Genomic DNA, 72,089 nt, shown 5'->3' with positions numbered 1-72,089 from the left:
TGGGAAGGGGTGTGGTTTAGAGTGGAAGGAACAGCCTGACATGCTGAAACAAGTCCAGTGGATGGTCAGAGGGCCACACCACAGGCATTTGAGGGGAGGCTGGTGGTGCTGGGGCTGTTCAGGCTGGGAAGGGAGGCCTCAGAGGCAATGCACTCGTTGCCCACAGCTGATGGTTACAGAGCAGACAGAACCAAGATTTTCTCAGGGGTTGGCAGCAAAACAACAAGAGGCAATTGGCTAAAGTTAAAGCACTTAGATATATGGAGAACAATTCTCCATGAGAGTGGTCAGACACTGGAACCAGTGCCCAGAAAGTTCAAGGGATCTCCAGCCTTGGAAACGTTCAAAACTCATCTGGACAAGACCATTGGGCAACCTAGTCTTAATTTTTAATTTCACCCTTTTTTAGCTGAGAGGGTGACATCAGACCATCTCCAAAAGTCCCTTGCAGACTGTATAATTTTATGATTGTATGATCCTCTCTATGCAAGGATTTAAATGCACATACATTTTTGGCAAATATTGTCACAGCGCTTTCTGGTGATATTTGCATATGGATTTTCTAATTTGCATATCCAGAAATTCCTGGGTGTTAAGCAGTATGCAGGTTTTTAAATTTCCTTTTTTCTATTTTAACTGTGTTGTCTGTCATCAAAATGAGAAATAATAGCAGGCAAACCCCCTTTTCTCTTATTGAATCTGAGGTACAGAATGGTATTTTCCCTTAAAATATCTTTTCTTCCAAAACCAGTAAGACTGAATATATGTTCTTACATGACTATATTCTAAAATAAAAATGTAAGCAAGCATTATGCTGGACAATTCAAGAAAGTAATTATAAATAAATCTTTCAGATGCAAAAGCTGGACTACAATAAACCCATAAGTCAGTTTCATGTATCTTGACCTAAGGATGCATGAACTTGTTCTGAACAGGGGTGCTTTTCTAAGTATCATGGGTTCAGTATGTCTCATTTCTCTTTTTCTCCAGACACGCACAAACAAACCATTAAATGTTTTGGATTTAGCCAATATATTTGAATGTAATTTTTTTCTGTTTCCTCTGAATTCTGTCTGAAGTGAGAAGTATTTCTCAGTGCCTCAGACAGTAAACACAATAAAGAGGGAGATTCTTGAAAGCATAAGAAAGTAAGAATAACAGCAGTCCTGTCTCTGACTGATGGTCCAGAGATGCTAGAATTTTGCTTTCAACAGCAGCCAGAACCAGACACCTAAAGTGGAGTGTGGCAAGGAGGCATACAAACTACTTACCCTGGATGCTCCAGCCTCCACCGACTTGCAGGTCAGACACTTTCTGAGCCTGAGGTGATTTCCATGTAGTCAGCAACCTCCATAGATTGGTGAGTGCTAATGGCCAGCTTAGTCCATCATTCTTATGTATGAAGTCAGGATTGTTGATTTCCAGTATGTACCATATTTGGTTAAATTTTCTTTCTTTCCTACTTTACTGACCAGTCCCTTAGCCGTGCAATATTTTTTTGCAGTTCTGCACCATCAGCTCTCATCTCTACTATTCTGAAGGATTTAGTATAATCAGTACAAGTTTGTCAAAAGTTTATATTCACCCACTTTTACAGAACATTATACATAAATGAATTCACAAATATATATTTTCAATTCCACAGGTCTTGGCACAAAGCATTCTGGACCTCTCTCCCCTGAGAGAACTTACTATTTTAACCCCCTGTTACCTATCTTTTAAACAACTATTTGCTTTTGCAAAGGCCTTCCCTCTTATCCTTGGATGCCTAGTTTTGTAAAGAGATCTTGAGGGAATTCAACAAAGGGAGGTGATGATCTCTTCTCCTTGGTATCCAGTTGCAGGATGCGTGGGAATGGCTCAAAGCTGTATTGTCAGGAGAGGTTTAGCATGGACATTAGGAAGCATTTCTGTACCGGGAGGGTGGTCAAAAAGTGGAAGGCTTCCTGTAGAAGTGGTTGATGCTCCAAGACTGTCAGCATATAAGAGGTATTTGGACAACTAACAATGTGTTTTAAGTTTTAGTCAGCCCTGAAGTGGTTAGGCAGTTGGACTGGATGTTCCTTATAGGTCCCTTCAAGCTATTCTATTCTAATCTATTCTTTCAAAATATTTAGAAATGTATGTGGATGGTATCAACCATGTCTGCTGCAGCTCCATGCAAAGAATACCAATAGAAGGCACACCTTTCCACTACAAAAAATGTAGAGTGACTTCCTCCATATGAGATATTCATTCTTATTTCCATGGACTTTACTCTTCGCTGTTTCAGCAGATCTGCTCAGTACAGATGTCTGTCATCAGATTTTCCCTACTTCCCTTAAAAGTCAGCAACCTATTTAATTCCTAACAAATGGCAGAAACCAAGGAGTTCTGCAAGAGAGGCTCTACACCACAGCTAGTAGCATAGCTGCTTTATCCCCACATTCCCCTGGAATGCTGAGGTAAATACCATGACTCGCTGTTGTTCATTTGGTGTCTTTGTTCTAAAACCAGTCACACACTTTTGGTGACTCAAAAGCACAAAGCTGAGCTAAGTGCAAAGCACACTATATTCTAAAGCTGTATAAGTGCCTCACTCCTATTTGTAAGAAAGAACAGTTATAAACATGACATCTTTAGATGAGCTACACTCTTTCCATAGACATAAATATTTTCTAAATTAAAGTATCCATTAAAGTAATCTGAGTAGACCTGTTGCTATACACACACTCCATACTTAAACAGTGATGAAGTCTCAGCTGTGTAGTCCTGCCCTGGTCTTGAGGTACCAAATTACCTTCAGTCCTATATACCTTTAGGATTATTTAGTCAATGAAATATAATCAAATGCCCAAACACAGCAGAAATGCCACTGGTGTGGGTGAACACCAGTGAATTGCATTTCATACACTACTGTTACCCTCTGTAAGTATTTAACACAAAAGCACATGTAAGAAGGGGAAAAAAGCTGGGAAAAAAGAATGTTTCATGTCTTGGAGCAATATTCTCTCTGAGTTAGCACATTTCAGCTTGCACACAGTGACACACTATATCATGGTACGATGTTCATGGACTCACTTTTCTTTAGCAAGAACTCAGCTGCAGACAATGGTTACCAATAGACCACTACAGTCCTGATCTATATTTTTCCACAGTGGAAAAAAATATGAGTTCATTGTTTCGGAGACTGAAAGTTTTTGTGCAGCAATATGAAAATTTAAGTACATCCATTATATACCCCCATGGATTTAGAGAGAATGAACTTCCTTGCCTCTGGAATAATTACTGGACTCAAAAAATGTCTCTCCCTCTAATCTGTCTTTCTGGCAACAAGGCCAGCCCTTTATCATTGCCCTAATGTTGTCAATTACTTTCAGTTAGTGCCAGATCCTTCTCATTAATGTCAAGAAAACATAAGCTCCTCTTTTCCCCTGAATTCCCCTTACAAAGGCAAGTCTCGCCTGTAGTGGAGTGTGTGTCCAAATGCAGTCAGTGGGAATTGCTATATGAGGCTGTAAACATGCTGGCTGCCTAATGCTCATGGTGCTTAAGACCTGAGTAGATGAATAAAAGAAGTTTCATCACTGTATGCCTCTCTTCTAACTCAAAGTAAGGATTAGGAATTGTGACCTTTTTTTCCATTGTAAACTAACAGGCATAATAATCCTATCATCATTTGTCCTTTGGAATGGTGACATCATTGAGCAGTCTATATCTACCTTAGACAATACACCAAAGAAAAAAAACCAAACCAACCAACCAACCAACAAAAAAAAAAACCAAAACAAAACAAAACAAAAAAAAAAAACACCGCACAAAAAAAACCCCAAGCACTTAGCCAGTGCAGCATGTGTGTCTGTGCAGGGACCTGCCTGTGCCTCCACCCAGCTGTTGCAGTGCTTGCAGATCCACCTCGGCATCCCATCACTTCACCCAAACCCACTCCCTCACCTCACACCACCTCCGGCATCTCCCAGCTGCAAATCCTTCCCACTACTCATCAGCACCAGATTTGGCAGAAGCTTTGCTGCATAAATCTGTAACAGAACCCATGCTGTTGGGAGAGGGGGACAGTATATTTATTGCTTTTGCAGGGCAAAGGGGAAACTCAGGTTATTAAAGCTCAGTTTTCACTGTTGATTGGGAGGTGGAAAAAATAGGACTAAAAGAAATGGTTTTACAAAGCGTTTAAGCTGCCCACCCACAGCATGTACTCAGCATGTGTATTCAGGTCAGCATACTATTTCCTATGAGTCACGTTCAGCTGTGCCTTAGCTGCATATTTAGTCAGAGTGATCTTAGCTGAAGCCTGTGCCATGAGGAGGCTGGCAGTGTCCAAATTTGTTCTAGTATCCTGGAATTTGCTCCTTTGAGTGTTGTGAGTCATTATAATCCCACAGAATTAAACTGTTTCTGTGTACCATTCCCACTGAGCTAATGAAATGGTTAAAAACCCCATCCATGGCACAGAATAGCAACACAATTGTTATAGAATTAATAATACAATATTGAGGTGGGGGACATAGCTGAGATGCAGCTACACCAGTATTAAGTAGCTGAGTCTTTTGCTGAGGGAAAAAGCCGAGGCTTCTTTTCATAATGCAGTTCTCTTACCTGCTTCAAGTTCCTTATTGTACTTGTCTCAGCAAGTGGTATGACTTCAAATGTGGGAAATAGTCACAGAGCTCACGGGAGACCGCTCTGCCCTCAGAGGGGTGGTTGCTCTCCCATGCTTGTTCTGATGACATTAGCGTCTTTCAACCTCTGGTGGTTCACTGTGGGCCATGGTTTGGGTGACATGTGTGACCCCTCTCCAGTTTGCCCAAGCTGAGTAACTATCAACCATACTGTTATGTCTTCAAGAGAAACAGAAGTTCCAATTCCAAATCCACCCAGTGAAATACTCATCTTCATCTAACCTTACTTGTCCTGGTCCCATGAACGCTACAGAGTACACTTTACTGAAAATTAGCTGCTTATATGAGTTCTCTGGATCTTTAAGGCTTGCCCAGACCATTGAAAACTCAAGCCCAAGGATTGCAGTACTTTGTGTTACAGCAGCATGTTGCATAGTTAAGAGATGCTTTTTTGTCTTACAATTCATAAGTACAACCTGTAATGCCTGTGATGGGTAACATAGCCCCAAGGGATGGGGAAGCTCCAAAGTTTCTTACACACTAAGTGGAGAAGGGGAAGAGCCAGGAACAGCAGAGCAGAGGGGAAGACCAAGAAGTTTACAAGATGATTTTTTTTTTTCCCCTGTGACCAGTGAGCTCATTGCTGTCACTGCAGGATTGAGTCCCTCTACCCAGCCTTGACTGCACACACAGAGAGGAGCAGTAGAATGACTCCCCATACCCAGCAACCATTTCACCAGAGGCAGAACAATTTACTGACTTTGTGTTGAATGGGTAGACTCATCACTTGGGATTACAATTAACATTGGAAGGAGATCCAAGAAGTTGTAAAAGTTTAAAGGGAAGCCTGTCATGTAATATTTTCTTCAACTTAAATTATATCAAAAATCTGGAGCATATGCTTAATAAGTAAGAGCAGAATTAATCCCCTAGCTGTCAGCACAACTGCTCTGAAATGGTGACTTACATCTAATTACATTTCTTTTTAAAGCCTGGTTGCAACCAGTTAGCTTCTGCCCTGGCTCACACAGAGAGGAACCATGGCTGTGATGTGAGATTACGTATCAGCACTACCAGGGCATTTACACTTGTGTTAAAATAGTTAAAGCTGAATGGAGTCAACACCTCCAAACTCATGGACAGTAGTACAAAATGATAGCATGCAACCAACATCCACCAGCCCTTTTTTCGTGAGAAAGGGCATAGGAAAGTTTCTGTCTAATGTTCTCCTCTTTCCAGTAGCACTGTTCAGATCCATTTCCTTTTGTTCCTGTCTCCAGCATCCCAGCTGCCACCACTAACTGGCCAGGTGATACAACACCACAGCAGTGAAAACCAGGTGAGAGACTTCACAGCCTTGTTTTGGGGTTTTTCAGGGGACCTGAATACCTCCTAATAAAGGAGGTTATGATAGGAGGAGCTACTAGAGAGCATAAACTCATATGTTTGTAGGGTCTTCTTAATAGTGTTATGTTTCCTAAGACATTATAATAGTGAAGCAATCTAACCATCTTAGAAAAGCCTTTCTGATTTTTCTTGCCTTTTTCTCCTAGATGAAAGGGATTTATTTTCCTGGCTTAATGTCTATTTCCATACCGAGGGATAGAAGTGCATGAGTTTTATTAGCTCTGTTTCCTCAAATGCGAGTCAGTAGCAAAGGATTCTATCCCCACATGCTACTTGCTTGAGTTAATGTTGCAGTAAAATAAGAGACTTTTAACGCAGGAAATACTTCGTACAGCAAGCTAGTGTAACATTTTAGACCTACAATTTCAGACTTGTTTGTACCACTTCTCAAAATGAGGATTGTTACTAACGAGGAATTGATGAAAAAAAAAAAAAGGAACCATGTCTGACCAAACAGGGGTGGTTCTGTGCAGGGCCAGGAGTTGGACTCCATGATCCTTGTGGGTCCCTTCTAACTCGGCATATTCTGTGATACTGTGATTCTGTGAATTATAAGTCACAATTGGTCTTTGTATTAAGATGTATCAACTCAGATATGTGTTCATTCCTGGTGTTCTGAAAGCACATCTCATGGCTGACTTGTCCCACTCTGTTCTTCTGGACACTTAGAAATGCATTTTTTCCAATAGGGCCGACTGAGGTCCACAGTAACTTTTCGTAGTGCATGAAATAAAGGTGGTGAGAGCACCCTCTCCTTCCAAGTCACACCAGACTACATTAGACATAAAGCTTATATTGCTATTGAAAAACCTATCTCATTATTTTTTTCAAAAATTTTTTTTATGAAACCCCCTCTAGATACAACTGATTGGTACTTTTAATAATGTATTCAGGTTTTCTCCCATCAATCATCAATAAAATTGCTCTTTCTTTTTTTTTTCATTATTATTGAAATATTGGCTCCACCATGCAGCACTAATTAGGGAGGAGGATTGATTGAAAAGGCAGCATTTCATTGAACAATCGTTATTTCTCTTTTTTTGCCAGGTTAAGGCAGGCTTCTGACATTATTTTTACATAACCTAGCCCGTAGAGATAGAAACAACATCCTGCAGAGAGCAGAAACTACTTGCTTAGGAATACATCTATAAACCTGACAAGAATCAGCATCCAGAGACTGCTCCAGCTCCTGTCCGCAGTCTTTAAAGTTTTCAGCTGAAGTATAGTGAAAATGAGTTTCTGCAGTGCTGGATCCTAACCAGAGAGAAAAGTGGGTACTGCGGGTTTTCAGTCAGGAATCTTCAACAAAAAGCAACAACAAAAAAACCCTTCCTTGCTTTTATTTGATAAAAGAGTCTGTAGGAACTGTCTGTGTGAGGAGGGTAAGAAATATGTTATTTTCTCTGGCATTGGGAGTGCAAATGAAAGCTTCCAGCAGGCAGTTTTGCTAATAGGAATTGATTTAATGTTATAAGTGGTCTCTGTGCCATCCTGGGAATGCAAGCTGGGGAGGGCTCGCCCACTACAGCTGAACCTGCGCTTAATCCAAGTGAGTACAAAAAAGGATAAGCTAAAGGTCTCAGACTAGACACAGACACCCAGCACCTTTCCTCTCCCTCAAAAGTGAGAAAGTTGAAATCTGGACATCTGGCCAGAAATCACACAGCAGCAATATCTTTGTAGCAGATGGAAGTAACCCCAGAAGAGACATGTCCACTCCTTGGTATGTGCCATTCTGCCTTTACAATATGGGTTAGAAAGGGACCCAAAATACAAAATATGGATATCAATTTGGCCTAGACGTACCACTAGCTTGAGAAGATGAAGTTAGACAACATAAATTCCTGGGCAGGATTTGTGTTCACTTCAAGTTACCTGAACTTGGAGCTGGTTGGGAGGAGGGCTGAGGCGTATAGGAATGATTTCCCTAAGAAATAGCTCCTGACAAACAAAGGTGGCCAGAGGAGCTGCTCCAGCTACAGGAGCATCCAACAGCCTCTTCTTAAGTGGAGGTAGACTGAAGGAGATAAAAAAATAGATCTTTCTGGGAAATTAGGTAAGTTCATAAGGACATCTTGCATTATTTCATAAGGACCGGGGAGCTGAAGGAGTATCCAGCTTAGACCAGTAGCTCCCATAAACTGTACTCAGTCCCAATAGCATTCTGAAAAATCCCTCACAGGTCTCTTCCCTTGAGTCAGTGGGTCTTTACAAGGAAAGAGAAAAGCCTGGACACTTGTAGTAGCTTTATTTCAGGATTTAGCCCAGGCATGACTGCATTGCAGTTTATTGTTTGTTCAACCACACAGGAGAAAATTCTCTCTCTGTCTCAGACAGAGAGGAGGTAGCTGGGATCCAGGAGAGGACCAGAGATATTCTAAATACATAGGAAAAGGGTAAAGAGAAAGACCAGCAAGTTTTTTCTGAAAATAGGAGTTAAAAGGAAAAGGTATGCTGTCCCCTGTGTGTCCACTGCTAAAGAACACAGAAGCCCAATTTCCAACAGGGTTTTCATAACACTACCACAGTACTTAACTATTAGTAGAAATTTCTCTCTGTATTGATGGGAAAATACCACAACACAGATGATTTCATTGATCTTGAGAAAAAGTGTGAAAATTAATTTCATCAAGGTCAAGGAAGAGCAGCTTTTCAAGCCTCTCCTCATTTTTCCACTTCCAAAAAGCAGGTGCCTTCCCTTGGCCTCACCTCCTGTATGAATCTTCTTCCCCTCTCAAACCAAACCAAACCAAACCAAACCAAACCAAACCAAACCAAAACAAAACAAAACAAAACAAAACAAAACAAAACAAAACAAAACAAAACAAACCACCCTCATCTTCTGCTGCCTCAGGCCACCAGAGAAGAGCAGAGGAATGAAGGCACATGTTCCCTAGGATGAGCTCTGAGTCTGTCTGTAGATGGTAAGTAGGCCAAGAATGTTTAATTCAATTTTCCACCCTCAGAAGAATTTAAAAACTTGCTGAGATCACAATTTGCCATCATTTGACATTGCTCCCTGCCTTCAATGCACCCTGGTTCAGAGCTCCAGTGATTCACAGACTCTCTGCCATTTCTCTCCTAACCTCAGCATCTTCCCACGAGGCAGCTTCCCAGAGCTGTTTCTTTCTCTTTCTCAAGGAATCCCAGCACATTAGCTCCACCTCTCTGCAAGGCTCCTCAAGAAAGTTCTTTTGTATAAAGCATTGGCCCTGATAACTGCAAATGAAAGACAAATTCAGCAGATAAATGAGCTGGATATTATTTTATTGTAATTTAAACAATCATTTTTGAAGTGTGTAAGATTATATAGAACCTGTAATCAGAGCCAAGAGATGTCACTGAATAATACATGACATGCTATAAATTAAGGAAAGAATGATTATACGTAATAAAAAGAATAAGAAATTTCTTCTTGCAGGAAGGATAGGAACCACATTATTACTGAGCAGAGAGTGATAAAAATCACCTCCTTATGAATAAAGCAAGGGAAAAAGGAAATGCCAGAGAGAGTGGAAACGACCAAGGAAGGCTTGGCCAGGACTTAGTAAGCAAAGCCAGGGGCTTATAACTCTTCCAAACGCAACAGCGCAGTGATGCTCGCAAGTAATTTATTCCACAACCGATGTATAAACTATTGATGAATATTTTTTGTTTTTCAAAGGGTTTGGCTTCCTACAACTTCTTGGCTGATAATAAAACTGGCATAATGATGAGCTGAGTCCTCTACAGAAGCTGGAGTGTGAGGCAGCAGTAGTGCAACTTCACCTGTGCTAGTGTTACCAACCCTGTGTAAGGGACTCTGGAACAGGGTGCCTCACCAGGCCTGACACTGTGGTCACAGACACCACTGCTCTACCCACAAAGTGATTTCATTCCAAGTCAGCTAATGGGGCAAAAGTGCATTCATTCCATGGCAGTTCAGGCCTCCACTATTTTCTATATTGAACATCTGTATAGTAAAAGAGATTGCCTGTGTTCAAGCACCCACAGTGGCTAATCACTGCAGACACGATCGTCAGCCACCCAGGTATGATGATACCTCTAAGGAGGTGAATGTGCCAGCCTGGTAACACCAACACTCAGAAGCTTCTTACTTGTAAGGACAATCTTTATTAGTGCCTTGCATCCCCAAGGAAAGCATGAGAGACTTTACCTTATACCCTTTAAACCAGAATTAGTCATGGTTGAACAGAAGTTCACACAGAGTTGAAGCACTTTTCACCCAGTTTAGAGGAAAAAGAAAAGAAACATAAAGATATGCCATACTAAGGACAGAGCAGCAACCTAACGGTGACTCCTGTCCTGTGGTCTGAGCCTCCTTTGCCTTGCAGAACGAAAAATAAGGTGGTGCCCATACTCCAGCCAGAAATTCTGCCACAAAGATGAATGGCAGAGTCAGATTTGGTAACACAAAGGGGCGTTTTCTGCAAACCTTAGTGACTACCCAGAGAACAACACAGTAGAGAATCAGACATTCATCTGCTGGGCTTGAAAACGTTCTCTGGAAATCAGACAAAATTAAACTCCCACTAAAGACAAACCATGGTGTCGCCAGAATAGATGTATAGACAAAGATGTACTTTCAGCTTAAGAATGAGCAAACTGCAAAAATCACTCTCACAACAGTTTAATTATCTTCTGATATCTATGCATTTCTTATATCTATGTACTGATACTCCTATCCCATAATATGCCAGCCCTTCACTAGTATTTCAGCATAGGTACGACAGCCGTTCAATTGCTTGCTTTCTTTACAGCCAGCGGAAGGAAAAAACCTTATTAGTTTGCAGCTTGGGATGGGAGTAGGAGGCAAAAGGGCTGCAGTGCTCACTGAAGAACAGCTGGGTCAGCAACCTGAGCCTGGCATCAGGCTGGGCTTCTGACTATTCTGACTGGGTGGAGAAGCAAGTTCCCCAAATCCTAGAATAGAGGATTTTGCAATAAGCAAAATAAGTGTTTGTTGTCTGGGGTTTTGTTGTTTGGGGTTTTTTCAGTGGTGTCAATTCTGAAGAGAGAAATGTCCCATTAATCAGGAAAGAAATTGTGTTACCACAGCAATTTAGCATGCAGGACCGATTTCTAAATGGAACAATATGCAGTCTTAACATCATGTCCTGAGTGATATTATGTATAATACATACTTCTCCATACCTCCTTCATTATAAAATATTAGCTCTTTCAACTTCTACAGCTACAGTCCCTGATGGCTACATATCCATTTTTCCTTCACTATCTGTTTACAGTGTCCAGCAGGCTGTCTGCAAAGTGCTCTGCTCTCTTCCTCACCCAAAATGCTGGGGTACTTTTCCAATAAGCAAAAAAAATCTACATTAAGACCTGCACCTTGCTCCATACATGCATCAGGTCTCTAGATTCTGCTGTGCTCTCCCTTGGCACCTCTGTGTTCAGGGTTAGTTTTCCAGCTGTTCTCACTTTCTTTGGTGTAAACTTCAAAGAAGCCATTGCAAAACCCTCCCACTCTGGGCTGGTGTAAGGAGAGTAATGGACAGTCTTCAGTGGATGAAACATCAGACAGAGTTTATTGTTTATTGTTATGGACAGAATTGATAATTATTTGTTTACAGGGTCGTCTAGATAGAAATTTTTCTGACCAAAAATAATCACCTTCATAAGGAAATAATTTGATTCTATTTAGAAAATTAAATTCTATGAAGGTGATGTCCTAAATCCAAGAGAGAATTTCTAGGAAAAAAAAGCTTTTTTGCCTAATTCAAGTGAGACTTGCAGTCTTATACCTTACAGTCACAGAAATGCATGAGCTCAGACAAGTACCTTGCGAATTCTGCTTCTCTCCAAGGCAACTGAAACTTTCATTTAAAAGATAAGAAGAAAAGCTGGAAATTGTCTTTTCTGACAAGCCGTATTTACGGATTTTTTTTTTAAATCTACATGCTTTTTCATACTTGGCTTGCAAGTTAAAAACGTTGAGAATACCTTGCTGAGTAATAAATATTAATGCAAATATAATTTATTTAAGCTTTTTTGAAGGACTCAATGTCATATCATGCCTAAAGAGACCCATTAAACACTCCTTGAAATTTTTAATGTTTTGAAATACACATGATCTTGATAACCCTCTCCTGGTTTTCTCCATCTCTACTTGCTAAATGTTTTAATCAAATTCAGTTGGTAAGGACCAGTAAATCAAAGAGGCTACAAACCAAGTTTAATAGGTGAGTTATCCTTCTAAATATTATTCTGCACTTACATGGTCTCTTTCAGCAGAGATTTCAAAATATTTTACAAAAGCATATTGAGTGATTGATGAATTACACCTAATAACACTCCAGGAGGTAGTACAGTTAGATAAACAGAAACATAGAAAATTTAATTGTCCAAGGTCACATGGCAAATGATTTGTAAAACCAGGCCAAGCACCTAAGGAGTCCTAACTATGGTTCCTGCAATTTTCTCCATGAAATGTGTCAAGCCTGATTTGCAATTGTCTTCATCTTTGTGTAATTATTTACTGCAGTGCAAGACGAGTGTAAAACAGGAGTAAAATCAGCGCCAAATCAAAATAGCACAGGTATACGAAAGGATGAATAAGGGAGAAGGCAATGCAGAATCCCTAAATTCTTGCCCATCATAACCAACTTGTCTCTCGTTCATTAACTCTCTTGTTTACCTACCAACTTAGCTGATAAATTTAATAGTGCTCTGTTGACAAAAGGGTAGGCTAGTTATCATTTTGCTGATATATGACACTGCAGCAAATTAAATCATTATAGGTGTACTGTAGGTGTCATACGACTTTTTCCTTCTAGTTTTTCAGCAATGACATGTAGGTAGAATTAGAATGCAGATTTTTTTAGTGTGTTGTATATTAGATGGCTAAAATCTGGGTTTTAAATTTAACAGAATTCTCTTAAATATAGTATTATATCACATACATACATATCTGAACTCTCATATCTTGTTGCATACAAGTCTCATGCCAGACAATATTAAATCCAACTTAATTTGAACAAATTATAGAAAGAATAAGGTAACATACTAATATACTCACTGAAATACAAAGTTACTAATTTAGCAAACTCCTTCTCATAAAATTATCCCTTCCTGTTACCAGATAGCTAACACTTCAGAAAACACTCATTCTCAGTAGCAACTAACAAACATGTTAAAGTATGGGAGGGGTTAAGAGGTAGTCACTAGAACCCTTATATTTTGGATTCATCCTACACAGAAATTAACTGGATATTTTATATTGCAAATATTTTTCAGTGCATAATGCATATCCCACATAATAAAATACTTCTGGGGAGGACAATATCTGATGGTACTTTTTGTTTTCACTAACCACAGAAACTTTTAACAGTACTCCCATTCAGATGTAAATGTTTTATTTTGACACAAAATGCTTATGTTTTGAAGCAGTTTGGCTGGATTTCCCTGTAATGGCACGTTTCCCTATTGTGAGCTATAGGTCCGTGTCCACCTTCGGTTGGACCAGTTTTCTTGAGCAGCCTTGCCTTTCCCGTTAAAAACCAGCCTCCTCCCACCTCTTGCAAGACCTACATTTGGCTCCAGTTGGGGTAAATTAGAAAAAATGGAATTCAAAAACTGCATTATATGCCCATTTCATTGTTTCCTTATCAGAATTTGCTTTTTTAATTTTTTATAATTCAGCCTTTTTTTCTTGATGAGATAAAAGTTAATGTTAGGAAAAACCCTCTAATTTTCATCCAGGTCTAACATTACATCTCCCAAACATGAAATCAAAAAAAGAAAGACAAATTATTCTTTTTTTTTTTAAGAAAAAGGAACTAGCACACAAAACAAAGCCAGCATTTTTAAAATCACAAAACCAGAAAAGACACTGCAAGTCACTTTTAAATGAACTACTAGCTCATTCTGCTGAACATGGTATTAAAAAAATCTGTTTTAAATCATAAATGGTAAGATACCAGATTAAGTGTTTTGACGATGATCCTTTGACTGAAGTGCTTTTCGTGGTACTGTCCATCCAAAGACCTCACAGCAATTTTCCAGCACTGATGTGTTAACTCCCATGACATTGACAAATACACTGCTGTTCTGTTTAGCAGTTATGGGAGCCGAGTCACAGAATATAAAGTGTCTCACAGGAAGCCTTACAAGAAGCCAGAGTTTTCTAGATGTGTTGGTTCTGCAACTCATCAAGCAGGCAATTTCCTCCACCCTGCAGGTGCTCAGTTCAAAACCCCCAGCTGTACCCTCAGCAATGTGGGTCGCTCCTTGCCCCCTCTGCAGCCCACATCACCCCTGCCTTGTCAACACCCCAGTCTAAATATCCTCAGTAAAGTATGCCTGGCCACAATTCTAGAAGGGTCTAGATGGAGGATTTTACATGCTCTCCTCGAAAGTCACTCACAGCTGCAGACCTACCCTACGACACCTGACTTTTGCATCCCTACAGCTGGTGCCTCTTCCTAAGCTCTTGTGTTTTGCTCCACGTGCTTCTTTACATTCAGTTAACTCCCAAAGCACCTCCCTTACCTCACTCCCAATTCCCACACAAGTTGTTTGGAGAGGGGGTGGGAGGGTAATGACAGAGGAGGAGGAAAAGCTATGATTAAATGGACCCAAGATACATTCATGCTACAGCAAGAAATGGTTTTATCCTTGCTTTCCCCACCTCCCTTCCTCTCCTCCTTCACATCTATTTGCCTGCTTATGATCTTTATTTCTCTCACAAAGATTTGATAATACTTTCTCAGGGCAAGAAGAGGGATCATATTTGGCAGGAGTGAGTGGTGCAGTGGCTTGCAGTCCTCTCCCCAGCCATGGCTGCTCCCCCTACGCCCTGCCCACGATCCTCCCCAGGCAGGGGCTGCACCTTTGCTTCTGTACATCAGGTGTCTTGCATGTTTGGGAGCATATGGAAAAATGCAAAATAAAGAGGAAGCAAGTCCTTCAACTTGGCAAAGACAGGACTGCTATGACAGAACCTTGGAAACCTCAAATGCAGTTTTCAATGTTTAACCTTTTAAAATGACATCAGCATTGCACCACAAATAGTTTTTAATATATCACTGCTTAAATCCATGCATCTTTGTCCCAGGTATTATATTTACTGTAGAAAATGTACATAAGCTAGGGAGTACTTACACCTTGTCTGAGGTAACACTGGTTTGCATAAACCACAATTAGGCAATAATCACAGTGAATAATAGCCAGAATTCCCAGTACAGCACATTAATTTTAGGGAAGATGAGAGTGACCAGGATTAAAAAAAAAGACACCAAGATCAAAAGATCCTTGCTTATGCTGGCAGCAAAGGCTGGCAGACAAGGAATACGATGAACCCAAAAAGTATAAGCAACTAAACTTGCTGTTGATTCTAACAAGAGTAAGCAATGTATGGACAGTAAAATCCCATTGAAGGTGTGTTTGGAGCATGTAAGGAAATGGAGAGAGAAAAAGCCTCACATTAGGTGAATCTTCCTGGGTCATGCCTTGTTTTCCACAAAGGCAGCTAGAAGTGTTGGAAGTGAACTGCGGAACAACTCTTCATACCAGAAAAACATACAGCAAAACAATGTTTCTTCCCTCCTTATTGAAAAGTAATATCAAGCCAAAGCACAAACCAGGGTTCTTCCTCAAGGCTTCCTAGCAGGGCAGTGGGAGCCCCCTTCTACTGCTCAGTTCAGCACAACTGTGCAGGAAAGGGAGGTGTTAATCCCCTGGCGACATTTCACTTAACACTTCTCTGGGAGGCAATAATTCCTGTGTGCCACAGGAACCAGAGTAATGGAAGCAGGCTCTGTCTCAGAGAAGTGTGTTAATGTATTTGCAGCACATAAAGGCCATTATTATGAGCTTAATCCAAGTTTTTATGAAAGCACTGTAAAGCTCTTATAAGGCCTTTGTGACATTCGGCACTTTCACTTCAGAGCTAGTGTTGTTTGGCAACCTTAAACACTGAGAGACTCCAAACAAAAGGAAATCCAGGCCTGACCCAGGGACCAGATATGCAGGTAGATTTCCACAAACTGAGGGTAAGTGAGCCACATCCTCCATCCCTTCCCTTCAAGGTGAGAACAGCAGTTGTGGCTGTAAATAAGCAAACATAAGCACATAGACACAAACCCAAAAGTAACAAAGGCTCACACTGGAGCTTTTCTAAATGAGGGCTGTATGATGAGTTTCTCTTTTCACAACAGAAGGCTGGGAGCATAAAAACTGGAAAACTGACCCCCATCCCTTCCTTTTTTTGGACAACTTATTCCCTCCCCAGACATCCCTTGGCTCATTCACCTTGTAGGCACAGGTTCTCTTCAGCTTCTTTGTACACTTAACATCAGGTTTTCTTTCAAGCTGGTTTCTCTTCACCATCAATAACAGCAGTGTTTACTGCAGCCCACATGCTAACATATTCCTACACAATTTTAAAGGCTGCTGTGGACTGACATGTTTTGTGAAGAGACAGAGAAAATAAGAAAGAGCAAGAAAATGGGTCTAACCAGGGCTGAAAGTGTTGGAATATCAGTATGAAATTGTAAGTGATGGCCTTTGCTATTTTCAGCTATCATTTCAGAAACAGCCATAATGATGGATACCACCTTTGCACCTCAGCTCCTTACTGGCAGCTGCACCCCTTGTCCTTGTGGCTTTGCCACTGATGCAGGAGTAGGAGATTCTCCCCAAGCAGACAAGGGAAGCAGAGCAGCTCTGCATGGGACTGTGTCCAGTGATTCAGTTGCAGAGCTGCCGCTCATTTTGCTGTGTTGCTGTAGAGAAGCTAATTAGCCCCACTGAGAGTCAAGCTTTATTAGCCTCAGTGCATGTTTGTTAACCTTATCTTACCATCAGGGACAACATTTGGCCAGCACAGGACAAGGGTCTTTGCACCAGGCACCTGCACATAGACATGCCACATCTTCTGGGTCTGTCCCTGGCACAGTGTGCTGCTCCAGTTTCCCCGGTGCAGTGGCCAGGTGGGGAAAGTGGGGGCATGATTCACCCTGCTCCCCATTTCTTTCCCACTACTACTTCTCCCACATGCAAGCATGGAAGAGGGCATGCACCACTTCAGCAGAAACAACGTTCTGCCCTATAGCTGCTGCCCACCATAAGAGTAACCACATACACTTCTATTACAACAGTGGTGCTACTCCAAGTTTGGGACTAAGCAGAGGTTTACACTCATTCAACACTGTCAGCTAGTATTTTGCATCTACATTCCTGTTACTCCAACTGCAGTTTAGACCCAAAGTGCCAGTGTTACTTGCTACTAACAGGACTGAGGGTATCTGGTGATGGACCATGCTTTGAGGCACCTTGCCTCGAACCTGCCTCTCCACACTGGATGCAGAAGACTGTATGCCCATGGCAAGGCACCAAAGGTGCTCAAGTTTACAGAATTCCTCAGGGGCTGCAACTGCTCTGTTGTGGAGCAAGTGTGGAAGTGACTGAACAGTGTGTATGTGCATGGAGATTAGGTTGGATGGTGTCTGTAGGCTTCTGCTTAACCTACAAAGGGGTGAAAGAAAGTAATACCCTTATTCTGAAGAGAAGAAAATAAGGGAGACAGTTTGGTCAGGACCACACAGAATTACTGTGCCAGAGGCGGAAATTAAGGCTGCCTCAAGTCCTTGCCTTCCTCTTGTATTACAAGCCCAGCCTTCCTGTTCTAAGCATAATTTCAGTTATTACTGAGAATATGAATAAAGGTTGTGCATCATCTTTAACAGAAATGGTGTTAGACCACAGCTCAGATGACCCAGGGCACTGGGAATGAGTTCCTTAAGCCTTTTGGCTGCACCCCATGAGCTGATTTCACTTGCAGAGGATTTCTGGAACCTGTTGCCCTTCTGTACTGAAACAGTTATGCAGATGAAGACCTGGCTCTCCACAGCATCTTAAGCCTACAGGTCTGCCCGTGGTCTGCCTCCTCCAGCCATCCCTGGGCTCCAACTAGCACATCTCTGCAGCGTCTCTAACAGGCACAAGCTGTCTCTATGGCAATGACAGACAGGAAACGCCTGAGAAAGATGCTGCAGAAAGGACTGTCTGGCACCAGGAGGAGACAGCAGAATGTGCAGAAGACCAGAGGGAAACATTCCCTGCAGGCTTAGGAAAGTGATGTGGCCATGGGATGACAATAAGTGACCCACAGGAGGACAGCAATCAGTGTCAGTTTTCTTCAAGTCAGGTTTTCCTTACCACTAATGTTTTTATTACTTTTTATTTATAAGGGATTAAATTTTAACTACAGAGTACTATAAAAAGTGCTTACTGCACACCACCCAGCTCAATCCTCATCCGGCTCCCATAAACTATGAAATGTAACCTTTCCAGCTTTCTAATGCAGAGCTGCACTGCATGTTTTGTACGTTGTTGCAGCGCAGTAAGGTGTGTTACGAAATAACAAGTACTGCATAAGGGTACTTTCAGGTGCTCTCCGTATTTGTGTCAGGCTTTTCCCTCTTCAGAACTGCAGTTAAAAGGCATTACATTAGCATAAAAACCGTATTTGACTAAAAACATACCTACTATTATAACTGATGATTCAGAACAGGAAAGGAAAGAAAGTAAAACCTTCTAATTCACTCTTCGTTATTTATTGTTTCCCTTTTAACACTTCATTCAGACAAGAACAATGAAATGGCCTTGTCAGGCTCCGCCTCTGTTTATAGCTACCTTTCAGTTCTCAGCTACTAGTGTCTTCTTGCCTCATATACAGGAACAAAGAAAGTATGTTTAAAAATGTACATGTTCTAATTTTGTCAGATTTTGATGTGTCACTAGAGAAAGTGCAATAAAATTCTCCAAGCTTCTGTTTCTGCTATAGACTGAACTAGTGATCATGATCAAGACAATATGATAGGGATTATTAGTCACATTAATTGTTGCAATTTGTATTCACAAATTGGTTTTAATCCTGCATGTACCTATTTGCTTTCAAAATCCAACAAAAACAGAAAGGCCACTTTTATATTTAAATCCCTAACAAGAAGTTATCTACAAAAGCTGCTGCTGTAGATAATTTCAGGGGGCAGACTAAGGAACAGTGTAAATTTTTACTTACACCAAATAAAGTAAGAAACAATGCAGCATGTATTTGCAGGCTTATTCACCTGTGCTGTATCCCTATTGCGTGCTCTTTCATAGCCACTTATTCTCTGCAAGTGGGTAGAAGTGAGGGGGAATGTGGGAAGGATGAAATACTGGGATAAGAAGTATATAATCCTGAAGTCAATGAGGAAATCAATATATAAGTAATATATTCAAGTTCCATATGTGTGTATAAACAAAAGATCAGGACTTATATATAAATCTGCATATGGTATATGGAACTTTTTCTGAAACTATTCCCTGAGAACATATATTGCTGCCCTACTGCTGTGGTTTTCAAAACCCACATCTTTTCTAAAAGGGAAAATGTCTGCACCTAGCAGATTCTAACTTTGTGTGGGTGTGTAACTGACTTGGTTACCAAAGAAACTATTTCATGTTCTACACCACTTAAAACTAATATTACTATTAGAATAAATAATTTGAAGGAGAGGAAAGGAAGGGGAAAGAAAAAAAATTACTGCACTGCAGATTTGTAACAACCAATTAATGGCCAGGGAGAGAAATGCCATAGCCTCTGTCACAAAATTTTCAGTCTCCCTACACCAACCAAACAAGCCTTTGCTTTCAATGCAAATATTTCAAACCCAAGCCTACACTGCTGTGTTCACGCACCACTGCACTGCCTACACGACGTGTTTTCTGCATAAGTGAAGGAAAGTTGCAGACATCTTGTACTGTTGCCAAGACACTCTGACACTTGCTCACAGACACTCTGCTGCTGCTGCTGCCGCTGCTGCTGAGGAATCCTCTGACTCCCTACACTCCAGTGCTGTACCTGGGCACTCCCCGGCTGCTTACACATTCCGCCTTGGAATTGGAATTGCCTTTCTTCTCTGCAGCAGCACTCTATACCTGGGAGGTGAACAAAACCCCAAAGAACGGAACGTGACCGTTTCTTAGGGCAGAAATATTGTATTACTTCACATTCGATACGCTGGCAGGGTAACACCCCTATGCTTTATACAGCCTCACGCCAGCACCACCAGGAGCTTTTTTCAGAGATTTTGGACGGTTTTCCCAAAATGTCACAGCAGTCCTATGGGTCCCTGCCCATCCCCGCGGGGCGAGGCGGGCACGGCGGGCACCCCCGGCCCCCGCCCGGGCAGCGCTGCCCGACCCAACAGCGCTGCCCGACCCAACACCGCCGCCCCGCGGCCCCGCTGCCCTCCGCGGGCTCCTCGCCCGCGCCTTCCCTCCTCCCACCGCCCCTTCCTCGCCTTTCCATCTCCCCCTGGAGCGGAGCGCGCGGGGCTGCCCGCGATCTGGGGGGAAGGCGGCGGCGGAGGCGGTGGGAGCTCACAGGGGGCCTAAAGGGAGGGGAAAAGGGAAACCGAGGACAGAACAGGGAAAAGCAGGAAACTCAGGATCTGATACGGACGTAGGGCACGACTATGCCTTATGCAGCAGCCGGGTAGAAGCGAGGACGTGGCCCTGCCACAGGGCTAGGATTTGGCCGAGCGCAGCCCTAGAGGGCCAGCGAGCCCCGTGGTAGGCTCTTTCCAAGAACTGGAGGCAAGGGGAACACACACCGTCGCAGTCAGTGTAAATGGAAGGCGCTGTTTTCCTCACAAGAACTAATCGACTTTTTTTTTTTCTCCAGGTAATCCTCTGTTTATAGTCTGTGGCTGGTGGCATCCCCAGTGAACGCTGAAAGCAGCAGAGCCTCAGCAATGGCAAATGGGAAGAAATCACAAAGCTTTACCAAGAGACGGGGGAGCTTAGCAGTCACTCTCGACCCTGAACTCCACCTTACTGAAGGTTTCCCTTTTTCACTATCTTTCTTCTCACACCTATGAGCTTGATTGTGCCAAAGCCTGGTCACTCTTCATATCCTGCTCCCTTTCCTCTATCAAGCTGCAGAGTTTCACCCCTCTCCAGGCCATTCCACACCACCCGGACCTCTGGCTACAGATCAGTGACCCAGGGATTAGTGTCACTTATCTTGATTTTCTCTTTCACTCAGAGGATCTCCTGACAAGAAGACAGATACCTTTCAGAAGCCAAAGCTGAGTTCACCCACCTTATTGCAGCTCTTCTCCACTCAAGACCTTTCCTCCCATACTTTTACCGAGACAAAATTGTGCTTCCCAGCTCTCAAGTATCAGAGTCCTCAGGCAGGTAGACGTAGTAGTGAGAGACAAGAACAAAGTCTGATTTGCAAGAGGGTATACAGCTACGTAACTCATGAGTCTTTTCTTTAAATCGTCTTTCCTCTTCATTCCAGTCACAGCTACATTCCAGCACCTACAGCACATGACAGAGGGTTTGGCCTCCAGGAAACAGACTCATTCCATACACAACTCTGACTCCTTAATTGATCCTGGACAGCTTAAAAGAAATGGCTTAATCCCAAAAAAAGCTAATGTGTTACCACGTAAGTAAAATGTATGTTCACACTGAGACCAAATTAAGGTCACATCGGCATCTCAAAGTAGGTGTTTCTGAACATTTCAGTGCCTGACTCTGCAACATGAATGCTCTTCAATATATATCTGTATATAAATTCTGGAATGGGGCAGGGGGACAGAGTGGGGCTGTTTTTAAAGCAAATGGCTTCCCATCCCCCACATGAATTCCTGAATGTAGTATCATCTCAGACGACTCATTGGCAGATCTGAAGTCTTAGTATAGAGACTTTGATCTCACAAGCCAAGAAAGAAACTTTTCAAGGGAGAATAAAACACTTCCTTTACTATGATTGCCACTACTCTTCTCTGGCAACAGGAGAGACACAGAAACACAAAGAGAGGTGATGTGTAATGGTGGTGAAAAACACAACACCCTGTTCGTTTTCCGATATGTTCCTCAAACCTGAGATTCATTCTCTTTTTGTTGTATTTGGCCCACTGGTCCCAGTTCCCCTCTGCACCATTATTCTCCACCAGCTTCCTAAGATTTCTGTATCTTCATGGACCTCTGTTCATCTCCATTCCAGTCAGACTAATTCACCTTCCATGAAATCAGAGGAGGACACATTAAAAAAAAAAACAAAAACAAAAACAAAAAAAAAAAGAAGAAAACAATCTCTCTGAACTTAGCAGAATTGCCAGGGACCAGAGCAGCCCCTGGCTTCCAAAAAAAGCAATTGCAAAGCCCCAAACAGCATATAGCGTGGTTTAAGGAACCATCTCTCAGGAACCATCTGCTAAGCATGTGCAAATAGTGACTTTTGAGATTATTATGATTTACTGAATTTGGGAAGAATTTTACAGGAACAGCAAGAGGAGGCTCTAAGTACTACGGTGACATCAACACTACAGAATAATGAAATACTGAGTTTAGTTTTAGGAATAGCATTCATCTTCCATGAACTAAAAATGTACGCTTGCAGCAGCCTTGAGGGAAAAAATTACTCTTAATGATTTCCTCAAATGTACAGTAAATTTCACTGAAATATAAAAGTCTTTCCTTGTATGATATTCCCATGCAGTCAAAATAAAGTGTGTGCTTTCAGGTGCTAAGCCAAACTCAATTAGTATTATACACAAACCAGAATATCCCCTGAATTCTGATCAGAGGCAAGCTGATGATTCATACTGCCATGGTCTGCACATTTGGATTTGCTAGGAAAGCCAGTGTACAGCCTGATAAGGGGTTTTGATCCAAAAATAGGCACACATGCGATTTTAAACATTTACCTTTGAAAATTAGGTTTTGACACTGTGCTTTAATTGTGTGTCATCTAATGCTGATGGGCACTTACCCAGGTAGAACACCAGCTCCTCAATTAAAATGTAAAGCAACGTGTAACATTTACAGTAGTGTAATTCTATATTCATGAGCAGAAACCCCTGCTTGGAATGCAGCTTTCATAGAAAGCAAACCCCAAAAACGCTATAAAGATTAAGTGTACATCATACAGTAGGTTAATTCCACACTTCTCTTTTTGTCTCAGGAACATCAGAAACAATCAGAAAATCAAGCCACTCCTATGAAAAGCACGTAACAGAAAAAAGGAATACAATGGGTTTTTATTTTGAATACACACCTGCCTAATTATCTGATGGTTCTGAACTGAAAATGTTTGCCTTAAGAATAAGTGCCCTCTCTCAAATGCTGTATGTGTTTCACCTGCTTATAAAAGGTACACCTGTGACTTACTGCAGTGGGTTTCTTCCAGCACTGTACATTCTGTGCTTTGTCATAAGAGACTTTTAGTGCTTAAAAACAAAACCAGGCAGACTATTGTCTTACCTCAAACACAGTACTCAAAGAAATCTTCAGCTACTGTCCTGCATATTCTTTACATGGCAACATGGGGTAAGGAAGTAACAGGACATATTTAAGGGCTATTCAAATATGGCTGTGCTACCTTTTTAGTGATCATATGTTAGCATAAGGATGTATGAATAGCAATCCCTGCTTTATAGTAATGTGGCTAGGTTTTGTTTGTTTGTTTGTTTTGCTTCTTAAAAGGTCCTAATTGCTCCTCTTCTCTTTTCTCCTGATTATATAGCCAGTCCCTGGCTTCATTCATGGGTATTTACAGCAATGCAGGGGAAAGATATGTTTGTGACAGGCAGAAAGGACAGCAGCAGCTCAAGGCATAGGAGCACGGAGGTACATCCAAACTCTTGACAGGCACGTGCCTGGCACAATTTTCTGGTATATGCTGAGAAAGCACTGGTGCAGGGCTGTGACAATGGCCATCTGGGATCCATGTTTGTGGGAAGCTGAAAACGGGCTGGTTAAAGAGTAGTTAAAACTCACTTCCCCTTTACTATTCACTATATTACTTGGCTTATGTTGACATCTAATAACAGTTGGTAAAACATAAGAAAGCATAATATTAATGATCTTACAATAAGGGTTCTCTGGTCTGAATACAACTCTGCATTGGTATATCATACTGTATTTCCTAAATGCTGTTAAATTGCTGATTCCAATCCCTATGAGAGGTAGACAACCTTTATCATCCCAGTTTTAAAGATGGGGAAACTGAGGCAAGGGGAGACTAACAGTGAATTGCCCGTGGAAACACAGTAGTTGTAGAACCTGATGCCTGCAGCTTTCAATCCTTGGTCCATCATTGTGCTGCATCCTGTAAGTGATGCAAAAACCCCTGTGATATTGTGTAAAATCTACTCAATCTGATACCAGTTCATACACACATTCTGAAAGACTGGAGAAAAATTACAATTTCTTTTTAAAATGTCCTTTACTGAAGGTCTCTTACTTTATAGCCAACAACACTGTCAATACAACTCAATATGCAATCTAGATGCAGGTGGAAGAATGTGACAGAGCAGTATGAAGACAACTCTGAGTCAGAGTGTGCTGTCCCAAAGCTGTACATCTGTAATTTATATTCAGATAATTGTCTTTACTAACAGCTTTAGAGACACAAAGCCTAGCCAAAGGCTGTAAAGGGGATGTAAGTCAGAATGTGAGGAAATTAAGCAGGGGAGAAAAAGGTGGAACAGCCCTGTCTATACAGCTTGGAAGCTCTGCCAGGGACTTCCACCAAACCCACATTTTCTCTTCTTGTAGGTGAGCTCGGTAGGAGCTGTTCCCTATGCTCAGTAAAAGTCTCTTTGTATCTGCAAATCACAAGCTGTTTTTCTTATACTTCAACAGCTGTGGATACGTAACCCCTAATCTATCCTTTGGCCATATCCTGGAGTCACAGGAAATAGTGCTGGCTGACAGAGTCCTCAAAGGTACCTAGTCCATTCTTCTACACCAAAGCGGGATTAGCAATACTTATGTCACACTTGTACATTTATCCAGCTTGCTTTTAAAATCCACCACTATTGGAAAGCCTGCACCCTTCCCAGGTGACCCAAGTGCTCCACATTACTATTAGGAAGGCGTTACTGTTTAAAAGCTCCTTTAGTGTCTGACTTAAACATCCCCTGCTTTTATTTAAGCCTATGTAAATATATATAAAATATACATAAATAAGCACATATATATGCCATATGTATGGTGTACATGTGTGTGCATTCACATACACATCTGCATATGTATGTGTGCATATGTATGTATTTATTCCTAAATCTGAAATCAGATTCTAACCTATTTCAATAGCTCCATGTGTTTTCTTCTGCTTTCACTTGCAACCTACTTGTTTTACCTATTTTTGTGTGAAGACACATAAACAAAAGAGAAACATTCACACTATTCTAGGAGTTACCCTCTGCCAAAATCCCTGTATCTCCAGGAATATTTACTAAACTCCAAGTTAATGTTTTGTTCTACACTAAAACTTCTTTGCATTAAAGGTAAAGCACTGCTTTAAGAGACAAATAAGTCATACATTTTATACACTTTATGACTGTGATAGTTAAATTGCAAATTCCTATTTCCTAAATAATTTATCCACAAATGATACCTCTTTTCTATTTTGGTCCCTTGAATCCTGAATACTATAATAGTTTTTCTAGTAGTATTCTAATATTAGAATATTCAAGGTTATTCTAATAAGAATTCTAATTCTAATATTGTGTATCAGGGGTAGCATATATATGGCTATGCTTCTTTATTGGCTCACAGACCTTTTTCCCAAAGAATATATTGTTTAAGTCTGTCCTCTTCTTCTTTGGACAAATCCATGTTCTTGACAAAATTTGTGCATTTCCTGTGCGTTTTATTAGGAAGCTGTATCATCCAGTTATCCAATACAAATGCATTCAATTAACATCAACCAGACTGGGACACCAAGCAGATTTATTGTGTTGTCCTGTCTACTTGTTTTGTTTCTTAAAATGTAGTATGAAAGCTGTAAATTGACTCGTCTGATTATATTAGCTGTAACATTTCAGTACATCAGGACCACTCAGACTGCATTTCAAAATAAGAACTTAATCCATCTTTCTGCAAGGAAGGACTTTTTTTTCAGGCCATTACTATATATGGCAAAGAAAAGACCTTTCCTAAGGCTGACAGAAGCATCAGCAGTCCCTGTTTTAAAACAAACAGGTGAGAGGCCGTGATTAGTAATCTGGTCAATCACAAATATCAAATGGCGTAGCCAAACATATAGCCAGGGAGGGATCCAAATGTTTCAGCTTAAAAGGCAAATCTAGATCTAACATAATATGGGAGAACCCAAACAAAAGCAGAGCTGTGTTTTCGTGCAGCCTATGCTAATATGCAAGGGAACAGATCCATCCTTCCCCTCTACTGAGTTTTCATACAAGCAGAGAGAAAAAAAAAAAAAAAAAAAAAAGCACAAGCTCCCTGTTACATTCCAGGGGTTTTTTTTCCAATCTGTTCATGTTAATGGTACAATTGGGGATCTCCGGTTTTTGTGTCATCACTGCCAGCAGCAGGCTAATGGAGCATCTCAGAGACAGACCACAGAGCTGCAGTTCCAGCCACACAGGGCACTTTCTTCTTTTTATTATACTCTGTAAAAGATGTCACACATGCTTTCTCTTAGCAGTCCTCATGATCAGCAAGAGCTGCCGAAGAGTGACCACCAGGGCACTTGGGAAAGAATCAGGTGCCAGCTGTCAGAGTATTTTCTTGGTGATTTACATTCTTTTTGTATATCTCTGTATCCAGTAGAAGGAACAAGCCAGCATGGAACATTTACATATTTGCATTTACAGGACCACTGCAAAAAGAGATGTGGTCATGCAGGAGCTAGGAGGGAAGATTTTTTTTCCTTTTAGCAGATGCAAAAAGATATTCCAGTTCCCATGACTTCTCCCAAGATCTGCATTAGCAGTCCAATTAGAACATGTGTGTCCTGTCACGGGTGGCAGCACATCAGGGCACTGGGGAGTGAAGTGCCAAGGTGCACAGCCATATGCTTTTCTCCATCTTGCCTCTCTCTTCCCTTCCATTTGATGAACACTAGGGGCTTATACACACCAAAGAAAATATTACAACACAATTGATTTTGTCAGTTGCCTGTTTCAGGAGGCAAGAAATCAGCCATCTTGAATTCTGGCAATGAATCTGCAGATGCGGATTGGCAAAATGTGTGGCCATCCCTTGGCAGTGTATTGCTTCATGGTCTGTACATTGGGTAAGAAGCAGCTGTTTCACACAACCCCATCCTTCATGACCCAAAGGACTGATGTAGAGAGATGCTTTGTGATGCTGCTTTGTTCCTCTATTTCATTTCTGCTTTCTCTGTTTAAATAATCACCTTAGTTTTCGGGTTCTTAAACTCTGATCACGCTGTTCGTGCCTATGGTGCACCGCTCCTTGGTGCCATCCAAAAGAAGGTGGGACTGAGGAAAGAAAAAGAGGAAAGTGAAGTTTCATTGATTAAATATGAACAACTAACTGCACTGAGACCGGCTTTCAATTTCCCAAGGTTGCTTCTAGAAAGCCCTTTTAAGTACAAGCAATTTGCCCTCCTTGTGGGAGAAGTGCAGCACAAATGAGTGAAAGGAGTGATACTTTTGTGTAATATTCCTACTGTGATGGGACCCAGGCTAGAAATAAGAAGGAGGCCTCCTTCTGCTTTGCTTTTCTGTTAACTGCAAATGGACAAAAGCTGCAAGTTGTGAGGATCCCTCACCAATCAGCAATGGGAGATTATTGTTAACCTTGTCTGTGTCCTCACCAATTTAATTGGCATTGGCCCAGGTCCCAGACCTAAGGCCAAGAAATACACAGCAGAGCTTGATCGGGTGATCCAATGAGAGCTACTGCTCTCCCTTGCCATCCTGGACTGGCTACATGTCATTTTGATCCCTTGGCACAAAGCACACTGTCTTTGCATGTCACCAGCAAGACTTTCAGCAGGTATAAATGAGCATAACACAGAGAATGTCAATAAAAAAGCTTTTGCAACCCTTAAAAGTCTAACCATAATTATTAAACTCTCCTTGAAAATTTTCCTTTTAGTTCTCTTAAAAAAAAAAAAAAAAAGTCTTTGTTACGCATCTCCTCGCTGTGGGTAACCTCATTCTCTCCAAGCTCCAGCTGGAACTTGCATCACACATTGCTCAGTGCCCTGTTGCAAAAAACATTCCCCATTCGCAGCACTAAATCCCCTGCACACAAACTCCTAAAATATCTTCTCTGGTTCCTCATGCCTAACTAAACAATGCAAAACCCTGATTTTCTGCATACCTCCCACAGCCATCCCAGCTGCTCCTGACACCTTTCTTTTCTCCTAGGCCCTCTTCACTCATCTGAAGTTACTCATCAGGAATCCACTCCTCCATCACTTCTCTGAGCTTTTTCTTTCATTGGACCACTTTGGGGTAGGTAGGAGAAAGAGGTTATTTTAAATAAAACCTTGTCAACTTCTTCCTCTCACATTAGTTTTAAAACTTGCCATTGTAACAAGATTTGAGCTTGAGATATGCTCATTTCTGGATGCTCAAGTCATCCTAAAGCCGTCTGACTGGGCTGTGGGGTGCTTAACCCACCAAGGCTTTGTAGGCCCTGGGAATGACAGCACATCATTCGTGCTAATCCACCTGACCTGTTTGTCCTTGAGAGCTCCTGAGTGTGGGTCAAGGCAGTCTCTTTGTACAGATCAGAGAGTCAACAAATGCTTCACAGCGGGACAGGTCTGCTCTTGGAGCAGACTTAAACCCTATGCAGATGCGTCTTTAGTCACCTCTTCCCCATCTCCCTTTACACTCTGTCCCAACAGTAGCTACCCTGAGGCATTTGCTTGAAAGGACATTTATCATATTGTTCTCCCCCTCATTATCCCTATTTCCAGCATCTGCACCTCATTGTATGGTCATCTCTTCCCATCATTCTCTTCTTAATTTAGTTTGGAATCTCTCTAGAGCAATGAGACATCATTATCTATTTTGTAAAGCGCCATTCAAGAGCTGTAGCAGAGTAGCATATATACGTGATAGAAATCCTACCCTTCCAGTTCCTCCAAAAGACAGGTAGAGCTGGTTAATGTCCAGCACTTACTGCATGGCATGTGCTACAGGCTTTCCCCTACAACAGAGGCGAGAGCTCAGCCATGCTTTGGTCTTCACAAAGTGCTGTGGGAGGCCTCTGGCTATTCCACTCCTGACAACCACATCACCACAGAATGTATTTTGATGGCAATTTTTGGAGTGACAGAGCAACGATGATCAGTAACAAGGTGATTTCAGTATCTGCAGAGTTAGGAGCATGCAGGTTTCCCCTCTGGTTTGGTAACATTCACAGGATGCTTGTGGCATTGTAATGTACTCAGGGCAGTTCCAGCACACACAGCATGTGTCAAGCTACCTCACTTCCCACCCTTGTATGTCCATCCCTCCCCTACAGGCAACCCCACAGTCAAAGGCAGGGCAATTCCTTGGGCAAATGGGAGGCAGAATTTTGCGGACTAAAAAGCCATGCCTACCTTGGAAAGATATTTCCATCGCAGCCAACAGTGCAGCCTGATGTTGGTTACAACAGGCAATAAAACTGACACTGCTCTGGGAAGACAGAGGAACATTCCACAGAACTGCTGATACATCAGTTTTTTCCTCTATGCACCCGCAAAATGGATATATATTGTTAATGGTTGGATACAATGATCTCAAATGTCTTTTCCAACCCTAATGACTCTGTGAGTCTTCCTGGCGTCACCTATAGCTTACCCAAAGTTAAGGTGCTGAGAACTGAGCTGGATGTCAGGTCCTCAAACTAGTGTTCCTGAGATACCCTAGAAAACTGCAAATCAGCCACTGAATGGTTACGGAAATAATTAATTAATCTCTCTTCAGTGTTAATGATGATAAAATACGTTTAATGGAGACCAAAAACAATCAGCACAGATGATACTATCAGCAGCAATGACAAAAGTTCTTCCCTTGTTGCTAATGACGTAAAGCACTAGGCACATCCCGATGTTCCCCCAATATACAACGATGTGAGTAAGCCTGTGCTCAGATTTGTGTGCAGAAGTGGGTAGTGAGGGGAGAGTGCTGGACTGGCAGACAGAGAGCTAGGCTCTGAGGCCTGACCTAATATCAAATTTCACCCAAACTTGGGTCCAATCCTCTCCCATGTGTGTGCTTCTGCTTCTATTTCCACTTTTGAGGTTTTCTTTAAATTATATTTAATTTTCTTTCTTAAACTTACATAGGACTGATACAAGCAGTGAGGACCCACCTATGTGGGAGTGGAACTGAGCAGAGGCATGAGCATATTACAAACCCCAGCAGCCCTGGGGCACTCTACAGTCAGCTGCACTGACCCCATAGGCAGACCACTCTCAGGAGGGATTCCTAGTCTTGGGCATGAAACCCAGAAGAACCAGGGGATGTTGGGACTTCACTTGCCATAACTTGGCCGTGCTCAATTAAGCCATTCACTCACTCACCACATTGGAGTGAAACATGGAAAGAGTTTAGCATTCAAGCTGTGTGACCTAGCTGTGAGAAGACAGCAATTATGTCAAGGAGGTTTTGTGCATGAAGAGTCCGTGACAAAACATTAGCTCAGGTCAGACACTATAGAAATGTAAAAGGGAGGATGACTGTCAGCCATCAATAACCAAAACAGGGAGCCGCTGCCGTTTCATGCAGCAACACGCGTGCAACAGCTGTCAAACAAAAACTTCCTTTTCTCCGGTTTGTAAAACCACTGGCCTGGGGAGTAACTGGACTACCAATACGAGCACCTTTGGTTTGGGAAGTAGCAGTTTGGGCCAGGCGACAGCGCTAGGAATCAGCGTGCCCAAATATGCCAACGGCCACAGCGCTTCTGGCTCGACTCTGCTACTTAAATGCAACTTGCGTTTAAAAACGAGGCCGTGCCCCTGGATCGCATCCGGCGGGGACGGGCTGTACCTACACACAGGTGGGCAGCGCCGGGGATGCCGGTTCAGGGTGAGGGGAGCGACAGCGCTCCCCCGGCACGGCGCGGTGCCGGCAGGTGCGGGGCTCCCCGCGCGGGGCAGAGCCGGGGCAGTGCCGGGGCGGCTCCGGGGACGATGCCGGGCGGGCGCGGACCGCGATCCGGGCAGGGACAGCCCCACCGGCGGCACCGGCCTCCCTAATGGGCATGTGCGAGCGCCGCACATGCCCACTCGGTCGCGCGGGCAGTGCCGGGCTGCGCTAACCCCGCCGCCGCGGCACCTGTGCCGCCGCACCGCGGGGCGCTGCCGTCGGGCACCCCAGGGCGCGGCCCGGCCCCGCCGCCGCGGGAAGTGCCCGGACGTTTGTGGCGGCGGGTCCCCGGGCGAAAGCCCCCCCAAGAAACACACCCAACTCCCCCTGCACGGGGGGCGGTCGTTCCGCGCCCTACCGCCCTCTCGCCCGTCCGTGCCGCGGCCGGGCTGCGCTACCCCGCGGTCCCGGGGCCAGCGGTTGCCGCCGGCGGCGGCGGCGGGCGGGGCCGGGCGGGGCGGGGCGTGCCGCGGCGTCCCGAGCGCGGCCGGCGGGGCGGCCCCGGCGGGAGGCGCCGCGCTGCGCCCGCCGCCCCGTGCGAGGCGCCGCCCGGCGTGGCCCCGCGCCCCTGGGCGGAGGGCGGCGGCGGCGGGGGCGCCGCCGAGGGCTTTCCGCGCCCGCCCCGCCTCGCTTCGCTTGCCGCGGCCGGGGGATTAGTCAGCAGTCTGTGGGCAGCCCCGCTCCCGCGCGAACTCCGCGGCGGGGGCGGGGAGCGGCGCTTGCCCCTTCCCCTTCCCGCGGCGGGGCGGCGGCGGGGCTGCCCCCCTGCCCCCCCCCCGCGGGCGGTCCGCGCCGCCGCTCCGCGGCGAGGGGCGGCGGGTTGGGAAGTGAGGCATCGAGGGGCTGGGAAACTCCTCTCGGGCACGGCGGCGTTGCGGGAGGACGGGCGCCCGAGCCGCCCCGCGCACGCAGCCGGGCGGGCGCGCACACACCGCACACACACGCACACGCGCGGCGGCGGCCCCCGGCCCCCCGCAGCCGCGGCCGGCGGGGAGGCGGCGCCCGGTGGGGCTGCCCCATGGTCTTGCGGGGGCCGTGGGGGAGCTGCGGGGGCCCCGGCGCGGCGCTCGCCCTCCTGCGTGCCCTCCGCACTAGGATGTTGCGGCAGGTCTTGCACAGGGGGCTGGGGACGTCCTTCTCCCGGCTCGGCCACTTCGTCGCCAGCCACCCGGTGTTCTTCGCCTCGGCGCCCGTGCTTATCTCCATCCTTCTGGGCGCCAGCTTCAGCCGCTACCAGGTGGAGGAGAACGTGGAGCACCTCCTGGCTCCCACGCACAGCCTGGCCAAGATCGAGAGGAACCTGGTGGACAGCCTCTTCCCGGTGAACCGCTCCAAGCACCGGCTCTACTCCGACCTGCAGACGCCGGGGAGGTACGGCCGGGTGATCATCACCTCCTTCCGCAAGGCCAACATGCTGGACCAGCACCACACCGATCTCATCCTCAAGGTAACCGCGGCGGGTCCCCCGGCCATCACCGCCCCGCGTCCCGCCCCGCTCCCCGTACCTGCCCGCCGGCACAGACCCACCCGCTCACGCCGGGCTCTGCCGCCGCTGCCACCGCAGCTCCCCGGTCACCTCCCTGCAACAGTTGGGACGCCAGCCCGGCGCGGGGAGCCGGCACCGCGCTCCCTGCCAGCAGGATCCGCTCTCTTTCCCCTTTTTTTTTTTCCTTTCCTATTTTCCCTGTTTTGCTTTTACTTGCTTTTACTTGCTTTGGGTGAGCGAGAAGGGCAGTTTGCTTGCTTAAGTAATTTTTCTGTATCTCTATACTCGCGCGGCGGTCGTGCTCCCGAGTTACGGCGTCTTGGGCTTTCATAGACTCAAACTTCAAAAGCAGTTAGGTACCAATCTGCCAGGCTGCCGAGAATGGTTTTGGGGGCTGCTGCTGTGTCTGGGCTGCACTTCTCCACAGAGAGGGATAGCATAAAATCTTCTTCTCACTGCTCATGAAGGCAAATGACATAACTCAGCAGATTATTTTTAGCGGGTAGTGTTTTTTCCCCCTTCATTCCCACCCCACCATCACAGAAAATGCTGGTTTCATAGACGAAGAGAAAATCTAGCCCTGCCGTAGATTGCAGGCATGGTTCAGCCTGTGCTGCCGGTTCAAGTTAGAGCGGGCAGCATCTCTCCCTGTCACTTGAGCAGCACGAAGCGTGCAAGTTACAGTCTAACAGGACATCTCACCCGACTTTGTGTCATAACATGTCGGAGACCTCGGAGGATAGATGCAAAAACAGTGTGCTGAGAGGGTCAAGTTCACCCAGGAAAAAAGAAAGAAACATTTGGAAATAACCAGAGGTGTGGCTAGTTCTATCCTGCACGTTTTTGCTGTTGCCTTGAGGAAACCCAAGAGACTCAGCATTGCTTTTTTTTTCTTTTTCTTCTGTTATGAACGTCAAACTGTCAGCCCATATAAAAGCCAATGTTAATTCTTTTTAATTGCTTCAGGGAGTCTCTCTTCTAAAATGAGAAAACAGATGCAAACACCTATTGTAAAAGACTTCAGTCAGACCTCCCTCTTTACTAAACAAGGAAATAACTGTTACAGTGGATTTATTTATATTTTATTTCGACTGTAGGCACATACAGAGCTATGGTACAAAGCCACTCAGTATTTTATGTTTTCCTTTTGACATATTACCCAACAGTAATGAGCAAACAGATTTAATGTGTCAACTCACTAAGTACAGTAACAAGAATGTTACTGGCCAATGAGAAAACTCCAGAGAGACAGTTTTCATTCCTTCATTTTCTTGTACCACGAATTGCAGTCGCATCCAGTATGTGCACATTTACTCAGTCATAGGATAATAATGATAATGGATTTTTTTCTCTGTACAGCCTTCTCTGGGGATCTGTAGTTTTGTCAATAGCACAGTGACACACAAATAAATGGTACTCAGAATCTTTCCGCAAGCAAACTTCTGCATAAGATTTATCACGTCAGCGAAAGAGGTATAACTTAGAAAGTTCTGTCAGTATTTAATACAACCTCATTTTTAATGGGCAGAATTGGCCAACAGAATGATTATTTTTCATTTATTGAGATAATGAACTCCATTACCATTTGACTGTTTAGACATTGTCAGACATATTTGATGCATTATTTCCAACTCTTTACTTATCTAGTTAATTCCAATATGCCTTGTGTAGAATAGATTATATTCTTTGTTCTGATTATTTTTCTGTTTGTGGGGAGAGACACACTCAGGCAGCTGCCTATCCAACCTTGTGGATAGCTCTGTGGGTCAAAGAACAGCAAAACACGAGGGAGGGCTCCTAGCTCCCAGTATTGTAATATCTGTTGTGATACAGGGCTAAATCATTTTGTGTTAACAGGGCCCACGAAGAGAAGGAGAAAGGAAAAGGTGGCCATCAAAGTTTTCCTATATATATGCAATTGCATGAAGGGGAGAAGGGAGCAAAGGCAACCCCAGCCCCGGTCCAGAGCCAACCAACTCAAAGTACATTGCTTGGAAATAAGTGTCCTGGATGAAACCGTAGGTAACCCCACTCACATTTCTGAAAATGCTGCCTTGTAGGCACAATCAGGACAGAGAACCTAAACGGCACCATTTGCTTATGTTTCCTTTTCTGGAGGACGATCTCCCCAAGAGAGAGGTTTTGCTTTATAATAACTGTCAGATTGGATGCTGGCTCCTCCTGCATGGCTGTTGGTGCGTCTCCACCCACAAGCAGGAGGATGGGAGACACAGGAGGATGGTTGCCCCAGGCAGATGGTGGCTGCTCTTGCCGCACCTCTTCTTGGTTTTCTTACCTGCCATATCCCACCTCATCTGCCAAGGAGGGAAGAGAATGAGCCCTGAGCAGCTACAGCTGCCCTAGTCATGTGGCAAGGGAAGGAGTTTTCCCCTAATTCAGGCAGAGGAAGAAGTCAGCTTTCATTTTTGTCCCCTGAAGTAAAGAGATACAAAGTTTGGGGGTCTGAGCAGTTGAAATTGAAACATAGCTGGTTAATCACTCTAATATCCTAATCAATTAATTAGTCAATGAAATAAGTTCTGTGGTGACATCTCTAAAACATTCTGGTTAGCTTAGTGCAATTCCTCATGGGCACATTTATCAGACCTGAGAAACTCGCCGTTACTGCAACTGCACAATGCCTCATTGGCTGGCTGGAAAGAGATTCTGGAAATGGCTCAGCCTCACCACTGTCTCAGTCCCAGGTCTCGAGCAGTGCTCCCGGAGCAGGAGCTGCCACAGGACTCCCCTCTGACAGCACACATCTGCCAGGGCCACACTAGCTGCTCACATGACAGCGGCGGGTCTTGCTGAACGTACAAGCTGCTTCACACAAGGTGTCTACTGCTCGTTAGCAGGGAGGCGTGTGGCTGCCTTATATAATAGTTTTGATTTGGAGATGAGGCCAAGTCCTCTTTTATTTAATATTTTTGTGTAAATCTCTATCCATAGTTCTGATAGTTCCCATAAATGCTTGAACCATTCTAAGCATACCATCCCAATGTTGCGTTTCCAGCTGGCATAGTCATTTGCAGAAGAGAGGGAGAAATCTAAACATATCCTCAGTCTCTGGTCTTGAATAGGTGATCCAATAAAAAGCCTCGGTAGAATCTCAGATATGGAAGAGATGCATCCTGAGGCTGATATACTGTGGGAGGACAATAATGAAATTTTACTCGCTGCAGTACCTGCTCTATAGCTGAGCACAGGGAACTGGCATCTTGTGCTTTCGGTGCGCAGGACCTTTCCTCCTCAAGATTTCACTCTTGAGAGAGAGAGAGAGGTAGGAAGTAAAAACACTGAAGAAAGTGTGCTTTTACCCCTGAATTTCCAATAACAGCTTGGAGAACCAAAAATAATTGGGATATTTGGTGTTTGGATATTTGGATTTTCGTGCAGAAGTTCAGATGATTATGTGAAGTTTGTAGAGATCAACTAAGCCTAGAATCCCACCTAAGAATAGTGTTAAAACAGCCCCCTACCATTTCATAGTGGTATTTCTACTTGCAGCTAGAAACTTTTTAGGTTGAAGTCATACAGACTCACTGGAAATACAGACCTAGACAAATATTTGAACCCCAGAAAATATGGTCTAATTTAGCCAGGATTTGAGAGCCATCCTTTTGAACCTGTTTGTTCCTCTATGCTTACAGTGAGTTAACTACATTATACTGCTGAAGACTTTTTAAAAAAAATTTAAGGTTTCCTTTTTTTCCCCCAGAAAAATATCCTCTTTTCCACTTACATTACTGTGTTTATAACAATAACACAGTACTAATGTTTTTTTTGGCAAAAACTCCACTTAAGATGTCAAGACATAAAGATGAAAAGGATTGAAATATAACATGACTTACTCCTTACTGAAGGCGATTGTATTTGCAGTTTGCCTCTATGAAAATCTGTAGATAAGAGGTTTTCTTCTCTAAAGAAATCTCTACTAACTACAGTTTTTTAGAAGTGCTTATACATCGCTCTTCTCATATGAACTGGCCGTTAATTGACATAGATAACTGATTAAATATCTATTTGAACATGCAAACAAAGTAAAATTAGGTATTTCCATCTAAAGGCACGTTTATTTAAGAGCTTCAGAACTTCTGATTACTGCAGAACAAAACAGTTTAACTTCAAAATCTTGCAGACCTCATACTTTTGGGGGTTTTATTTCCTCTCTCTGCTCCTTAATTATTCTGTTCCTGTTCATGTGTGCACCAGCACGCTCTGTTTGCGGTCTTCACAGATTTCCTCACTTACTTTGTATGTGTGAGGAAACTCCTGGAGGAAACAACCATCTTTAGAAATAACATGTTTATGTTTTATGTCTGTGGTATTTCCAATTGCTTTGCTGTACAGACATGGCATGCTTAAACCATTATTTTCAAAGTCAGTGGAAGTGGATTGTGGTTGTTCAGTGGAACCAAAACCTGGGTCTGTTTTGACCCTGACTAGCACGCGGTACCCTTTATTTTAAAACTTTGACTACTTCTGAATGCCTGGACACAAGCACTCAGCTGTGGATCTGGCAATGGATGTGGTAGGTCTTCGCCTTCTCTCGGGCACTAAAAACACTTCCAGGGAAACAGTCTGTAGAACAAATAGTGCATTCTGCTGACAAATATAAAGGATGAAGTCATGTCTTTAGAGCAAGGCTGTAAGATGAGGGGAAGAGTCCTAATACAAGAAAAACAAGGGTGTGAAAGCAGTAGAAGTGCAAGCCTGTTGTCATAGCAGCACAATGCTGCAGGGCTAAAATGTATCTTATGCGAAAACAGATGAGAATTAAGATACGCAGGTAAGATCTGGGCACAGCTGAGGAAGAGGGAAGATAAATAGCATGTTGCAAGTGTGGAAGTGTGTGCAGAAACCCCCCTGAGCTCCAGATGTCAGCAGCAGGAACTCCTCCCTGTGATTCCTGCAGGCAAGAGGGTTTGGTCTCTCCTGCAGGTGCTGGTCTGTGGCTAGAGCAGAAGTCCTAAAGTTGCCTGTGCCTGGGAGGATAACCACATTCCACTGGTCCCCGCCACCCCCATGCTCTGCTCCAGTAGCACTGGCCAGGACAGGGGCTCTTTGCCCTACCTCCTGCTTCAGTCTGTGCTGTGATGCACCCTACAACCCTGTGCTGCGGCCAGCCAGGCAGCCTGTGCTAGGAATGCCCCAGCAGTCCATGTTACCTCGCCTTTCCTGCCTTTGGAAGGTCAACCCTCCCCTGTGACAAACAGATCACATAGGGGACAGGATTTTTCACTGCATGGCCAGACGTGTGTATGTGATGGGGCATCACCCCTCTGGGAGAGCACAGCAGGTGGGCAGGGCAGATGTAAGAGGTGCATCACAGCCATTGAGGCCAGGCCATCAGCACCCCAGGCAGTGCCACAAGGCTCCAGGAGAGCTGCCAGCAATCCCCACTGACACATCTGGGCTTCCCAAAAGCAGTGACAAGGCCTTGCCTTTAAGTTGGAGTTTACAGCAGGAAACCCCCTGCTCTCCTGTTGGAAGAGAGAAGGAGGAGTCAAGTTGTTAATTAATGCAAGAGGCTGTGAACTTGCAGATATTGAGGTTTCCCTGCAACACAGAAGGGACAATTCCTCAGGTTTCTGCTGGAGGAGCCCTTGGCAGGAGCCTGCACCGTGTCTCCAGCCCTCTGAGAAGTAGTATAAAGGTGGAAGGGTGTTTATGGAGAGATCTGAGGTGAATAGAGAAAGCCACTGGTGGTTAAACTGATGCAAGATCAGACATAGGAGCAAAGTTTTATTGTTTTTTTCCCCATCATGAAAAAGCAATCTTACAGCTGCACACCAGGCTATGCAGAGGGGTTTCTGCTGCCCAGGCATCCTGTCCTCCAGCAGCAGTAAGCCCAAAAACCAGAGTGGACTTCTCTTGGTGGAACAAATTGAGGCAGATTTACAAAGGTGATTGTCAGAATTAAGATGGTATTGATTAGAAAAGCTTCTCCACTTCAGATTAGAAAAGAAAAATGATATCTAGCGATTTTCTGTAGCTACCAAGAAGACAGATGGAAATGTAAATGCACGCACATCTGCCACTTTGAGCACTAATAGTTGTCCCCCAGTTGATGACTTGTAGTTTGAACAATTTTTAGATTTTATTTTTATGAAAATTGTTTGGAGAAAGTATAATTCACTGTTTTTTGGACAGCTGAAAAAAAATTAGTTACAAAAATAAATACCGTGCATAATTAGTATCTTAGCATCTCTTCAGGAAACCTGATTGTAGGACTGATAGAAAATGAGCCCAGCTACTCATAGCCATCCTCACTGCATGCTCTCCAGCTGCGACTTCTAATGTTTATCCTGAGCCATTAGGATCCATTGGCTTCCTCTGTCGGCTGTGTGCACGCTCTTCGTCCCTTGCTAGACTGGCATGGTCCAGGAGGCACTGCCCACCAGCCTCCTTTGGATCCCTGCCCTGGACCCATGGTCAGCAGGGCACAGCCCTCATCCAGGGCTCCCTTGCCTTCCCTTCCTGCACCTTCTGTTGAAAATGTGCTCCTGAAAGTTTCATTTTGCCCATGTCTGCAGAGCCCAGAGTGTTTTCTTTCGTGAATTAAGCTGGAAGCTGTGCAAGTCTTTTCCCTCTCATAACCTTTTTATGTTTTATCTGAGGCCATCTCTTAATGTGAATAAAAAAAGTACACTGCAAAGATATGAAATGCCAGAGATTACTGAGATCATAGAAAAAGTGGAGAAATTTATAGCTATCCATTAAAGGCTTTTTCTTCTCTTCATTTTCCTTGGCACAAGTTACCTGTAAAAATAACTAAAAGAGTAAACCAGCTTCACATAAAAATGAAGCATATATTTAAAATTACTGTCTTCATCCTGCTTTCTAGTTTTTCAGTCTTGAACCCAAAACAGTGATGAGATTTTAAGCAGTAATAGATAATGAGTTCAAAGCCTTCTCAGGCTTTCCTCCATAACCATGAGATCAAACATTCTTTACATTTCTTTTTTTTTTACTGAAAGCGGAGATAAAAAAAAATCACAATACTTCAGGCTCCAAGAGTCAGAGAAAAAAATAGACTTGGTGAAAATGACAGTAAAAAAATTTTAAGAGTAGCAACACTGATGAGCAAAGCTAATATTTAATTTGAACCATCAGATACCGACTGAAAGACTGAACAGTCATATAATAACAGTAACAGCAAAGTAATAGGGCATTGCAAAGATCATACTCCTGTGAGTAAAACATGTTTATGTGCCAGATCATTGGCAGTACAGGAGGACATCCATATATCTAGCTAGTTTTGTCTTGTTGATTATTCATCAACTGTATGTCAAGTAGCAAAGTATAATCGAGTCCTTACAGTGAGTGGTGTCCCCTATAAACATCACATGTTGCTCAGCAGCAAAACCAAATGTATTTTTGAGGTATATACGATAAGCAGGAGGTAGTTGTACACATCCCTACTAATGAAAATGATGGCGCTTCCAATCGGGATGTCTTTTCACGAGCTGGGTGTAGGACCTTGGCAAATATTGAAGGGTCCCATTGCATGTTGCTGTCACTGTCACCACGGAGTTTCCCTGGGAGCAAAGCTGTGCCACCAGTGAGGTGAGACCCCTGTGCGACACCAGTGGCCATCGCTGGGTCCTTGTCCTTTATCCCCTTTACCTGCAACTTTGATTGGGGCAGGAGATTATGTAATGTGAGCTTAAAGGATTTCTGGGGTTGGATCATTTTGCAGGTGAATCAGCAGTTTCTAACCCCTCCCTGCTGGGATGGGATCTGTTTCCTTCACAGGGAGGCTGCGGACTTTTTTGTTACCTGATTAAATTGACAAAATTCTGGTAACAGCTGCTCACTTTTGAATTAAAGAAAGGATTTCTCAACAAAGCAAGGAGATTACAGGTTTTTCTTGCCCCTTCTTATATCTCTCTGTATCTTTTGCATGGAACTAAGAATAAAAACAAGCTTTTCTTTCTGTCCTGACCATACATCCCCAAGTAGAACCCCTTTGCCTTCAGGTTCAGCTTTGATGCCAGTGCTGAAAGTTGTGCAAAGCTCTGTACAGTGGAGAGCTGTCTCACAGAACCCACTGTGGGATTTGGCCATCCCAAGGCACCCAAACTGAGCCTACAGAGGGGCTCTGGTTCCTGGCACCTGTCTTCCTGTGCTGGTGGCAGAGGTTGGAGGACCAGCAGACAAAAACAACTTGAAGAATTTTTAACCGTTGCTCTCTGAGGCCCTGGTGCAAAATGTTTTAGCCCAGGATAAGTGAAAGGATTTTAGCTTTCACTTCCTGGCATCTTCTATGCCCACAGGCAGAACCAGCTGGTGGAGCAGTGCGATTGCACCACCTCTCATCTCTCAGCTGTGCCACAGGCTTAAATGTGGCTCGGTGTGGAGGTGAGACCAACACAGTCCTCACCTGGAGGGATTTGCCAAAAGGGATTTGTCTCCCAGTTGAAGCCATCTTTCCTCGCTTTCTAAAATAAATAGCTGAGTGAGCTTGGGACTTAAAGTAAACAGAGACCAAGATGTTACCAAGTGCAAATGACTAAAGGCTAGAGGAAGAGAAAACATTGTTCTAGAAATCTCTGGCATGGTGCGGGACACACATTGGTACCATTTTCAGAAGAGAGGGGAAGTGCAAGTGGTGGTCACTGTTTAAACGACAATGAAAGGAAAAGGTGGAAGTTACTATTTTGTGCCTGAGCACTTTCAGGGACCGTGTGCCACCATGGCAAGGGAACTGTGCAGTTCTCATGCTGCAGTGCTCTGGCATCTCAGCAGTAAACTGCTTTTTGGTTCCTTGCACTGCTAGCTAGCTGAAAAAGCTGTGAGTGATGAGCACGCAGTGTATGTCTCCCTTCAAGAAAAAACGTTCATTCAGCTTTTATTATTCCTTTAAATTTTTCTTTCTCCTAATAGGGTCAGTAAGGATAAGAAAACAGCTGAATAAATGAGTCTGGTAGTCAGTCGTTTGTCCCAGAACTAGATGCCAGGTTTGTTCAGAGTATGGTTACTTGCTATTAAAATCCTCTGCACTGAGGAGTGCAATATGCATTATGCATTATCATATTGTCCCCATCACACAACAGCGTTTAGCATGCCCTGTTAACAGACTGAAATTTCCTGGAGGACCTCCTGGTGTACCATAGGCAAGCCAAATTGCAGACTGTGTAATCCCTTGAATTCGCAGGATGTGTGTACCATTGTAAGCTTTTGGACCTTCTCTTTTCTGTGGAAGCCAGTCACCCAGGGTTATGAGAGTGGGCTCTGGATGCAAGTGGAAAAATATATGTGGCCGTAGCTGAGTTTCCAGCATGGCAGCAGAAAGGAGAGTGCCGTGGGACTGCAGCTCTCGGCAGGGAAGAGGCAGCAGCCCCGTGGTGCACAGGCAGTCACAGGCAAGTAAAGGGAGAGAAGAGAGAGCCTGCAGCCATGCTGCAGCATGCCCTGCCCTGCCCTGCCCTGCACTGAGGTGGCAGAGGGTTTTTGCAAGGATCTGATCTGAAAAAACAAAGTGCAGATGTAGTGATGTATTTGTCTTGAGGATGAAGGTCTAAGTCAGGCTTCCCAGAGCGGAATGCTTGGTTGTTCTGGGGCAGTTCTCAGCATGTTGGGATGGAGGGAAAGGCAAGTTTTTCTTCTCTTTGGCTGTTTGCTGCCAATTGGAGACCAAATGTTGTGACCACTGGCAAAGCTCAGGATATAGCTCATAGCTGCTCTAAACTGCACAAGTTGGCAGCCAGCTCTGGGGGCTGCTCAGCTGCCAGGGTGTGCCAGGACACAGAGCTGTCTGCCTGCTTTCCTCTCCGCCCTGAAGCCCCATAGCTGGGAGGTTCCATGGGCAGGTTCCCCCCAAGCAGTGCCCAGTCCAGCCCAGCACGGTCTCGCAGAAAGCACAGGCCACTGCTGCAGAACGGGCACCTGAGTCAGAAAGGATCATTGCCAAGAGGAAAGGAGTATGTTAAGTATGACATTTAGCTTCTAGCCTTTCACTAAAGGTGATGTAACAGCTGTGACAGATAAGGTTATTTTATAACCTAAATATTAAAAAGAAAGTGCTTCAGATGTAGAAGGAAGCAAATGCAGCAGAGAGACAGGATGGGTAAATAGCAACACACACTGATAAAAGTTGCATGTCAGTTTAGTTTTTTCTGCACTGTGTCACTCCGTGATCCTCTCTGAAGGACTTGTATTGTGAATTAATAAAGGCAGGAAATTCCTTCTATTCCTCCTCATTGCCCTCATCTGTGCTTCTTTATATGACATCTGATTTTATAACTGTTGTCAATGAAAACCATACAGTAGCTCCCATTGTAAAAAAATTAAAATCAGATATCTGTCTTTGATTCAGTAAATCAGGGCATTCTCCTCATGCTATAATGATGTACATTTGAATTTGTATCCCATAACAGCTCTTTCAAAGTGGAGCTTTGCAACCCCAAGCTCAAAAGACAGGAAGAATTATCCGTACAGGTTCATTTCTTTGGCATGTTCCTTCAAATATTCTAATTTGTTTGGGTTTTTTTTTTTAAGAAAGTTGTGCAGAAGACCCTAATCTTTTGCACGGACAGTTATTTGTTCTCCCACCACAATGGAAAATTTTGCTCCTCACCATGGCCAGGTATCATGTTCTCACAGTACTGTGAAAAGATTTGTTAGTTTAGTTCATTTCTCAAACTTATCTTCCTAATGTCGGTATTGAACTGTTATTTTTCTGTCAAAAAAATAAAAACTACTCAGATGTGGAAAAATACACCCCCAAGCTGCTAGAGAAAAAGGTTGAGAACATAGGAATGTTGTAATCTTTGCCTCTATGATGTCACATTATCCTGAGGAACGGAGGGAACATAATTCAATTTATACCCATCACAGATTGTGCAATGTAATCACAAAACAATCAGATTTATGGTACCATATAAATGATGGTTTGGGTATTTTTCTACAAATAGGTCTCAAATACCACACAAAAGTCACTATGACTATTTAGTTTCAACAGATGCAACAGTTTAGCCATGATTATTAGCCATTTTGTCCATTGCCACCAGAGGAGTGTATAAGCTCTACTGCTCTCATGTACGCGATCTTCTATATTTTTTAAACAATATTTGTCATCAGAAAGGAGCCAGTTCCATCAAATATCACCTGTTTCCAGCCTCTTTACTGGGCAGAAGAGTCTCCTCTGTGGATTACAGTGGAAAACAGCACATGCAAGTAGATTAAAAAAAAAATCCCTGTAGCCAGGTCTCTTGCTCAAAATCTGAAGGCACAAAATAACTATTTCCCCCTTTAGGGAAAAGAGAGTCCTCCTGATTTGGCTGTTCAGCTCCCTGGAAGAGCTGTGGTCTCCCCACTTTGCAGGTGAAGGAGGGCTTCTCCTTCTCTTTTGCCACCACACCTTTGCAATGCACCTCTGCATCAATTCCCCCGATGTAACAGGGACCAGAGGATAACTCCATGCAGTTCCTCAGAGCAGATCCCGTGATTTGCTCCCCCCAGGGCATCAGATGTGGCATCCAAGTGACCAGCTGTGCAGCCAGGTCCATGGGATCATTGCACCCAGGCAGCACAAGGGATGTGTGCCCCTCTGCATTGTCCCTGCTCACACCTTGAGAGGTCACATCTCCCACCAAGCCATGCACAAAGCAGATGCACAGGAGTGTGGGGGGACCCTGACATTTGGGTTGTTGGTTACCCCCTGTGCCACCTAGAAAAGAGTAGAGGGACCTCCTTCCTGGGTCATCTTCTCTGGGGCTACCCACCATGAAGGACATCACAGCCACAGGGAAAGTCTGCTCAGACTTGTGGTGGGTATTCTAGTATTGGACTTAGCAGCATCCTTATGGAAGATCTTGGAACTCTCTACACAGCTGGCGTGGCACAGAAGGACCTAAGTGGTAATTGTGGTGAGTGAGGCCTTATCATTTTGCAAGAAAAGTTTGCAAAAAAACAGCTTGTACTTTGCTAAGGCTCCAAACATTAGTGAACTCAATATTTTGTTTTTTAAAAACATTGCTAACCCAGCCTATTAGGGCTATTCCCTTGCCATTGTTTAGATTTCTTGTATCTTCTATGTTGACTAAAATGGATTCAGAAAAGGCTGCAAGAGTTTTCTACATTTTTTCAAGAAGAAATGGTGATTTTTCTGTCTTTCTCATGCTCAAAAATAACTGAATGCTTTTGGGGTCAGAGCTCAGGCATGGCAAATTTCAGAAGCATGCAAAACAACTTATAAAGGAGGCTGCAGTAAAAGCTGCTAGACCTAACAATAACCTATAGACCCTGAGGTTAGGAGACCCTTGCTAATTTACAGAACCTCTCAGAAAGAGAAAGGGAAAACCAGTGTCCATCTCTGTCATTGCTTCCTGCTCTCAGACTTACCGAGGATTTGATGGGGGAAAGAGGGAGGGGAAAAGAGGGCAAGTTAGTTATTGCCAGCTATCTTTTTCCTGCTGTGCCAACAGTCTCTATACGTAGGGCATGCAGCTGTAGCCCGTCCTTTAAGTGAGTGCTAGTGCCCTGCCACTGCCAGGCTGCTGGCGCATCCTGCACTGGTGGCACATCTGGTCATGTTGCTCTTCTGCCTTCTGTACCTCAAGTTCATTTTTGAGAGAGTGTCATTGGGCAATCCTGAGCACAACAGTGTCCCTGGACATGGTTGGTCTGTAGATTTCCCTTTTGTTCTGGCCTAGATCACTTGAAAGTGGAGGTCTGGACCTTTTGAGTTTGCTTATTTAGAGAGGCCACACAGCAGATGCACATGGCACAGATGCAACTCACAATACAGCAAGACAATACAGTTACCAGCATAGGAAATGGGGGAATAATACTTCTGTTTTGATGCATGTTTCCTTTTTTTTTTTGCAATGAGTGTGCTATTAATACTGCCATCACCAGAACTTTTATTGTTGTTCTTGCTTAGATCAAATAGGACAGGGACAGCAGCGAGGAGCTGCTGTTGTTCTGGCTGCTGCTGTGCGAGATGAACTGATGAATAACGTGTGTGATTTCTCTTTCCCTTGTAGTTGCACTCTGCAGTGACCAGGATCCAAGTTCAAAGACCTGGTTTCAATTACACGTTTGCCCATATATGTATCCTGAACAATGACAAGACATGCATAGTGGACGACATAGTGCATGTACTGGAGGAATTAAAGGCTGCTCGTTCTTCTAATCGAACTAATTTTGCAATCACTTATCCGATTACTCACTTAAAGGATGGCAGGGAAGTGTATAACGGGCATCAGCTCGGTGGGGTTACTGTGCACAGCAAGGACCGGGTGAAGTCTGCAGAAGCCATTCAGCTCACCTACTACTTGCAGGCAATCAACTCCTTGAATGACATGGTGGCAGAGAAGTGGGAATCCATTTTTTGTGACACTGTTGAACTTTTCCAGAAATCCAACAGGAAAGTCAAAATGTATCCTTTCACTTCTTCTTCGCTGAAGGAGGATTTCCAGAAGACGAGCAGGGTGTCAGAACGCTACCTGATCACAAGCTTGGTCCTTGTGGTCACCTTGGCCATTCTCTGCTGCTCCATGCAGGATTGTGTCCGCAGCAAACCCTGGCTTGGCCTGCTGGGATTGCTGACTGTGACCCTTGCCACCCTGACTGCAGCTGGGATCATCAATCTCACTGGTGGGAAATACAATTCCACCTTCCTTGGAATTCCCTTCGTCATGTTAGGTAACTATCTCCTATCTCCTCTCTCTCTTTTGTGTGTTTGTGCCTACCTGACATTTCCCAGCAAGCAGAGAAGCATCACTGCATGGTTCCCATTGCCTCATCCCTGCAGTGCTGCCCCATGCCAAAGCCACACTGCCTCTTTTCCTAAACTGTTTTTGCAGTGTCGGGATGTTAAAATCACGCCAGGGGCTCCGGTATGGCACAGCACCCTGCTGTAGGATATGGAGCCTGTGCGGTAGCAAGGAGCAAGGATATGTGAATGCCATGCTTTGTGCAGAGCGGGAGCACAGCTGCTGTTCTCTGTGGATGTTTGATTCTGGTTTCAGAGGTAGACCTTCGCAGGGGTCCCTGTGCAACACTGACAGTGTCAGCTGTGCTGGCAAACCAGAGGGACTGCCCACACTGGACATTTAGAGAGTGCTGGCTCCTTCAGGGAGCAGAGCGGTGCTGTCCTGGCTTGACAGACACCTGTCTGTGGGAAAAGGGTGGTGGTTGGTTCTGGGTTGCTTTTCTCCAGAAGTCCCTGTGTTGGCTGAGCAAGTGTAGGGAGGGTTTCACAGCCCTGAGGGAGAGGGCTTTGACACCCCTGGTCAGGAACGGGTGTCAGTGCCAGCACATCCCATGACCGAGGGTTATGGAGGGAAGCAGCGTTGGCTACTCCCTGGCTCTTGTGTCAGCAGAGGCATCCTCATCACCCTGGCTTTTGTACTACCTTCACTCACTGTGGAGTACAGAGTGGTTTCAGTTTGTTTTGTTTTCTTCAAGGGTAGGAAAAGGAGGAGAGAAGGGTGATCTTGCTCCCGACTTGAAGTCAGTGCCCTCTCCTGTTGGCACCAGGGCGTTTGTGGGGATGCTGCATATTGCACCCAAACAGGCAGGAGGACTTCACGGGAGACAAAATGAGAGCTCTGGAGAGTTCGCAGCCTCTTTGTTTGTGTTTGTTTCATAACCAGTGTGAAAAGCTCTGTGCACTGTAGGTGTTTAATATGTCCTTGTTCATGCCATTATTCATTTGTGGAGAATAATGCATGCATTGATTTGATCACAGCTTCCCCAGCTGAAAATCAGTGCTCAGTAATACTTCAGGTTTCAAGTGTGAGAGTGTCTCCACTGACTTAGTTACATTGTGTAGTGATATGACACAGTTATTTTTATATCCAGCACCAGGTTCCTATGCCGTGGAGGTACTGTAGTACCGTTGCACTGTGGTATTGTTGCACTTTAATTAAAGACTATGCTTCAGTGCATCACACTACCAGTTAATGTACGGAATATATTCAGTGACAGAGAGAATTCAGCTACATTACATCAACTGTCATTTTCAGATGACATCCGTGAAAGTTAAATTATATTGTAATCTAGAGAACATGCAGCATGAGAAAATCGGAGTCAAAAGAAGGGTATTTCTCTGACCTGAGTCTTTGGTTTCTTATGCCTGTGCATGTATTATAAAATTCAATTCTTCAAACTAAGCAGTGTATCTTACATGTAGCGTTACATGGGAGGGGATTTCCAGATATGTTACAAGAGTAGCAGAAAAGCAGTCTAAAGTTCAGCCATAGGAAATGAAAGTACATGGGGAAAATTACTCAAAAATATGAAATATTACCTTTGTTTAGGGATCAAAGCATCTACTCACCAGGACAGCTTTTCAGATCTTTAATTTACTAACAGTGATGGTGCTGAGACTTGAAATCCTTAGACACTTATAGATAACTGTGAAAAGTTTCATATTTCTATTTTAGTACTCCTTTAAGTGCTGAGCTGTATAGCCAGCTCTGCTTTTCTTTTTTTTTTTTTTTTTCCCCTGGTTTTTTTTTGGTCTTGCTTGGTTGAAGTATTCCACTCTTAAAAGGGCATCTCAGCTCTCACTGTGAAACAAGTCAAGATGGTGCAACCAAGTTCAGGTGAATCTTGTTTGCTTCCCCAGCTGCATAAAATCTCCCAAGGGATGGGAATATCAACAGATGAACAGAAGGCACTGAAGGCATTTTGGAGTTTTTAATGAGAACTGTTTTAAACTGGCAGATAGCTAGAAAGACAGGGTTGCCTTCTTTTTGTTGCTGCAGTACAGCAGAAAGATTCATCATGCATTTCAAAATGTATTTCATACCTATATGTTGTTTCGCTTATAAAAGATATTTTAACTCAAGGTAACTGAAGGCTAGGGACACTAACCACACTCCATTATAGCCTGCTCAACTGCTTCCATTTAATTTCAGTGACCATCAGATTAGATCATAGATTAACTGACCTTTAGAAAGCTAAAGGATTTCTGGCTAACGATGTAGCCCTGTATCTATTACTCATAATCTCAGGGCTAAAAACAAAAATTAGATAGAAAAAATGATTACACTGGACACATTTCAGGCAAGGCCCCTTTACTAGCATACATCATTAATGAAGTTTTCCCAGTTTATAGCAGCTGAGGATTTTTAACTTTTCATCAGCATTGCGGAGGTGGAGGGACACTCTCCAGACATCATCTGCCCTCTGACACAGGACAAGATTACATCTTTCATAACAGATACTTTTCTCCATGCACTTTGTCTTTTCCTGTGACTGCTTCCTCCTGTGTTTCACTGCACTACCGCTACAGCATTTGCATCATGTCTAACCTGAATTCCCCTTTTGCAACTCAGCTGTCCTCCTTATTTATCCACTGCGTCTGGAGCATAATTTCTTTTCTTTTTCTTTGCAAATCTGGGACCACTCTCACTTGCCCAGTCCTCTTTCATTTCATCCCAGGTTTCCTCAGACTGTACTAACCAGACTTCCAGCAATCTTCTTTCTTTTGGCCATTCCACATCTTCCATGGAGTGTGGCGCCTAAATCTAGGCACAGGATTCAGGCTGAGGCTTTCAGCAGCAAGTAGAGTAGGAGGATGATTTTGCACATCTCGCATGTGGCACTGCTGTTCATACATTGCCATATGACGTTCATTTTTTTTCTCAGCAGTATGAAATGGTTAGCATTTGGTTGGTGGCACATGGTAATTCACAGATCCTTCATGCCATTTTCTACCCTGTTTTCACAGGCATTTATTCCAAACAACATGTAGAAGTTTACCCTTGTCCTTGCTGAATTATAGCTTGTTTATCTCACACCGTTTCTCCTCCTCACCGAGTTTATCTGGAGACTATCATTGCCCTTCCAAGATGTATTAACTGAAGTTGGTCAGCAATGTTTTGCAGTTATCGACTTTTTCATATTTTTTCATATTTCTGGCATATTTTGGAGTTACTTTCTGAATAGTTCGTCCAGTCACAAGCCCATTCTAATAATATAGGCAGTATGTCTGCAAAAACGTCCAGTGAAGGTGCTTTCCTTCATCCTGTTTTCTGTGACATCCCTTCTGCATCAGCCATTTCCAAGAACAAAAAAGCTGTAGTGAAGGGTAGCAGCCTCTGTAGATGTTGAATTCTTAACTTTTGCATCAACAGGACAATTTAAAATTTTGAATAGCCATGACTTACCAAATTGCAGTCTTAAGCTCAGGCTGTGTAAGTGTAGTCAGGAATATGTTTTGCCTACTCTGCCTGTTAAATATGACATAACAGTTTAAACACTTCATGCTTCGGTTTTAATCACCTTCATGGTAGTTTATTCTAATTTACTTTACTTTTTAATTAAGGCAGGTAACCCAGCTCACAAATGGTGTCTCTACATAATCTGAGTATGTCACTACTGTGATGATTTTTATGTGGTGGCAGGTTTCTTTGTCCCCTTCACTGGTTGCTAACTGAGTGGAAAAAATTAGAAGCCAGGAAAGATGTTGCCAGAGACCTCCTTCCCCAGTAGGCACCAAAAGAGTAAAGGTCCCCTTTGGTGACTGGAGGTTAAGCTGTGGGAGCCAGGCAGGAGGCAATACCTGGGGCTGGCCTGAGCCCCCACCAAGGGGCTGTGCTGGGGCGAGGTAGCAGAGGAGGGCAAGCTGGCTGCAGCCACTGTTTTCTCTGGGAATATTTTGTCAAATCAAATTAGGAACTGTTAGTCCTTATCTCTGGGTTTATGCAGGTATTTCTAACGTGAAAGTGAAGCCTAAAACCTGGAAAATTGGCAGGCTCCCACCATTTGTCTGGATTTACTTTGAATTAGTATATGCCTCCTTGGTTTTTAAAACTACCATTTACATTTATCAGTGTGTAAACAAGTAATTTAAGGACAAGTTTACTCACATGTCTAGTTCATGAATAGGAATACTTTGTTGAACTAGGGCTATTCATTTTTGACCCTACGGACCAAAAAAATAAATTCTACAACTTGGTTGAATTTAAAATAGCAGATTATTAATGTCAGCTGAAAAACAGAATTAAAATTCTGATTTCCTGTTGCCTGCTTCATTAAAAACTACAGATGTTTGGTCTGGCACAGATGCTAACATATTCATCATAAGTTTCCCTTACGCATTGAACACTGTTTAATAACTGCCAGTTTTTTAAAAATACCAGTTTCCTGAAAAAAACCCACAGTGTTACCAAACAAACCATTGAACAACAAGCAGCACTGTCTGAACAAGTTTTTGGCATGACTTTTTTTTCCCAGAGGTGGAGTGGAACACAGGCACTCAAAAGAAAATTGCAGCATAGCCTTTTGCACTGAAGAGAAAACTAGCAATGTGTTTCCTGTTCCTTCAGAAACAAATACAGCTTATTCAGGGAGAAGTGGCTCTCTTCAGCTGCCAAGTTCGTGAAAAGCATCGGCCCTCTGAAATCGCGGTGGAATGCCAGGCACTGCCAGATATGGGCAGGGACACAGGGCCAGCTCCATGAGCTTATATTTAGCCTTCGATGCTGGCAGGGGAAAACCAGGTAGAAGTTATGAGAGTGGCTTGAGCTTGTAGTGTACTGTAAAAGGAAATGATAGCCAGCCCTGTGTGAAACTCAGCAAAACTTCTTGCCACCTCCTTGCGTCCTCCCCTCACGTCCCACCCTGGCAGCATGCCCTTTCTGGGAAGAGAGGAAGAGAAGGCAGTCAACAGAGAGGTCCAGAAAGGGATGACTGGGAAGGAGCAGGTGGAAATGTCAGGCACGACCTAGGCAGGGTCCTCCTGAGGTTCAGTCACAGGTGGAGGAACATCAAGGGGGAGAAGGAGACTGTTACAGGGCTGTTGTCAGGAGGAAGCACAGGAGCAGGTGAGGTGCAGAACACTTTGTGAAGTACCTGGAGGTACCAGCGCTCATAGTAGCACTTCACAGATGCAGAAAAGTTCTGATAGTTTCTGAGAAACACAAATTTATTGGATGGACACCTGCTACATGGCTTACCTGGGGGAGAGCAGTGCTGGTGGAGGAGTGAGCTGGGATACCTGTACAGGGGCTTTACGGATGCAAAAAGTTGGAGTAGCGGTGATGGGATGTGAGGTCAGAGACAGCTGGGAAAGAAGGTCAGAAGGAAAAATTTAGGAAGCAGAAGAAGAGGGGAGGTCAGTGTGTTTGATGATGGAGTGAAAAGCACAGGAGGGCAAGTGAGAGGATTGCTGAAGGTTAAAGACCATGAAAGGAACAGGCAGCTAAACCAAGCAGGCAGCTAACAACTGGCACAAAAACCCTGAGAGGAGGAGGGTGCTCAGGCCAGCACATGCCAACACAGGCGACCCACTGGAGCTGCACTTCAGTGCCAGCAAGGCACATGTCTTGGATTCTTCTTTAGTTTTCTGGAAGAACATGCTGGTAGGGAATTGCAACATATGCCAAATATATACACTGAAAAGCATTCATTATCCTCCCTATCAAGCATCCAAATGTTTGCTATATTCAGTAAAGCTGAAGAGTCAACATTGGTTGCATACAGTTAGTCTCAAAGAGAGAAAACTAGCCCCTCCCCAGGTCTCCCCAGTGCCCTTCAGTCCACACACAGAGGTAGCACACAAACCCAAGTGTTTGACTTTGTATAGTATTTTTCCTGCTGTCGGTTAATAAAAATGTGAAGCTTACTGAATCTCTCTGGTTTTTTATTCCCTAAGCTAAGCTTTCTCACTCTTCCTCTCCAACTACCCCTCTGCTGTCTTTTCGTGCTGGGAAGAAGGACATCCTCCCTCAGCTGGTTGCCTCAGCTTGCTGACCCCATGTCCATTTCTCCCATCTCATCCATCTCTTTTGCAATCTCTGGCAGCCTCCTCTAGCAGGTCTCACCCATCTTCCTGCTCCAGGCCACAGCATCTCCTTCCTGATGCCAGCACAACTCTCAGCATCTTTTGGTCTCCTTAAGCTTCCTTCATCTTTTCTCCTGTGTTCTCCTCTCCTCTCAGTGGGTCCCCTCTGCTGTCTTGTTTTGATTTCCTTTAAATTCCTCTCTGATTCTCTTCTCAGCCACAGTGAGGCCCATTGCTCCTACCATTTCCCCTGTATTCTTCAATAACTTCCTTGGCTCTCAAATAGGTCCCAACTATACCCTGCAGTTGTATGTCAGCTGTTTCAGATTTCCCAGTGATTTCCACCACTCATCCTTTTCTTTTTTCACACTGCCAAAGCACTCCGAGAGTGCCCTGGAAGTACACTTGGTTTTTTGTCACTCCATCTGCTCAGCTTTCCCGGTTCAACCCTGTGAGCTCAGTTACAGTCCTAAAACATTTTGTGGTTTGTTCCTTTCATCCCTCTTCTAAGAAATGCATAAAATTATCTGGGTTTATATACCCCGAGCAGAATCCCAGGCATGTCACTTTCCTCATCACGCCTTTTTCCTCTCCTTTTTCTGTCCTCAGTCCCTCAGTCTCTTCCTGATGTCTGTAAGCAGCCATGCATCTTCTGCAGTCCTTCAAGCATCACCCAGCATTTCTGTGCCTCACATGGAAGAGCAGAAGGAAGCCCCTGGGCCACCCTTCACTCAATGTGCCAGTGAGTCCTCTCACCAAAGTTAGTGTTTTCCGCCCAAAGGGGAGGTGATTAATCACCTCCTTCACGTGCTGGTCTCCCTCATTCCAGTTCTCCTGAAGAAGCCCCTTGAGGAGCCCAAACACTATGAAACCACTACTACATGGGAAGGAAATAAGCTTGAAATGCAAGTGGTGGCAGAGTACTTTAGACACTTGTAGTAGCCCTTTCCTGAGCAGTGCAAATGCATTGACCACGTGACACACAGCCAACATGTGTCCATGTTCCCCCCTCACCACCACAAAGCCCAGTGAAATCCTTGCACACATATGTTTCTTGGCTTCATAAGACTGACAATGACTCAGATAATTTGCAGTGCTTTTTGGAAAAGAGGAGTTCTGTCTGTAGAAAGTCAGTCCAGAGAACAGCTAAATATTGAAACCAAGTGCTGTGCAGGCATTGAATAAGAATGGCCATTTCCCCTTGACTGGTGGTGCTCCAATATACACTTGTTTCATGTGAAAACAGGTGATACAGCATGTTTAAATCATTTATGCAAAGAGTAACAGAGAGCTGTTACACTTTTACTGTCTGCATTCTTTCAACTGCAGAGAAGTGGGTGCATGCAATGGTTTAATGGAGAGCTTTGTCAGAGATGTCCCGAACAGTCACAGGTACCGAGAGTTTGGTGCTGGCATCCTGATTTTCTTCAAGTAGTGAAGTTCCTCGAGAGAAACTTTCACATATATAAGAATATACTGGAAGTTCAGAGGTTAGAGAAAAATATCCTTTTGCTATCTCTCCCTGTGTATGTATATGTTTGTGGTATACTTTGTGTACAGGACCTGTCAATGAAGACCTGGGGAATGTCAGCAGGAACTGATGATACTTTTCATTTTAGGTTTATCTGTGAGAGAGATGGTACATGTTTTGAGCTTCAACTAAATGGCATTCCCCAAATAGGCAATAGCCCAGAGGCATGTGTGACAGAGAGGGGGCCAGCCATTTTCAGGTCATGAAATCTCTGGCAGAGGACTATTTAATCCAGAAGTGGATTAAATGAAATTGGAATATGTCTAGATGCTTTGTGGAAAGCGTAAGTTGAGTTCCAAACTTGCAATTTATTTTTTTTTTAAATAGTAGGTTGAATGTGCTTTAACTGAATTTTTGCAACTTTCTGAACATTGTGTTTCACATATGGCTTATCTATATATTGTGAGTAAGAGCAGTGACAAACATCACAAACAGGAGAATTTAAGGGTATGCCTGAGATGTTTTTGTTGCAGCTTTCTCACAAGAAAAAGGGAATTTGAAGTGTGGTAAACAAATCCATATTCCACTGGCCCATATTCCACTAGGACAACACTCCTAGAAGCAAATGATATTTTAGCTTGTGGGCTTAGAAATTTAGAGCAGATTTAAAACATGATTTTGTCCCGGATGTACTTCACTGCGTCTTACTCCATCTTCAGGAGCTGTCGCTTGCTGTATGTCACTTGGCTGGTCTGTAATTTGGTAAACATTAACCTTTCACAGGTGATTGCAGGAGGCTTTCACTTTTAAATACTTCTTTTACACAGCATGCATAAAATCTGTCAAAAAACTCAAATGAAGAAAGTCAGTTTGCAGTTTTATCTGCTGATATGAGTCATAGCATGTCCGATGTGAGATGAACCCAGTGGTACTTAACATACTAACTCCACATCTAACCACCTCCTTGGCTAGAGAGGCTGGAGGTACATCATGGAGGAATTCATCTTGCAAGCCATATCTGTCATTCCTTTACTATCCTGGCATCGGACTCTCCCTTCCTGTATGGCATCCCTGGTGCAGAGGATGGTCCCACTACCCCCACACACCCCAGGGTCTGCACCCCATGCCAGCAGTGGTGGTGAGCATCTGCAGATCCCTGCCCTCCTCTTCTTGTCATCCTCCGCGTGCCTTTCTCCCTGTCTCTTCAAATAACAGCTTAGACACAGCACACTGTGCTTCCTGGAGAATTTTCTGATGTTTCTGAGTTAAAGAGGATGGAGGAACATGGGACTTTGGGGCAAGGAGACCTTTGAAGGCCAGCCAGAGTCAGACACTCCTCTGCTGTTTGCCCCAGAAGCATAGGGTTGCACATACAGCGCAGGTTTGGCTCAAATGCTTTCTGTTCAGACTTGCACAAGGTCTGGGTAGTCAGCAGATGAGTGTCCTATGCAGACATAACTATTCCAGCAGCTAAAACCAAATTTTACTAATGCTCAGCTCCTTCTGTTGCACTGAATGAAATATGACTTTTAACTTTTGCCATATCTTTTGTGAAAACAGAGGAAAGCAAGTCACACACTTAAACAGAGCTGACAGCCTGCTATTTAAACACCAAAACAAGCCTTTGTTGATTCTTAAGTGGAATTAAATATTCACTTTATATATAAAAGTAGATTTTGAACCAAAACTTAGTTTGCTTATCTGTCTTTCTGAAAATATAAGAACCACTCAGGTTTTCTCTCAAATACATTTCTGGTTTTGAAATGTGTTTATCTGACATTCTTGCTATCACTGTAACAAGAAAATTGCAAATATTACGTTGGTTCAATAGTAAATAAGGATGATACAAGAAAAAAATCCAGCATTTTCCCAAAGCCTAAATCAGTACTTTTTATTCTATTGAAATCAATGGGACTGTCCAGGATTAACCACATAACTGCTGAATTACACATATAATCATTGTTATAAGCAGCTGTTAATTTAAACGGTTTGGTATGCTTTAAAAAATATTAAGTAGTCAGATTTTTTTCATAATGAATAGCTTAAAAATGCATATACTCAAAAAATAAAAAGTGGTGAACTATGTTATCACCATTGCTGATTAGGGATTTTGGTGAAGTCTAGGACTATGAGTAGTGAGGCTTAATTCTACTTAATTAAAAAACTTCTCATTGGTTTTGTTTCTTTTCCCCTTATATAGGTAGAAATTACAGGAACATATGTGTGTATGTATTTCTTCAAAGCTAGGGATTTATATATAGAATGATTTTCATTTCAATAGTAATATGTAGATCGTGCTTTTAAAATTAGCTTGTGACTTGTACCATTTTCTAAACATTGGCTCATCGTTGCTTGTTTGCCATGTCAAAAAATAGTGTTGGGGAGCTTATAGGTGGGGTGCATCATGTACCTCATGCATCACTGACTGTGTCCCGACCATTTAGGGTGAGACCTAGAATGTGAGGGTGGTTTCATTTCGTCGGTGCCTTTTTTGTGCAAATGTGTACTTTGTAGTATAACGCAGAAAGGGCTATGCCTGACCAAAACAGACTTTCACAGGAGAACAGAGTTGATCCTGTGCTGCATTTTGAAAAGTTAAGTTTAGAAATGTAGAAAATGTAAGATATTATGGCAGGCATTCATTGCCAGAAGACTGGGATCAAAATCACTCTGGTATAGCAGATCCATACAAGTCTTATGAGGAACTTAGCCCCCTTTTGAGCTGTGCTTGGGAGTGCTACACAAGACCTAAATGAGGCATTAACCTTGTGCTGGATTTCCAGACGCACCCCATTTTCCTGACTGTGCATTAAGCAATTTGAGCATGGGCTTAATGGCCCAGAGAGTCTTTCTACGGGATCTATGACTGAAAATATCATTGTGGTCTCACAGCGTGAAGCACTGAGCACCAGTTGAAGATTTCTTCTCTGCGTGCACCAGTCAATACACTGTGTTGCACGGGGACACTTTCTCTTCAGCGGTGCGCTTCTGTGGGCACAGCCACCCACAGCTGTGAAACACAGCAGATACTGAGTGCATATTAATAAACATTTTGGTTTCTCTTATTTTGTTGCCAAGTGAATACAGCACAAAACACAACTCTCTCCAGAGACTGAGGCAGATTTTTATCTGGTGTGACTGTGCCAATTCGCTGTGTGTTTGATGCTGGTAGTAAGTTGAAGAATACATGGGCCTGCCTGGGGCTTTCTGACTGGGATGGCCAGTGCTGTTGTAAACAGGTTGAAGAGATCAGCCTGATGCTTGAGGGTGAATGGCTAATACTCAAATGTAAAGCAAAACCAGAGATTGTTCTAATGGTATCACGTCTAGATACCTAACAGACTGACATACTTAATTTCAGTATGTTTCTCTTTTGGGAAGATCCCAAGTCAGATGTTAATACCTGCAGCTGTAGTACACCTTAGTACCTACGTGTAAAATTTATTTGTCTTTCAAACAATAATTGCAAATACTGAACCTACTCAACAGTATTGTCATATTTTTGAGGTATGTTATCCTACCTGTAATTCAGTTACAATACAAACATGTAGAGTCTGTGTGATAGGAGGTAAATAAAACATTGTAATATGTACAGCCAATGCTTATACCACTACATCCCATTCCATACTGCTCTTCATGTGTTCTTCTTAATCCATGTACCATGCCTGCACATAGCATTCAGGCTTGCTTGGCCTCTGAACCTGTGCTTGGAAGGATGAAATGAAGTCGGGCTGTGCTTGGGTGGCTGGGACTTCAATCACTTTGCAAATGATGATGCATTTAAGACTACTCAGCTGTCTACAGCCTGCAATCCCCTTGCCACAATTCTGCTGAGATGAACACTGCTGCCTGGAAACACAGTTGATCAGATGAGTACCTTAGAGGATGTTATTGTCCTGTAGGACTCTCTAGTGTCCTATAGACTCCACACTGTGAACTGGGCTCCCAGAAACAGGCAAGTGTAGAAAAAGCAAGTAGGATTCACAGTGCATTTTCTCAGCTTGGCAGAACTGTCTGGGACAGACAAGTCTGCACACTGTGGGATGTCTAATGATAGGCACCCTCTTTGAGGTCTGACATTCACACAGCAAAACTGTAGTGTTGCAGCACCATTTATGGACCACAAAGGTGGACATTGCTTAGAGTAACTCCCAGTTTGTTGCACCAGCATGGTAATGACGGTTTAACTGGTCAGCTCAGCCCGTGCCAGTAAATTGTTACCCACTCGGTGAAAAGTGTTATCTAAATTAGGCTTGGTGCTGATTCTGTATGCATGCTGAAGGATCATTATTTTATTTTAGTGAGAACAGGGTATGAAGCCAGATGTTTGCTTCAGCTGGATGCAAATATTCTTGCTCTGCCTGTCATATTCAGTAGCACTTTGAACCTGCTATATGTTCCAAGATGAAATCGTGCCTGCTGGGAGAGGCAACATGAGGCAGGTCGGATATTCAGTCAACAACTGGTTGATTGCAACTCCTGTGACAAAGGGAGTCTGGATTAGTAGTTTCACTTGGCTTGTCAGAAGATGGGAGCTGATGAGCTCACTGATCTAGCTGGAAAAAATAAGTCAGCAGGGTGAAATTATCTCAGCTTCTTTGTTGACATTACTGTGGAAAGCAGTCGTAGAGTTGAGCAGTGTACATTGTTATTTTTAATACTGTCAGCTAGGAAAATTCATTGCACCTTCATTATATCATATGTTATTGCAGGTACCATTTTGGAAAGGGCATTCCTGCGATATGATATATTCTGATCTCCCATGTCCTATTTTTGAACAAGTGGAGTTCTTGAGACCTTGCCTGCATTGGCAGCAAGCTGGGATATGAATTTACAGCATCCTAGCTATTTCATGTTAATTCATCTAGTGTTTGTCTCTGCAGATGATATTTCACTGCACTTTGAATGTGAATCAAGCTGTGCTTCACAGATACCCACGAAGAAAGCTGGTGCAACATAGTTTGCCCTCTGTACCTTCACACCCTTTTTCACAGCACACTAAATTCCTCTTGCAGACAAGTACTTCTATTCAGTGGGATGATTTCAGGCTTAAATCAACCTAAGTAAGACAACATTTGTCCAGATGAACTGATATCTTACAAGGATGCATCCATTACAATACAAGCAAAAACCTTAAATCAAAATCCGTACCTAACCTCCATAATTCCATTAGAGCATGCTTCCACTTTAAATTTTTGCCTACCCAGTTTACAAGGCTCCCATATATCCTGCCATGACTCATTCCCCATTTCAGCCAGTCTTTTGTGCCATCAGCATCAGGAAAAGATTTCAGTTTAAAAAGTAACCCTAAAAAAAAAAAAGAAATCACACAAAAAAACCCAAAACAAAACAAAAATCCCACAACAACAACAAAATCAAAACAACAACAACAACAAAACAAACAAAAAACCCCCCCCACACACAAAACAAAGGCTGCTTTCTAATCCCAACCATTCCTTTAGTTAGTAGCCACGTGGGAGCAGCAAACTTTAGTAAGAGAGGGGAACTAATGCCTGAGAAGGGAGAAACACCCCCTAACTCAGCTCTGCCACTAGACAAGTCTGCCCCCTTAGGAAGACAGTTTGATGCTTTATTGGCCTTAATTCTGGCAGTTAATGGGCAACATCCATTGTTGGATCTCCAGCCTCACTGAGGTGGAGATCAATCTTTATTAGCATTTTGCGCACCTCTGCGTTAAAATGGGATTAATAAAATTGATTACCCCTGAAATGCAGCCTTCCACACAGAAGGCTGGAGCTTCACAACCTGTAAGTGGTGCTTTATTCAGAGAGATTTTACTCAAGTATCAAGCACATACAGAGACATACAACCTTCCAAACAGTAAGGAAAAAAACCCAAGACCTAGAGTGTACTATTACTCTCTAGTTTCACAGGTAGGTAAAACTGAAAAAAGAGGAACCAAAACATTGTTCTCAGCCATTCCCCTTAACTTCTCTTACAGAAGTCTATTTGAATATCCAAACCTAATCTTCATGAGAAGATCAAAACTTAACATGATGTTAGTGCAAAATTGAACGTATCCCATAATCTTTAAACAAAAAAGCAGGCAACAGCCCTTATTTCAGGGAAACAGTTAAGCCAAATGAATAGAGAACTGGTCTTTGACTGCAGTGACCAGGAGGTCACTTTACTGCCCTCTCACAAGCTCTGGGGCTGCTTAAATCCCTTAACCCCTCTCTGCTTTGGTCTTGCAGTTTGCCAGTCAGGAGCAGAGCCAACATTAAGCCTGGGCTGCTGATGCCCATTCATAAAGACCCCTTGAGCAACCACTTAACCAGAAAGGATGCATTTCTTTTTTGAGGTTTTAAAATGGTACTAAAAAGAATAGTTTCAGTGCCTGCACCTAAGTAGTATTTTAAAATTAGGTTAATAAACTGATAAATTTTAAAGAAGAGGAAATGTTGCTTTAGTTTTCACAACTTTCTGCGAGGGCTTTTTTTTCCTCATGCATGCTCTGCATTGATTTTGCAGAGCATGTGTAATTGCAAGGCTTGATTCTGAAAGAGGAAAATGAAACTTTTTATAGCATTTTCAGGCTACTCATAAAAGTGCTGTGTTTAAGCTAGGCCCAAGTGATTGGTTTAGTTGGTGGTATTATTATTAAGTTCTAAAGTTAAAGGTAGCCCACCTCAGCCTGTAAAAACTGTAAGCTCCTCGGAATTAACAGTAACTATCTTCTTTATTTTCTTTAACTACAAAAACCAGAACGTCTGTTCCCAGTCATCCAAGACATGGTAGGAGTATCTCCTAAATGTTAGGTAGGAGAAAAAGAGAATAAGGAAAAACATTTGATCCCCATTTTATCCAATACCTTTCTCCTATCCCTTTAACATTTTCCTTTGCCCCTTCAGAACCTCTTTTTCTTAAAAATACCCTGTCTTTCTGTGTACTCCTTGTTAGCTCATGGTTGTGCAGCCTGACTGTAGGGCATGACCAGTGAATCATAAAAGTAAATGTCAACAGGAAAAGATCTCCAGTAGCCCATTAGCTGTTTGAGATCATATTTATTATTTACTGAATGACCGTGAATAATGAACAAATTGCTCTAAATGATTGCAGATTTGTGGCTAAATCTCTATTAAAAAGAAAAAATCAGTTAAAGCAATTGCAGAATTTATTTACAAGGAAAAAATTGCCTTCTTCTCATTAATATTATGTAGAGCAGACATAGCACCAGTTAGAGAAATAGAGGTAATTGCTGCAAATTGGTTATGAATGAAAAAAATGGAAACTTTGAAATAGCAGAAAAGTGAAAAAAATTCTCACAAAGTGCTTCCATGGAGGTATCTGCTCTAATCTCAGTGGGTTAGACTTACGTGAGCATCAGTGAGTTAGACAGTGTTGGAGATTGCTACTCCAAGTTGTGTTTACACTCAATATTTAGAGGAGTAAATTAAGTAAATGCCGTCCTAGCTAAATACACCTAATCGTTTGACTGTCATGCCTGATTTGTGCATGAATTGCAGCCTAATTTTGTTCTCAGAGGATACTGGTCAGGTCAGTAGTGCTACTGATGCAAAAAGTGTGCAACTTTCATTTAGGCATATCCTCCTAAAGGTAAATGATAATTCTGTAGCTATTATACAAGTAGACAGAGAAATCACAAACTGTACAGTTGAAGGAAAATACCCATTCCTAGCACACAGATTGTGTAGAAAACAACAAAAGGAACCTATCCTAAAATAGAAGAGTATCCAAATATTTTTCTCTTGGCTTTGTGGAGCACATGTGGTGACGCCTCTTCATGTGTTTACTTGAGCATGATTTAGTTCTCTAAATCAAATTCCATTTTAGGATAGTCTTGAAAACTATATATCAGCAAAGTGTGGTTTTATGTTTCCTGCTTAAAGAAAGTGTGTGGTATTGGAAGTCATGTTATCAGACATTATCCAAAATCTTATACCTGTTAAAAAGTCATGTTTAGCATCATATTTAACTAGCTCTAATTTCTTTCTCTCATTGCAGAATCAAAGGCTTTCCAAATTAATATGACTATTTGAGTATTTTTAGGCAAGAGCCTATTAATGTTGAAATGGTTTTTTTTTTACAAAAGCATGCTATAGCTAAAGCTCATGATGGAAGTAATTTGTAATATTCAATGACCTCATTTTATTCTGTTTTGCTCACTCAAAGCTAATGCATATGATGCCATGTGAAATTCTCAGAGAAGCCTGTCTACAGGACTTATGGGAGCCATAAATGGATTAAACCTCTCACTCCCTGCTTTGGCAAGTGATCAGTTACATTTAAATAAAGGTCAGTCTGTCTTTACAAAGAACACACTGAAAGCAAGCTTAATAGCTTTCCCTACTGAGCCTAGAACATAACTATTTGAAGCATAATTAGCAACGGGGTGCCAGTCACTGATTGTGCTTTTTGCTTGATTTTATGTCTGGGGAGTTCCAGTATTCCCCATTAGCTTTAAGAGGGGGCACAGTGCTAGTTATCAAATTGACAGTCTCGACCTGGCCTCTGAAAGCAGCTGTAAAACATTGTTTGGGAAAATTAAGATGAATGCCAAAACCAGGACCGTAATATTGCTACAAATTGGACATTCAAGGTCCATGCCGTGACTCTAAATAACAAAATAGGTAAAATATCTGATATACATGAGAGTGCAGGCTTTGTTACCTGGTGATAAGGAGATACATCAGCTGTCCTATTATCTCATGAGCTCTGTAGTGTGAATTCTTTATAAAATACCTATTCTTTTCAGCATTAACAGAGTGCCAGCTCTGTCATCTGTTAAAATCTGGATTTCAGGAAGGATGGAGTGAATCGGCTACAAGTGCCTCTCCAGTAAAAGGTGCTGACCACAAAAGGGTTATTTTGTGAAGTTAATTAAATATTTAGCCTATATGATGCATTTAAGAATAAACACGATCATAGAACCCTAGAATGTCTTGGGTTGGAAGGCACATTCAAGATCTGCTAGTTCCAACCCCCTAATATATCCCATGGTCTTCCAGTTCCCAGAATACCTGATTCCTCTGAGGTTTCTTGACGGCTATTTATAGCCCTTGTAGCAGAAGTGATAATTGTCTACAGGTGGAGAGAACAGAGCTGATACAGCAATTTTGGTACTCTGCAGACAGCCTGAAATTCTAAGAGAGATCTGTGAATTACCTTGACTTGCTTGACTGGAGCATCAGTTTCAAAAGTCCAGTGATTACACTTCAGTGTTATCAGCAACTAATTTAGCACTGATTATGAGGGAAGATGGGTAAGAGCAAAACACAGCTGTTGGGAATTTCTGAAGCTAATCTAAGAGCAGACCAGAGAGGTAGACAGGTGACAGCAAAATATGTAAAAGAACGAGGAGGAGGAATTGAAAGGCAGCAAAGAGGGTTGGATTAGATGGAAAGAGTCTGTTAAGTAAAGATGAACTTAATATGAATTATTATGAGAAATTATTACAGTCTTACATTTTAGGTGTGCTATGAAGACTATATTCTGTTCATCTCTGTAAATCATCAGCCTACTTTTACCTCAGCCCCTCTCACCTGGTAGCTGGTCAATGGCTGCGTTCCCAGCTCAGGTCTACTATGAAAGAGCAGATGTCTGTGTCCTCCAAATGCATCTTGACTATCAGTCACAAAATAGAAACTCTAAGAGGAAGACGACTAACCAAGGATTGAGATAAAAACATGTACTTTTCCTGATTTACCTGCACTCGAGGGTTAAACACAGGATTTTAGGTCAGCAGATCTTAATCTCCTTTCGTGAATGGTATACCCATTTTAAGAGTCAATTAAATACATTATCAAATGTAGGCATTGCCAAGGAAAATATGGCTGTATTTGTTTTTACAAGCCCTTAGATATATAAAGAAGACCAATGCCTTAAGCAACTCTGTATCAGCTCTACCACTCTGCATCTCTAAAATTTATTTGTGCTTTCTTTGTCCTGCTTCTAGGATTTCTTTTTCCTGACAGAAAATTTGTACAGGACGTGGACAAATCAGTGACTAATTTAATTGACAATTTTCAGCTTATATGGAATTTCCATTTTTTACAGATTTTCTACAAAACAGCCAACTACTGCTCTGCTTCCTGCATAGGCACTTCAGATCGTAGTTGTTTGTTTTCACCACAGGTCAGATACCATCACCAGGAAAAACTTATTTGAAAGCATCTTCCATCACAGGCACTCCGAAATAATGAAATGAAACAGCCAACCAGAAAAAAGAATCGTTTTTCTTTAACCCATGAATCCCAGTGATGTAGAACTCTCAAGCTCTGGCAGTAAGGCTTGCTAGTCAGGTAGCGAATGCACTCCTGTGGCTCAAACCTCCATAATCATTTCTCTCTTCTGCAGGACATTTCCTTCAAGCACGGGTAATGGCTGTGTCGTCTTTGAGTTTTCAGCATGTCCACATTACATTTTTCCACGTGTTGATTCAAGTACTTTAAACACTCACTTTGTTCTCTATTGTAGGTCATGGGTTATATGGGACTTTTGAAATGTTGTCCTCCTGGAGAAAAACTAGAGAAGACCAACATGTTAAAGAGAGGACTGCAGCTGTATTTGCAGACTCCATGCTCTCGTTTTCTCTCACCACTGCCATGTACCTGGTCACTTTTGGAATAGGTGCCAGTCCCTTCACTAACATTGAAGCAGCCAGGATTTTCTGCTGCAATTCCTGTATTGCAATTTTCTTCAACTACCTCTATGTACTCTCCTTTTATGGTTCCAGCCTGGTGTTTACTGGCTACATAGAAAACAACTACCAGCATAGTATCTTCTGCAGAAAGGTACCAAAGCCAGAGGTATTGCAAGAGAAGCCTGCATGGTATAGGTTTCTTCTGACAGCCAAATTCAGTGAGGACACAGATGATTCAGAGGAAACGAACACTTACGAGAGTCATCTTTTGGTGTGGTTCCTGAAACGCTATTATTGTGACTGGATAACAAACACTTATGTCAAGCCTTTTGTAGTTCTCTTTTACCTTGTTTATATTTCCTTTGCCTTAATGGGCTACCTGCAGGTCAGTGAAGGGTCAGAGCTGAGCAACATCGTAGCGACTGCGACACGAACCATCGAGTATACGACTGCCCAGCAGAAGTATTTCAGTAACTACAGCCCAGTGATTGGGTTCTACATCTACGAGTCAATCGAGTACTGGAACACCAGTGTCCAGGAGGACGTGCTGGAGTATACCAAGGGCTTTGTGAGGATATCTTGGTTTGAAAGCTACTTAAATTACCTTAGGAAACTCAACATATCTACTGGATTGCCCAAGAAGAATTTCACTGATATGTTGAGGAACTCCTTCCTGAAGACCCCTCAGTTTGCCCATTTTTCAGAGGATATCATCTTCTCCAAGAAATACAACAATGAAGTTGATGTTGTGGCCTCCAGGATGTTCTTGGTGGCAAAGACAATGGAAACCAAGAGGGAAGAACTTTATGACCTCCTGGAGACCCTGAGGAAGCTCTCTCTCACCTCCAAGGTGAAATTCATCGTTTTCAATCCATCGTTTGTGTACATGGATCGTTATGCCTCTTCAGTGGGAGCCCCCTTACAAAACTCCTGCATTAGTGCTTTATTTCTGCTCTTCTTCTCTGCATTCCTGGTCGCAGACTCTCTGATCAATGTCTGGCTCACTCTAACTGTTGCCTCGGTTGAATTTGGAGTTATAGGTTTTATGACCTTGTGGAAAGTGGAACTAGATTGTATTTCTGTGTTGTGCTTAATTTACGGAATTAATTATACAATTGACAACTGTGCTCCACTGTTATCAACCTTTGTCCTGGGCAAAGAGTTCACAAGAACTAAATGGGTGAAAAATGCCCTGGAAGTGCATGGGGTAGCTATTTTGCAGAGCTACCTCTGCTATATTGTTGGTCTGATTCCTCTTGCAGCTGTGCCTTCAAATCTGACCCGTACACTGTTCAGGTGCTTGTTTTTAATAGCATTAGTCACCTTCTTTCACTGCTTTGCCATTTTACCTGTGATACTGACTTTCCTGCCACCCTCCAAGAAGAAGAGGAAAGAAAAGAAGAATCCTGAAAACCGTGAGGAAATAGAGTGTGTTGAAATGGTGGATATGGATAGCACCCGAGTGGTTGACCAAATTACAACAGTCTAACTTGATTTGTTGGTTGCTTTTTTACATGAGGTCTTACTGAAAACAAAACAAAAAAAAAGGAAAAAGAAAGAAAAGAAACCAGTACTGACTAAATATCTGGGGAGAGGAAGGAGTTTGGAAATTTTCCCTTCCTCCTCTAAGCTAAATCCAGAAATATTCAAAATTATGGGAGAAATCAAAAATAAATTTAAAAAAAAAAGAAAAGAGCCAGGGGACTGTACCTTGCTCAATTTTCACACACATGCAAAGGGGAGTTGAATTTTAGATGCATGAAGTAAGATCTAATGAGAGCAATTGGGTTCCTAAGCAGTCATCTGCATCGCCTGTACTGCAGATGCTGCAATTATTGTGGCTAAACCAAATCATATTGAAAGGTCAACTGTCAAGGCTGAAGTAGCACTAAATGTTCGCTGGATGTAAAGGCTTTACAAACTTTCTGCACAGCAATAACTCAAGTCAGTGAGTCAGCTCTTATAAGTCTTAGCCATCACATTTAATTTTTCTTTTCTCCCCTAATCTAAACATTTATGCAAGACTATATAAAAGATAGCAAGCTGTACTGGGAAAGAAGGCAGTACACAGCAACCAAATGCTTTCCAAACACTTTTATGTTATAAATCACTTCTTTTTTTTTCTAAAAATATCATTATTTTAAAATGGAAATCATCCCTTGTAACATTTTTAATCATGGTTTTATAGCTGTTTCTTTTTCTTATAAAAACAAAAAAGAAAAAAAAAGAACAAAAAAAAAAAAAAAAGAACAAAAAATCCAGGTGACTCTGTCACTTTAGAAAATATATAATTCTATTTTATACATGTCTCGCTACTAGTTAAACATGTAATCTGCTTTACCAACTGCAATTTTTTTAGCACTCTACGAGGACATGTGAGTGGATCTAGCAGCAGATAGAAGATGGTGTACTGAATATTTCAGCACCAAAATCCATGATACAAACCTCAAATACTAAAATGTCATCAAGAAAGTGAATGTTAGGGCTCTTTTAGTGAGAGCCTATTTCAGGCCATTCACTGGTAATGCACACTAAGAGGATTAGTGGGTAGTTTTACATAATGTATAACTTAATCCCTCAATCTTCCTAGAGTACCTGTGAAGCAATAGACCTTACAGCTATGGGCTCTTCCAAGAGACAGTAGACCATGAGAGTTGTGTGGAACAAACCGAAGGCTGGGACTGTGGTTTAGCAGCAGCAAGTTTAACAACATCCCCAAAGAGCCCATATCTAAGGGGCCTATTGAAAACATCACTTCTGAGAGAAAAAAGAAAAAAAAAAAAAAACAATTTAAAAAGATTACATTACTGAGTCTTTTTGGAGCTGTGAGTTCTAAATCAATAATTCTGTCAGCATCTGTGATGTGGAGTAATACAGATAAAGCAGCATCTCTTTCCTCCTCCGCCCCTTCCACCCTTAAGAGCGACAGGCTCATTACTGTCAGGTTTTATCATGTGGTTGAACCCCAGTGGGGATATGTAAGCCAATTCTGTAGGTTTTACTGAGAGTATTCTGACTATACATTGCCTGTGAAAACCTGGTATCAGGAAGCTGGCTGGTGTGTTGGGTGGTCTCATGAATATATGGACTGTTGCTTTGTGGTGCAAGTTGAATGTGTTACAGCCAGATTCCTTTCTGCAGCTCATCCAGAAAGTAAGAGTACTTGAAAAGTTTTCAGCACTTGGCATAAGGTTTGCTTCAGTGACAGTATGTGGAGGGGAAGGGATATTGCAGGAGCCATGAGGCTTGGACCACTGGGAGCACTGTGGCTTGGGAGGCTGCCTGTGGTACTTGCACAGTCATTAGCACATCTGTGGTCACAAACCCAGGGTATGCTTCATTGCATGAAACATCTCTTTAGCATCCAGTCTCAGTGACCCCCAAATACCCTGTGCGAAACCCGCAAATGCCACTGAGTGAATGTTAATTTTCAAGCAAAGAGATAATTCTGAAGCATTCTTCCTAGCAGAAAAGAAGATAACCAGATATTTTGCCCTGAAGCAAAACACTACATGCTCACTAGCAAAAAAAGTCAGCAGCACAGCTGGCAACATTTACTTTCCCCTGGATACGTCCCTTCTCTGACCAGAAGAAAGGAAGCTGTGTCCAGGAATGCACAGGATCTTTGCTTAAATAAACAACAGTTGCTGCGGTAGCAGCTGGGAAGCTGTAACAACAACTTCAGCCTTGGCAGAACCCAGGTGGACACCTTGAAGACAGCCAAATGAATGTAAGACTAGGAAAAAGATCTGTTTCCCCTGTTTTCTTTAGAGTCAGGCTTGGGGCTATGTTTTCCAGCCAAAAATCATTCGTTAAATATACTTCACTCTAGATTTTCTGTGATTATCACAATGTGATTTAAAGAAGAGTCACCCTATCTCCTGGCTGTTCAACAAGCAGCTGCAGTGGCTTTTAAACTTCTGAGGGCATTAGCAAATTAGTTGAGAGTTACAGAGGAGTTGCAATTCCTCTGCAGCAATCTACTGACTTGTGGAACACTTGGAAATGGGATATGTGTGAAAGAGGTTGCTTTTACACTGCAGAGAGAAATACATGGCAAACACTGATTTTATACCTCTGCTATCCCTCATGCTATGACTTGCAAACACCAGACACAAAGGTGGTTACCATAAACCTCTTAACATCTAATTGCTGTGCATAGACAGGAGTGTCTTTAAAGAGATGTCCAAAGAAAAGCTTGTAGTTTCAGAGGCCTCTCCTTAAATTTCAGCATGTGTGGCCTTCAGAGATCTCCAAGAAAGGTGATAAAACCAGGGATAAAATTACTCCTATATCTCCAAACCTGTCAGAAAAAGGATGTGGAGGCAGTCCTATGACTGCAGAACAGGCTTGGGTGTCCAAGAAGGCAGGGTGAGAAGTCAGGCAGTCCACCCCCTTGCCCCAAGGCAGAGTCAACAGCATTTAAATCATTTCTGAAGGATATTTGTGCAGCTCCTTCCTAAAAAATCTTTTTAAGGGCATATTCCTTTTCTAGCAGTTCCCCCCAGTGCCATGTTACCCTCTCCAATAACTAGTAACTCCTGCTAGCTGCCTAGGACTGGGTCAGAGAAGAGGAGCCATGCCCCTCTCTGCACAGGGACAGGACAGGCAGGAGACTGAAACATCCTCAAAAGAGAGAAAACCCAGATCAGAGCCAAAACCAACTTACATATGTTTTTCACTGTGTTTCACCTCAGGCTACCATTTCATTCTCCCCCTCCAGGGTTGGCAAGGTAAAGCCATGAAAGTATCCAAGGTGCACTCATCCTGGGTCGGTGAGGTTTCTGCCTGAATCCTGATGTGTCTGAGGGATGCACCAAATATTCCTTCTCTACAGGTAGCTTGAATACCTCAACATGAACCAGAAACAGCGTGTTCTCAAGGTTTCAGACTATGCTAAGCCACTTTGGCCTTTATTCCCTTCAGCATTTTCCTCTGGAGCAACTATCTTCACCAAAATCAGTTGGTCCTCCCTGTGCCGATTGATCAGTAGGTGCAGATGCTGTGCTCTGTTCTTGGTCCAAAGCACTCCCAGTGGCTAACTGTGCATAAGAGTTTGCCTTTACTGGTGAACCTCCATTTTGAAAGACTACCTAGGCTTAAGCAGATTTTTGTCATACTCTTAAGTGGCTTTTTAGCCCAGGTATCACTGTGGTTTTGTTTGCAGTATAGATTACCCAATTTTTTTTTATAAATTCACTGAGTAGAACAGGGTATTGTACACTGTCAGGCACTGATTAAAATCTAACAGTGAAAGTTTTAGCTAAGGCTGACAAAACTGTCTAGGACTGTGGCCCACTGAGGACATGTATCTTCTGCAAACATAAAATTCCATACAGTAAGGTATGGTGTACAATTTATTTTTAATTACAGGGTAAGCATGGGGAAAAAGAGCAAACCAACGTGCAAACGGCCCTCAAGATCAGTCCAGTTTTCTTGTAACATAATTTCTAGTGTTGTCTTAGTAGAAGTCCACTTTCAATTTACAAATATTCTAACGAGAGGGGAAAAAAAGAAGAGACAAAATTTGGTAGAGCTGGAATAACTATGCTATAAAAATTAATTGATGAAGGCAGAATTTGCTGCCCAAAGCAGAAATATGAAAGTGTTCTAGTTAGATTAAAATTCAAGTTCGGAAGGTTGAGAAAAACCTGTCTGTCAAAGAAAAAGAGATTCTTTTCCAAAGACAAGCAAATACACTTATCATGGTCAACTGTGTGAACCTGGAGGGAAAACGGTATCAAAGTGGCTTGAAGTTATGTTGAGCCACGGGAGGATTTGCATTTGCTCTCAAAAGCTTCCTAAGCCAGCGCTGAATACAGGTAAAACATGTACTGTAAATTGAAAGGTGTACTTTTAAATGCTTTTCTCTAGGCTGACTATCCTCCTGTGAGCCATGAAATCCCCCCTCAGCCAACACCTTCTTTATTTTTATTCAAAGGGAAAACAAAACAGAGTGGTGGCATGACTGGGCAGAGATCAGGGGAATCAGAAGGAAGACTGTGACTTCTCTGAAAAACTGAGAGCCAGCAAAGCAAGTGGGGTTTGTGATAGAAGAACCAGTTACTTCACAACTTAGCAAAATGGTGGTTTTTCCTATTTGTTTACTTCGGAAGCAGGTGGCATGTTAAGGGAGATACAGGGAAGGGAAGCTGAGTTAATAGGAGTTAGCTGTGGATTGCTGTGGGCCCCAGTAGCTCCTCTGGCATGGCTGGGAACTGGCAACTGGATGGGAGTGCAGGAGGGGCTGGGACAGCACTGCTGTGTGGGCACTGGGGATGCCAGACCACGGGCTGTGGTGGTGCCATTGCCCTTGTCCCCATCCCACGGCCGTGCCTGGTGTTTCCCAGAGATGCACAGCCTGCAGAGTGCACTAGCTCCCATGTGGGCATGGCTCACTCCTCCCATTCCTCATGTTGGGACAGCACTGCTGGGTTTTGATGAACCAGGACTTGCATGGTAAAGCACGAGCCCTCTGGAAACACTTTCTGGAAGATCTTGGTTGGAAAGAATTACCCAGAGCCTTTTTCTCCCCTGCCATTACACATGTTAAAACGCAGATCCGTACAAGTCAAATTGTACAATTAGCTATGTAGGGACAAAGTATTTCTTCCATGGCTTTTTCCTTACATTTATCACTAAAAGTACTTGTCATTTATTTTCTTATAAATATTGTGAAATAAGTAAGCCTTCCTGGGGTACACACAGGTCTGATGAGAAGGAGGCAGGGAGGGGAGAGAGCCCCTTCCCCTCCCTAAAGGTAGGAAGCATCTTCCACCCGTGGCCAGGCACTACACCATTGCTGCAGGGCACCCACCCCCAGTGACCCCAGCTCAGTGCAGGGGTGGGGGCAACTTTATCCCTCCTCCCCAGTCTTATTAGAGAACAGGGAGGAGCTTTAGTTCCAAATTCTGGTGGGGATGGGCCCCCAGGGAGCCCTTGTGAAACCCATCCTCTGCCAGGAAAGCGTAATGGCGAATTTCTTGTTTGGTTGTTCGGGGTTTTTTTGAGAAAGATGTGGCAAAAGTATCCCAAGAGGGGATTTGAACACATATTCCTGTCCATGGTGCATGGGTTGGAGCAGAGTGGAGTGCCCTGACAGGCCACCATTTGCCCTGTGGTGGTCTTGGCACAGCTTCCTGCCTGGAGAGAGGGCACCTCAGCATCATGAGCACCTGCCTGGGGCAGCCGCTTCTCAGGCACAAATTGTTCCGATGTTGTTGGCGTTCTGCAAGTCATTACCTTTTTTTAATTTTGGAAAAAGGAAAAAAAATAGATCAGTATAAACAATTCTAGGTTATTTAAGCTCCAAGAAGTCTTAACCTGCGTGTCAAATAAATGGCTTGCAAGATGTCAGGGGGGTTCTTTTGGGCTTTTTTTTAATCAATTTTTACTATTTTTGTATTAATTTAGGGGGAAAATTGTATAATGAATCTCAATGTATAGCATAAGCCTGAAATAAAATGGCTGTCTCTCTCTTTGCTTCCTGTGCTCCCAAACTGCTACAGAAATCCCTTGCCATCACCAACGTAACAAAATGATTTTCCTGGCCTAACCCAAATAATCAGAATGTGTGTCCTCTCCAACTCCCCTCAGAGAGGGGTGGTAGAGTAGTTCAGTGGCACCTGCTGCAGCATAGAGCCAGCAGCATCCAAAAGATAATACGCACACTGCTTCTCCAGTAGCCCCTCTTGTTCCAGGGTGCACACTGCTCAGTAGCAAGCACAGGGAAAATGCATTCCCCATCTATTAATTTCTATGTTTCTGGGACCTAAGTCCTTTTTTGGGGAGTTCCTAGACAATCCAGCATCAGAACCCCAACCTGAGCAGGCAAAGCAG

The 72,089-nt window shown here is 43.1% G+C and overlaps 1 protein-coding gene across 1 annotated transcript; it reads left to right on the top strand.

Annotated features, from left to right (window-relative positions):
- The first annotated feature begins 31,905 nt into the window (after positions 1-31,905).
- On the top strand, positions 31,906-71,728 carry PTCHD1 (patched domain containing 1). Its single transcript, XM_032679771.1, has 3 exons — positions 31,906-32,366; positions 45,401-46,061; positions 64,085-71,728. The coding sequence occupies exons 1-3, from the start codon at positions 31,938-31,940 to the stop codon at positions 65,737-65,739; spliced, it is 2,745 nt and encodes a 914-aa protein (XP_032535662.1). The 5' UTR covers positions 31,906-31,937; the 3' UTR covers positions 65,740-71,728.
- Positions 71,729-72,089: the final 361 nt, after the last annotated feature.

The sequence above is a fragment of the Chiroxiphia lanceolata genome, chromosome 2, assembly GCF_009829145.1.
Source record: "Chiroxiphia lanceolata isolate bChiLan1 chromosome 2, bChiLan1.pri, whole genome shotgun sequence".
Classification (NCBI taxonomy): domain Eukaryota; kingdom Metazoa; phylum Chordata; class Aves; order Passeriformes; family Pipridae; genus Chiroxiphia; species Chiroxiphia lanceolata.
This window is presented reverse-complemented; position numbering and strand designations above follow the sequence as displayed.

Excerpts from the sequence above, each read along its gene's own strand:
- PTCHD1 (XM_032679771.1), top strand. The coding sequence starts at position 31,938 with ATGGTCTTGCGGGGGCCGTGGGGGAGCTGCGGGGGCCCCGGCGCGGCG. Across the intron at positions 32,367-45,400 it reads ACACCGATCTCATCCTCAAG|TTGCACTCTGCAGTGACCAG; the intron begins GTAACCGCGGCG and ends TTTCCCTTGTAG. Across the intron at positions 46,062-64,084 it reads AATTCCCTTCGTCATGTTAG|GTCATGGGTTATATGGGACT; the intron begins GTAACTATCTCC and ends TCTCTATTGTAG.